Below are 70,331 nucleotides of genomic sequence, written 5' to 3'. Positions count from 1 at the left end.
TTAAATGTGTCCATTAGATAAGTTACTAAGTAAAAGTTTAAAATATACTTGAAGTTCTGTTCACTTTTAAGCCCTAAATTGAAAGATTTATTGAAAATATGATAACTAAAATTAAATTGAAAGTATAAAAACTACACATTTTTTTTAGTATGGGAACGTAGCAATATTTTAACGTATTTAAAAAATAGTGAATATGTCATAAACCTATAATGCACAAACTTGTAAGTTTGTTGTATAACTATACTTCAAGATAAAATAGACTTTTTCTTTTTTTAAGTTTGATGACTAGATAGTGACAAAACCAAACCAAGAAGTTTAAAAATTCAATTTATAATAATTTAACCTTAATATAATTTAAATTGACCAAAATATCAATTTGATATTCCATATTTTTAATGGTTTAAATTCAATCCTTAACCTCTAAAAAAGAATAGTCTTTCAACTCTGAGGAGGGTAAAAGATCAAAACAAAGAGAAAATGGGAAGGGAGTGTTCAAGGGAGTAGAGTGAGAGTTTTTTCTTTCTTTCAACATCTCACAATTTTTTTCTCAAATCATTAAACAACCTTTCCTGAAACTAATCGGACCAAACACCCAACTAAAATGAAGTAAAAGTAAAATTCTACGATCTCGATGCCTACCTCTCAACATGTACCGTCGACAATTTTCTTTGCATCAACATATAAACTTTCGACACTTTTTTGGGTCTCTATCGAGGTCCAAGCGTCAGCAAAAATATTTATTCTCGTTGGCATGTTCATTGCTACATATTAAAGGACGTCTGAATCTAGAACTATGTAAACCATAATAATTGTTTTTTGCTATGATAATTATCTTTTAATATAATAAATAATAGAAGTTTTCAATTAGCTACTGTAAACACTATTTCAAAACTCTACATTATATACTATTTGCTATAGTTTTTACTATTTTACATTTGTCATTTTTTATTCTTGGTTATAGTATTTACTATTTTACTCTCAAACTAAAAGAGTTTAATAATATATACCCAAAACACAAATTATTATAAATAAACTATAATAACTTATAATATAATAATTCACACATTGCGTCAAATGATCCAAAAGTGTTACGTTATATTACAAATAAGATGGGAAAAAATTAATCAAACCTTATATATGTATATACACAGACGTGCGTATGTACATATATAAAACATGAAACACAGTTCAGTATTATTTTAGCAACGTCAGGAAGGAAGAGTTCAAAGATCCATACAAATATAAGAGTGCATGTACCGACCTCCAATATGCAGCCAAAAAGTGAGTACATCAGAGTGTTCATTTCCAACAATATACATGATACAACATTTAAGAATTAAAAAAACAAAAAAAAACCCACTATATCTCAGAAGGATCTTTCACTAGTGGAGGTTGTTGGTTAATTTTGGGTTAATCACAGGGCTATGGAGATTCAAACTAAACCTAATATATTCTATGAACTAGGTGAATAGGGTTGTAGAGCACAAAATGGAGAGGGGGAGTAGGTTAAATTAACGTTTCATTTTTTGAGAACTTTTCCTTATTTCAGTTGAAGGCTTCCTTGACTTGAAGTTTTTGCCTTTTGAGGTTGGGGTAGGCTTATTGACGTCGGAATCATCCTCACTTTCGTCATTTTTCGACTTGTGCTTGCGTTTCTTCTCTGTTCCGGTACAAATAACAATTTTTCTTTCGTCCTGCTCTACAAGTTCGTGATCATCCTTTGGCCGCCAAATGAACAGCGACCTGACAAAGCAGAACAAAAATGGAGGATAAAGCATCAATAGATAAATTGGTAGAGGAAGAGCAATCCCTCGCAAGTGAGAATTGAATGGTATTAGGTAACAAGTGAGAATTGAATGGTATTAGAAGATTTCTTAGAGAATGTCCTCAATCTATTAAATTCGAAGAGTTCCAAAACCAATTATCATGATACCATATTATGAAAAGAACAAATCAAAACGCATTCGTGTCGAACCTTGAACTCCCAGACGCCAAAACATCATCTCGTGGATGCAGCTTGTTCACTGGACTAATTGTGGTTATGTTAGGATCCATTACCTCAGCAACTAATTGCCCTGTGCTGACGTCGATAAAATCGATAGGGTGTAAGGCAATTCCATTATAGTTTTCACTTATGTAACGACCGATAACCGCAAGAGATTCAGACGGGTCCTGCATTGCATATCAAATTGAAATTTCGTAAGGGACAACAAGAAGGAAGGATAGCAGAGGAAGAGACAAATATAAACATAAGAATAAATTGCTGCAAGATTATATCACCTTTGGATCCCATTCTGCTCGAAAAGGAGTTAAATGTCGATTAAAATCATGACTGTGCACAATTTCTCGACTTGGTGAATGCAAGTTGCCAAATATAGAGTCCCATACACGAATACGGTTGTCCTGAGAAGTCGTAAGAATTTTGCAACCAGATATGGGAGAAAAATAAGCAGAATTTACAACACGTCTGTGTGCTAGATCATACAAGGAAGAGCCAACTACTAATCGGCGAATGTCCCATATTCGAGCCTGATATCCATAAGCTTTTTGTGGTTAGGAAAACGGAGAGTAAATGTAAGCAAATAATGGAAAACTTTGAGCCTAACTGGTTAATATGACAAATGTAATGTGCAAATAAGAAAAAGAGGAAAAATCAATGTATACCCTAAACTTTGGGATGTATCAACTAAAACTCCAAAATTTCCACAAGTTCAGTCAAACAATTCATTAGTGAACTATGTTAACTTGATTTCATTTAAAATCAAATCAAATCAACTCAACTATATGAAAATTTCCTTCTATCAAAATCCTAACAAGGTAGCAAAATAATTATAATGTAATATAAGCTAGAAAAAAAAAAAAGAAGTGGGCAAGAAGAGAAAACCGCTCAAGTTAAAAAAAAAAAAAAAAAAAGCAGCTACTATCCATTTGATTTCAGCATTTCCCACTAACATATGTCACTCTTTATACCTAAAGAAGTTTTATACATTACGGTATAAATTGGACATCAGATATTGTGTACCATTTATGTCGTAAAGAAAACCAATCCATAACTCATGCACAAATACAGAGGGAACTAAATAAAAGTTTAAAAAATGTACATATTATTGATTAAAGTATCTTACGAAATGATCATTTCCGCAACTCAAGAGAAGATCAGGTTGAAGCGGATTGCAGTGCAGTCCAACAACTTTGCTACCCTTCTTATGGATCAAAACAGCTTGCCCAGATCTGTTATTGGACCTTGTATCCACCCTAAAGAGCATCATGAGGCAACATTAAACCAAGTGATCATCTCCTAAGACTCTCAATGATCTTACAGGCAATTACGTTTCAAAAAAGGAAAATAAGAAAGAAGCACCTTTGATCATTCAAACACTACAAGAAAAGAAACCACTTACAAATATAGGAAACCAAAATTATCAGCAACAAACACAGTGTGCTTCTCTGGGTTGATATCCATACCATATAGCATCCTCCAACTATTAGGGCCCTATAGAAGACAACACTCAAGTTACGGCTACTATACCATGATTACCCATCCCTGCCTCCTTATTCTATATTGTATTCCTAGCCCTGGAGTTCATATAGAAGTTCGGGATCCTAAACAATGTATGGTCGAACTTGGGCGAGGACATTTAAAATGAGGAGAAAAAGACTACGCCGCTTGTTTCTTCAGTTAATTCAATCCAATATTTTCCCTAAAAAGACAATTTGGGAAAATCACTAAAGCAACTATGGTGAGAGAAAACAAGGCTGGATTCAGTGCTTTTAATTGGTGCTTCCTTGCTAATTCCTTTTGTAATTACTAATTACTCCCCACCCCACCCCCCAGACCACATAATTATTTCTAAACTGGAGTAGTTTTTGTGAGTTTTAGTGGATAGAATTTATACTTCGAAAACCCTTTCACAGAGTCCTTTCTGAAGAGAGGGAAAAAATTCCCACATGCTGTGGATGGCATGCAATTAAATTTATCCTTTGTCTTCTGGATTGGCGGTCGTAGCTTGAACATCCAAACAATCAATAACTTTGGATATACCAAATGCCAAAACTTGTATATTTAAAAAATAGAGTTATGAATACCTGCCAACCATCAGGGTTGAGGTTCATTAATGGAGAAGAAATTCCAGTCTCCATATCAGTGCAACTAATGGTTCCATCAGAAGATGCAGCATATATCATACCATCATTTGTAGGACTGAATCTGAAATAATTTGGATGTCATGTTTCCATAAAAAATGAGTGTGGTTTACAAGATACAACTCAACTACGTTAAAGCAATTATTCTGAAGCATGAAAAAGAGATAAAAATCATTACGTGAGAAGATTATTACCTCATGTTATTAACTATACAGGAGTGTATATTTCCATAGACTACCTTCTCGTGCACTTTATCATAATCCCAAACTCCAACTTGACCTTTCTGAGGTAAGCAAGAAAAAAGTGATCTTTTGCACTTTGACGAAGTCTAAAAGGCTAACAAATCAACGGAAACTGGGATATTCAGTAAACCGATGTAGCAATCAAATTCACCTTATCTCCAGATAAAAGAAGCCGGTTGTTTGTCGGATGGAACTCAAGGCATGTTACACGCCTACTATGGTACCTTATAACTGCACAGTTCACTTGATCTGGGATCACATATGCTGGTTTGATCTACAGGACACCATAAACTTGTCAAGGTAACAGACAAATTAACCCATGATTTTGGAATACAGCTGTATAACAACTAATACAAATATAGCATTCAGCAGAAAAGTAACAAGAAGGTTTCATGCACAAGCACACCTTTTTTTTTTTTTTTTGGCATACAAGCACACCTGTTCATATAAAGGGGACTGGTTTTTATTTTTTCAACCTAATATTTTCAAGTTTCAAGTCTTCATGCTAAAAAAGGGCTAGCACTTTCACTGAACGACTAGTTGGCCTTTTACAATATTTGGACAACCACTTAAGAAATTTAAAGGTTATGGTACCAATGTTTGAACTTTAAATCCATGATCTTTGAAGTAAATCCAAGGGTAGAACTTGCACCATTGACCATCGGAGCAACTCTTATAAAAAATATCTAAAGGAGATAGATTTCCTAGTAGCACTTTACACCCTAACTAATGAATAATGTACAAGAAAAACACAGAAAGATGACAACCATGTACTCCTAATTCTAATCAGCTTCACAAATAAAATCATGCAGAAGCTATTATGTGACTTCCAGTACAAAATTATTATATCAAAAAATTGAAAGAAGTTTCCGCCTTTAATCATCTGTGGATGTCCCTAAAAGAAGACGGCCAGAGTTTCTGTGGCTAATGTGTAAAAAAAAGGACATCAGAGTATTTGTATCTTCCACAGTGAGCTGTTTACACAAATTTTTTTTGTCACATCACTCTCCCATTATCATTACTAACAAACAAATAGGAAAATGTTCTTTAGCATTCCATCCAAGTGCTAAATTTAATTGATACATTGTTACTTACAGATATATTGTATCTGCCATAATTACTAGCATATAAAAAAGCTAAACGTTTCATATAAGTAAATTAGGAGAATTTCAGGTTTCGATTCCATACTTAAAAAAGAAAAAAGCATGGCCTACAATCATCCACTTTGTTGTGCTAAAAAAAAAGAGAGGCACCTCGTGCCTCGTGGCTAAGAGCCCGATACCTTTCAGCAAGTGAAAAACAATTTAAAATCAATTATTTCCATGAATAAAAAATAAATAAATGAAAATGACTTACAGGAGGAATATGTGGCTTAAACTGGCGCTCAAAAACGTATAGAAGTGCATTACGAGTATTCTTATGGGATGCTGGAATAACACCAAACTCAGTCGCCACCCGATGCGGACACGTCATTGTTGTATGTCCTTCAATTGTTTGATAAACCAAGGGTAACGGAAGACCCCAAGTCAGCATATTTAAATAAAGATGTGATAAAGAAGACTTAAAAGCATGAGAAAATGCAAATGACCGTACAACTTCATGTTAAACCAACAACGGATGCAGAGCAAAGAAGGAAGGAATGAGTAATAATTCCCTTTTGATAACCATTTCATTTCTAATTATGGTTCTTCGAAAATAAACTCATAAAAATTACTTGCTCGAATTGACATTTTTTTTCTTTTCTAATTTTGAGTATTGTTTTCAAATTAAAGCCAAGTTTCTTTTTAATTTTTTTTTAAAAACAGGGCTTAAAATCTTGTGTTGGTTTTAAAATTTGGCTAAAAATTCATTAGTATATTTAGAAAACTTAAAAACATGAGCAAGAAATTATAGAAAACAAGCACATTTTTCAAAACAAAATAGTTATGAAGCAGGGACCCAGTGTTCCTAATCTTTCACCCTCGATTTTCCATATACAGAGTTCGAATGTAAAATTTTGCTCCTCAAAAACAATACTAAAGCCGACCTTGCCCCCCCACATTTTGGCAGCTAAAACAAACTTGATGTTACAACGACTTGGAGAGATTAAATGAAGTACTGGTAGTTCACTTCAAAGGCATCATTGACAAATCCAGTCTATTAAAACATTGCTTGCTCGAAAATCATCTCAGAACTACCAGTCCGAGCAGGCAGAGTAATAAAAGAAACTAAAAAAAAAAAGTCAGAAAGTTCAGCACTCACCAGGCATCTTGCATAGAAAACATGGTTTCATAGGGCAATCAATGTACGTAGCTCCTTTGAATCCCGCTTCATGACCAGTCCTTTTACAAACCTAAAAAAATCAACCATAAAATTGAATAATAATCAAATAACAAGAATTACCAAAACCTTAACCAGTCATTACCAAAAACAAAGAAAACCCTCGAATCGAAAACTTACTTTGCACACTTTCTTAAGGCTGAGAGTAATGGGTGCTTTTCCCTTCTTGTTGGAATCCTCTTCGATCCTTTGGCCTTCATTTTCGAAGCTTTTACCGTTCTCGTCTTCGTCTTCGTCTTCGTCTTCGTCTTCAATAGGCTCTTCGTCGTCGTCTTCCTCTTCTTCTTCCGACGAACTGTGCTCGGAGTCGGTGTCCTTCTCGACGATCACTCGGGGAAATGAGAGACTTCTGGTGGTTGGAGCCATGTTCAGGGTTTTTCGAAACTGAGCTTTTTCGGGTGGTTGAGGGTATAACGCCAATACGTTGTTCAACGGTGGCGGGAGAATACGTGGTGCTCTACCGGCCGCTTGGTCTCCCCGTGAGTGAATGACAGCACGACGCCGTTTCAAGTTGATTATGTTTTTACACATTCCCATAAACTTTGAGATTATATTGATAAAGATAATGCAATATAATTTTATCACTTACTACCCGTTTTTTGTAAAGTTAAAAAGTTGATTTGAGTCCGGAAGGAATTATGACTCCGCACAAAATTACGTCATATTCTTATCTTTTCAACGACATCACTTTTGTTATTCTTTTTGAAAAGAAAAGTGATGAATTTGATCGTGATTTGACCTTTTAAGGATAAATGTAATGTTGCTTAAATTTAATAAAATTTATAATTTCAAAATTACAAATGTTAACTCTTAATCTGTCAATAAAATTTCATTACAATTTGGTAAAAGTTGTGAAAATTATTTCTGTATTTGGTCAAAGTGGAGGCTGAGTTGGTGCAAACATTACTCATTGATTATGGTCGATATTAATTACCGTAAAAGATTATTGTAAAGTAATTTGAATTAATAGTTTTAAATTTATATTTAAAAATATTGTTGTCAAGTTTTTTTTTTTTTTTCCTTCTGTAAGAGTTAATCGTAATATACAATCGATGCACTAACCGTTCTTAAATGTAATCTCAAAAAAACGGTCTAAATTAAATCACGTATTATAATTTAATTAAATTATAGTTGATATAATTAGCAACAATTGCAATAATAGCATAAAAAGAATCAATGAAGCAAATTTTTTTTTTATTATTATCATCTCCAAATTAACTCTTAATGATGTATCAACATGTATATTGGTAGTATATTTGAAAGTGTTTTTACAGTTTAAATCATTTCGATTATTAGTTTAATATCTAAATGATACAATTCTCAATATTCATCGATATAAGTTGAAATTTGTTAAATATTTTTAATACGGTTATCTTTAGCATAAAATTAATGCACATCTTTACTCTTGCATTCATTTACAATTTTGTATGGACAGATACGTGTCCGTTAACCTATGGACATTAACGAAAGTTAAAAGAAGAAGAAGAAAAGTTCTCTCGTAGAGTACCGTTCAATTTTGTCCTCCAATGGTGCTTTCTCCGTTTGTGCCAATTTGCGAAGAGTTTCTTCGTAGCTTCTGGAATATGAATGAGCTTTTGTAATCTTCTGTTGCCATCGCTATCTATCATTTCACCTTTCTTCTTCGTCTTCTTCTCTCTTCACTTCCAATAATATTTTTTATTCATTTTTTAATTAGTGTTTGAAAATTCTCTTATATGTTTTTGCTTTTTTAATTCAATAAAACATGTGATGCAAATTGTATCCTCTAATAAGCAGTGCACATATATTGTTTTAGGCTTAATTAAGACGTCTTCTAAGATGAATAACTCTTTTTTGATTGAGAAATGCAATCGAGTTGACTTACAAAAGAACTTATATAAACCCACTGATTATATCATAAGATTATAATTTAATATCTTGGTGTTGATCTTTTACGTTGTCCTTGAACTCCTTACTTTAGGTGAAGATGTTCCTCTAATAGTTTTACTCCCCTCCAAATCATCCCACACAACTAGGTTATCTAGCTAGTTATACCATTGATAAGGCCAACATAAAGATCCTAGAGCTAGCTAGATAGATTGAAAATGGTAATACATGTGATATATTCGTTCACTTCAAACCTAAAAAAAAAACACGATTTTGCGGTTTTGAAACCACTCATATTAAAGAACTTATATTAATTATCACTCATTTTTTTAAATTGATGTACAACTCTTGTTTGAACTTAAAACTCAACCATATGTGTTTGCATTGAGAAAGAAACTTTTTTTTTCTTGTACACAAATCTTATTTGTGAAGTTAATGCCAGATTTGTGATATAGGTTCTTCTTTAATAACTATTTAGTTTTAATTATTGATTTGAATTTACTTTTTTTTTTCAAAAAATTTGTCGACCAAATTCAAACTTTAGAAAAATTTAGAAAGAACTTATTAAAGAAATATAAAATCAGATCTCATTATTAATTATCCAAATAATCTCTCCAATCTCATCGAAGAAAGTTTTCTTCGAGAGTTTGAATAAAAATGGGTTGTTGTTGTTAGAAACAACAATATTATGAAAGAGACCCATCAATAAATTATGCATTGATTTATAACTTACAATAAGAGAGGTTTTAATTATTAGCATGTAAATATATGACCAACTATTCAATATATAATTACCTAAAAAGAACTTAAATATGAATTCATAGTTCTGTACGATATGAAATTTTACACATGAAAATTTAACTTTAAGACTAAACTTATAAATTAGTATATCGATCTAATTTAGGAAAGCCAATGTTGAGTTTAGTAGTTAGAGTGAGTTAACTATCCGGTGATATGATTATATACAATTATGCAAGAGTTGTTTGTCGATCAAGTTAATAATTTAATTAAAAAGGAAGTAGATGAGCCAATTCAATACAAGAACTTTGTTCAACAAATCTTAAAAAAAAAAAAAAAAAACATATGTGGAACAAAGTCTTTTATACCAACGTTGTTCTGTGCATGGACAAATAGTGTAATCGAAAGGCAAAACTCCTTACCACAAATTTTGATATTGCGTTGGCATAAACGATCACATCGTACAAGTAAACAAGTGGGAAGAAAACTCAAAACGCCTTTCATGAAACTCATCTTGTGAGCAGAACTAACATTTCCCTATACCTTTTCCATAGACAAAAACTATTTTTGCCAACACAAGAACTCGTGTCAACAAAAACTCAACTTCTTCCAACTCTTAATCTATCCATAAACTAAGATAACTTTCCATGCAAAAACCTTATTAGACATATAAATTGTATTCTTGTCCACACATGATATGTCAATAAATAATACTCGTTTCAGTTTTGTCCGTATACAAAACACCTACAAAACTATATAACCAACATAACCTCCTTAGACAAAAATTGAGTCGGTTTTAACTTTAACAAGAAGTCAGGTTAATTATTAACGAAATTATTACTAAATTAAGATAGTTTGACTTTCAAATCCAGTTTTGTGACTGAGTAGCCAGGCTTAGTTATGACAGAATCATAGAGATCGACAAAATTATTGCTTTACAACTTTTCGGATTGAGTATACGACTCTCCAATGATATCAATGAAATCTGAGAAAACTTAAAATTCAACCCATGAAAGTGTATTATTAGTATTAATAATATCTGCATAAGTCATATAGTGAGTACATGTGTCCAAAGAAGCACCAACCACCAAAGTCATGGCAAATTAAAACAAAACAGTTGATAGTTTTGAAAATTAAAAACAAAACACAAAAAATTTACGATCAAAATTTAAAGAGGGAACTGAAAATGACAAATGTGGTCATTATAATCAAATCGATACACTCCAGAGAGGATAAGAACCAGAACTCCCCCAACTCAATTATATCCAAGCAAAACAATATTACCAATAAAAATAATTTTTTTTTTTTTATTATTTTAAAAAAGATTAAGACTTCAAAGTTATAATTGCACCAAAAAGTCTTGTAATCCTTTGTTTTTTAAGAGAAAAATATTATAAGTATTTATTTAATTTCATAATATTTCTGTTTATTTACTTCAAAATAAAATAATATGATGTAAATTAATTAAGGTATTAAGCTTAGACTTCAAACTTTTAAATATTTGTTTATATGGTTCATGTCTGTTTAGTATAATGTGTAATATAACTAACTTTAAACCTAATTTTCTATTTTGAAATTGTTTATTTTGGGTCTAATAAATGATAAATCATATTAACTTTATTTTTAATGGTTTTTTAAATCATGGAAAGCTATACAATAAATTGGAAGTTTGTGATTTTATTAGGAAAAAAAAAAAAAAAACAAAAATGTAACCTTAAACATATTTTTGAAGTTTAAAAAACTTTTAGATACAAGCTTAAATTAAGCCAAAATGTTAAATTTGTAATTTAAATAGATTTGGTATATAACGATTTTGTTTCTAATTTTTTATTTTGAAATATATGCTTGTGTTCCTCTAAATTATCTAAATTAAATTAGAAAGTTTGTATGGCTTTTTTATTTTTGATTTTTTAAAAAAAATAATAGAAAAATCATATGTTTTTTCTAAAAAAACCTAAATCATGTGATTATTAAACTATATATAGATACTACACATATATTGAAAGACCTTCATTAAGATGCAATAAATATAACTAACTAAAACCCAAAAATTAAGTATGGTGTAATAATATTTTTTTAAATTAGATGAATTTTCAAATATAATTTATCGAGAGACTTGTAAATATTTTTTAATAGGCACACACAGCACTCTATTATATTTATAAGTATTTATTGTCATTTAATACTATTTTTGTTTCTATTTTCTAATTAAAAACTTATATTATATATTAGCTAAAATCTAAAAATCATTTTTCTAAAAATTATTTCATTTAGTTTTCGACCCTTAATTTTAAATCTTGGATCCACCTAAAAACTCAAGCTTTACTTAGGTACATCTTTCACTTGTAAATTCATATAGAAAGAAGGCACCAACGATTAAAAGTGAACATGAGATCTTCTTGAATCACATCTTAATACCATTTTAAATCATTGATCAACCCAAAGCTCTTGTCCGTGAAGATAAATTTAATATTATGTTACTTAAAATTAGAATATGTAAAATGAAATTTCTAAATATATTTTTTCAAAGATTTAGTTGTCAAAGAAAACGTATCATTGAGTCTTTTTTTTTTTTTCCTTCTTCCTATTTTCGGGTAATGAATCAGTGTTCTCTATTAGTTGCGGATTGGATGAAGCAACAGTGTTCAATAGTCTGGAGAATAAATAAAGAAATGAAAAAAATCAGTGTCAAATTGGAAAGATCCTGACGAAACGACGCCATAATTTCCACTTGTGGTGTCGTTTTAATTGTCTCTATTACGAGACTTACTTATTTTAAGGCGGCTACAATGGATTCGAAATTGCAAGTTTTTTCCCTTTTTCATCTCTTTTTGCTTTTTCTACAATAAATTAGAAAAAAAAAAGAAGAAGAAATTTTGAAATTCAGAATTTCTGTCTTCTCCTCTTGTAATTGGGATAATGTTTTCCTTACAATTCCCAATTCCCATCGAGAACCTTCCAGTTACTCCGCCGCCTAAATTCCTTTTAAGTGGTTGCGCTCTTCCAAAGCCCTATGTTTTCAAACGGCGCCGTTTCTCCAACCTCCGTCTTAGGGCGGCGGACGTGGCGGCTCCTGTGGCGGAGGAAGCGGCGTTGCCAGCTGGGCTTCAGAAGGAGTTCCTGCCGAGACACGTGGCGGTGATTATGGACGGAAATGTGCGGTGGGCACGGCGGATGAATTTGCCGGACTCGAATGGACACGACGCCGGCGTACGGTCGTTAAGGGAAATGGTTGACCTTTGTTTGGAATGGGATATTCCCGTACTCTCTGTTTTTGCCTTCTCGTATGATAATTGGCTTCGCTCTAAGGTCACTTCTCTCTCCTTTTTACTCTCTTTTCTAAATATTTTGTTTAAAATATTAAATTCCACATTTAATCCAATCCTCTTTCAATATAATAAAATTTATCAAAATACTTATATAATATAACAAAATCTCACTCTAAATCTGTAAATTATCTTGATATTTTGTTATAAATACTCTTTTATAAATTTTGTATTTAAAATAATTTATTCATTTATTCCCTAATTCTTTAGTTCTTTAATCCATATGCTTAATTAAGTATAAACTTCAAACTTCAAAGAATTTATGAGGGTAAGGATGATATGTCCATTTCTATATAAAACATAATTAATCGTTTATTGTATGGAGATGAAATAATAATTCGATTTTTTTTGTCACTTGAGTAGACTACAATAGAGATGGAGGTAGCCAAAGCAGTAGTAAATGTGTGTTTTGATGATTAGTATTGTGTATAAGTAATTGGAGAGTCGGTGGCAAGAGATAGTTATTGTAAGATAAATACTTAGCCTCCAACGTCCTTTAGGTAAAAAAGTCTTAAAAGTGATACTAACTCCCTAAATTTGAACACATCAATGAATGTTTCTGCTATTTTTCTACCCGCCCAGCCCTGTCTTTCTTTTTAATTTATTTATTTATATTTGTCAATATATATATTTACAATTATTTTTCAATTATATGGATGAATTTCGTGATAAAGATTTCTTTTTTTGGGAGCAGCGTGAGGTTGACTTTTTGATGTTTTTATTTGAAAGAGTTTTGAAATCTGAGATGGAGAAATCTTCCAGGTAAATCCTACTCCCCATCTTTCTTACCTATTAATTGTTTTTCTTTTTCTTTTTATAAAAAACCCTAATTAATTCACAATAAAAAAATAGACATTTTCAAATAGTACCAAAATATTTAAACTATTTATATAATATAATAAAATTCATCCAACTTTCTATATTTTATTTAATTTTTTTTTATATATTTTACAAATGGTTTCATTTTTTATCCGTAACATTTTAGAAAGTTATGAATATAAAAATTAATATTATCTTTAATACGTTGTATTATTTTTTACCTCCAAAATACTAAAAGTATACCCTTTTAAAATTTCAACTTTTAGACCGTTTTGGTATATAAAATTTTGATGTTTTTAAATTGATTAAAGAAGTAACCAATTTCCATTTCACAGAAGTAAAGAAAAATAATTAAAAAAATTTTAATGACAATTTTACGATTATAAAAGTTTAGACATCAATATTAGAAAATAAAGATAAATACAAAATTTTAAGTCTAAGGTGCATAACAACCTAAAGGCTGATAGTTTAAAGACTAAAACTTTGTTTTTTTAGTTAATTATCTAAGGAAAATTCTTGTTTTTAGATTAAAATTTATTTAAAGTTCGACTCGTTTTAATTATCTTTTTGTTTTTTACATAAATTGCTAATAAGAGCTTAACTTAATTAATTAATATTGACTCGTTTTAATAATCATTTTGTTTTTTCTTATAACTCGTTTTAAGAATGTACATTGAAGTTTACTTCTAACTAACTTGTATTATAAGATGTTTCTTTAATTTACTAATATGTTAAGAAACCATGAATTTTTTCTTAGAAAATAACTTTGAAAAACTTTTTTTTGTCAAATTTAATTTAAAAGTAAATATTCTTATATCGAGAAAACGAAAACGATAAGGATTTTTAATCTAAATTTCACCACCATTCAAATATCATTTGACTCAAAATTTGAAAATAAGGATATATAACATTTTACTCTAATCATCTACTCACACTTATACTCCACTTCATTCCTGTTCTTTATTATATTCCACCCCATTTGTATTATTTATGATATTATATTCGAGAGAAAAATTAAGTCTAACAAATTTTTTCTTTTATCTGGATTGAGAGTTTGTTTTTTTTTTTTTTTTTTTTTTTTTTTTTATATGTATTATTTTAGTTTTTAAAAATTAAAGTATAATTACTACAAATTAATATAAAATCTCATAAATAATTTAAATAATCTAATAAAAACTTTGTAAACAACATATTATTAATGAAAATCTTATCGGATCACTAAATTGAATAAAAGGACACATTATTTATACCAACTGAAATACAATCGATCAACACAAAATTCATTAGACTTACAATTGATTATCAATAAAATCTCACTCATTATAACTATATACTCCCTTTCATTACAATATTAGGATTTGGAAGATATAATCTAAATTCTAACTTTGTTCAAAAACTAAATTCATAAACTAACCTAATTTATTTGACAAAAATTCTCATTTCAACATTTAAACAGGAAGGGAATTAGACTATCGGTAATTGGGGATTTATCACTGCTTCCCAAATCCCTACAAACCCTAATAAACGAAGCAGTAGAAAGAACAAAATCCAACACGAAGCTTCAACTAATCGTAGCGGCGAGCTACAGTGGAAGATACGACGTCGTTCAAGCCTGCAGAACCCTAGCTCGGAAAGTCAAAGACAACGAGATTCAAGTGGAAGACATTAACGACGATCTCATTGAACAAGAACTCGAAACCAAATGTACGCACATTCCTCACCCCGATCTCTTAATCAGGACCAGTGGCGAGCTCCGAATCAGCAATTTCTTGCTCTGGCAATCCGCTTATACCGAATTCTTCTTCTCCGAAACGCTATGGCCCGATTTTCGGAAGGACGATTTTGTTGAAGCTTTGCTTTCTTATCAGACCAGGCAGCGGCGCTACGGCGGAAGGCAATCTTGAGAACAATTCATTAATTAAAAATAAACCCTAATAATAATTCAAAAAAAAAAAAAAAAAAAAGTAAGGGTTATACGATACGATTAGCAGAAAAGTAATAATGTTAACAACACATAGGAAATGAAATTACGGTGAGAAGGTATTGGGGAAGGGCAAGGATGTAACTTCAAAATGGTATGTATATAACATATGAATAATAAATTTGGTGCCATTGGGTTAACTTTCGCAAATTCAGTTATGTTTATTCTTTTTTTTTGGAGAGGATTTTGTATGCTTTCTAATCTTACTTATGTAATCAAATTTAGGTACAACTTACTTTTGTAAAAATTTAAGATTCTGCTTTGAACTTTTATGAAAATGGAAATGGATAAATATCAATTTATGCATTTAAATTCACGTGAAACTTATGGTTTAAGCGAATTAAACTTTTTAAGTATCAAATTCTTCAAAAACCAATTTTACAAAACAAATTATTAGAGTAACTATATGAACGATCTTTAAAAAATCTCCTAACTAAGAGCCCAAGATGATGATTTTTATATAATTAGAAGTTTTATAGAAAGACTTGTTCAATTAAAACAATTGATTTCTATATAATTAGAAGTTTTATATAAAAGACTTGTTCAATCAAAACATTAGAGGCCGAAAATTAATTTACTTACAAAAGTTTATGATTTAAATCAGTAACATTAGAGGCCGAAAATTAATTTACTTACAAAAGTTTATGATTTAAATCAGTATAAATTCCAAAGATCAGAGGGTAAATTTATATTATAAAAAGATAATGAAAGTAGTAACATTTAATAATCCTGGTAATACTGTACCTATTAATCCATTTTTATGCATATTATTAAAAGAGAAAAAAAAGTAGTTGATCCATACCATATGTTGAAACTAAATCTCGACATCTAAAGTAATTCTTGAAGTCTAATTATGTGAAAAGAAATTGTTTTTAAGTAACTTTATCACTGTTAATCCATTTTATTCTATCAATGACAATTAAAAAGCATTCCAACAGACCAAAGGTTATGGGCTTTGATTTTAAAATAATTAGATTCATTTTTGTCACTTCAACATCAACTCTCAGACGTCTTTAATCATTTCGGATGAATGAATTTAATTTCTTAGGTTAACATTTTGAAAAAATAAAATTAATTATAATTGTTACAAGTAAATCCTACGTCAAGGTTGTTCGAACAAAAATAAGATAGCAAAGCATGAAAACACACAAAAAAAAAAAAGGTTTAGATTGAAAATTAAATTGGAATGGAAAGAGTTTTGTGTTACGAATCGAGTCAAAACGCTCAATCAAAACATGTGTTTTAGATTACATTATTGTACATAATCAGATCATTATGATTCACCAAACACCCCAAATGGAATTTGTATATATACGCGAAGAACAAACATTTCCAGATATAAACAGGAATTCATATCAAAATTCCTTTTAAGGGTACATGGCAAAGTACTTTTCTATCAATAGTTCTATGCTGACCGTGTTACATACATACAGCAGTGTCAATATTATATATATATCCATCCCTATTCTTGTATTTACAACTTCGTAGGCAAATGATCAAATCAGATCGCTTCGACAAACTGACCGGAGTCCACTGCTGTGATTCGACTGGTGAGAGACGGCCTCATGGTGACAATGGCAGACTCGTTAGCTCCTGCCATGAGAGCAACTCTTCCAGCTTCAAGAAATCTTTTCACTGCATCTTCGGCATACTTATTGGCTTCACCAACTGTCATATATTTCCCAATGTTTGGGTAAGAATTCAAGACATGATCACCATTGAGCTGCGACGCAAGTTGGATCAATTCAACTTGGAACTCTGAGAGCTTTGCGTGTTCTTTCGGTCCCCATGGCCGCAGTGGTGCTGTTACTTTTGGAAGAGTTTCTGGGGTAAAGATTTAAGATAAATTGTTAGAGAGTCACTTGCAGCAGATGCACGCATCAAGTTGAGCTGTTAGAGAATCCCAATACTTAAGGTCCATTTTGTAACGATCTAGTTTTCGAACCTATAAACACCTTTTCCACCTCTAAATTTAATGTCTTGGTATCCATCTACTTTTGTTATTGTTTTCAAAAACCAAACCAAGCTATGAAAATAAGTAATCTTACAAATTTGTTTCTGTTTTTGAAATTTGACCAAGAATTCATTTACTTTAAAAACGATGAAAACTAAACTATGAGATGAAAACTATGATAAGAAATTGGGAAGAAATAAACTTAATTTTTTAGAAAAAAAACAGTAATCAAATGGTTATCAAATATTGGAAGATAAAAGTTAAAAGAACACAATTACTCAAGTAGTTTGATTTCCTCGAACTCTTGCCTCCCTCCATTATGGTTTTATCTTCAGCTCGCTCTATTTATAATAAACTCGTACTAACAAGCTTCTTTGACTAATTTTATTACTACGTCCTTTAACCCCATAATAATTTCTCTAGCCACACATGTAGCATTCATAGGAAACCATTGAAGAAATTAATACAAGTCTCGATCAAGATTGATAAGTACCTGGACAATCATCCCGAGGATGGTCGCGTAGCTTCAAATAATGGTCGAAAGTACCAGCCCATGCATCCCGCTTTGTTAGGAAGTTAGATTTTAGGTTGAAAAGCTTTTTCACAGTGGCAGGAATGGAGGAATGTTCAAATTGTGAAGTAGAAGTTGGTCCAACAGGCTCATGAATCACTGCACAAAACAATTATTAATCAACAAAACTGGCAGGGCAGTCAAACTACTCGGATTACAGATTTTCCCTGCCATGGATGTAACCAAACCAACTACTTGAAACCGACTAAAGAAGAAAACCAACCAGCTCAATGTATGAAACAACCAACTGAATCCGCTTGGAGGAGTTTAAGTGAGAAGTTAAGAACTTATGTCTTCTACATCACAGCATCACAGCTATGGTTTGATTTCCCTCTCAAAAAAAAGTTAACCAGACAATTCAATGAGTAGTTACTTACTTCTCACTTAATTCTTCAATGCTGTACTTTCCGAGTTAAGCTTACCAATGTTGTATTTTCCAAGTTTCAGTTCGTCGGTTATCATGCTTTTAAACGACCAACAAACTACTGGTTTGGTCGGTCACCTTTGTTAACTGTGGCTACCTTATCTTTCAAACCCAACAACTCGGTTTCATCATATTTTTGTAAGTGCTACCCAAATCAACACAGTCCTAGTCCAGAAGCTCTGGGAAATATCTTATGTAGACAAACAATAAATTAAAAATACTCACACACACGAGTTCCTTTATTCACTTGGATTTGGCTACATCATAGTAAATAAGTGGCCTCTGTAGTTGAAGTAGAGAACTAATAGCCGGTTTTGAATGACTTTCTGAATTTTACAACTATGAAGGTGAATCTACAATAACTCTACATAACATAAGTCAAATCTACAATAATTTCATTCAAAAGTTGAATAAAACGCACTCCACGGAAGTAGTTCTAGAAAAAGATTTTAGAACACCAACCAATCTAAAAAGACAGAAAATCAATGTAGTAAAATTTCATTTGACAACCATTTGGTTTTGTATTTCTTATTTTTAAAGATTACGCTCATACATACTACTTACATACAAATTTTATGTTTGGTTATTCACTTTGTACTAATATTTATACAGCAAGTCATGCTTTGAAAACAATTAAAAAAATTTTAAAAAGTAGTTCTTATGTTCACTATAAATTCATAAACAAGCATAAATTTCAAAAAGCATACTACGCTTTTAATATACCATTTATTTATTTCAAAATTGCTTAAAAAAACTCATACAAATGCTATTAAACTTGTAGACAGAATATATTTTTCTCAAAATCCATTTTGTGAAGTTAAAACTAAAAAAATCCACGTTCATGTAGAAGTGAACATAATTAATTTCCAAAAATAAAAAAGAAGAAACGAATTAATTATGAATGGAAATTAAGATAGGAAAAGATATATGAAGAGACCTAAAAAGACAAGATTAGCTTACCGCTTTCCTTTTTGAAGTCATCACCACATAATCTATAATTCAATTTTGAAATTCAGGTTAAATTTGAAATGTTTATGGTAATTTTGCAATTTTTTAAAAGGAAATAAAGGGCAAAAGCAAATGGATATTTCATGCTATAATTTAGCCCAAGATAAAATATTAACAAACAAGCTAAAAACAAAAACAGTAATGGAAATTGAAAAAGGGGGAAGATGCGGCGAGAAGAAGGCTGAAGATAAATCAACGATGTCCTAACCAATACTATGAAGCAGTAATCAAATTTCCAGATTCAAAGACACAATTGACAAATTCTCACCTGTTCCTTTCTCGACCCACGGCGACACCAGAATCGTCGGAACTCGAACGCCCAGCCGGTCGAACCGGAAGTAGTAAGGATCCGGTCCAATGATTCCGTCCGGATTAGGCACGCCGGTAACCGGCGTCGGAACATGATCGTAAAACCCGCCGTGCTCGTCGTAAGTAATCAGCAGGGCCATTTCCTTCCATTGAGGACTTGCTCTAAGAATTTCATAAACTTCCTTCACAAATTTCTGGCCACGAGCCACGTCGTGGGACGGATGATCGTCGTTGGCCGGATAAAGATCAACGTCGAAGTAACGCTGTTCAATCACAGCGTAATTTGGGAGCCTTCCAAGCTTAGCGTGCAATTTGAATTTCAAAGCATAAGAGTGAAATTTAACTACATGCTTCAGCTTCCTCAGGCTTTTGAAAAATAGGGTTGCGGGGATATTTTGGTAATAAATCCCAAACGTGAGCCCATTTTCGTCCAATGAGTCAAAAATTGTTTTCTGAGGGAAGCCATGAATGAGATCCTTCCTTACATTGCTCATGGCGCCGTGAGAGGTTGCGGAGTGCACGTAGAACCGATTCGGCTGAGTCGACGCCGGAACTGACGCGAACCACCGGTCGAAGATCGCGAACTGGTTCGCTAACTCTGTGTAAACCGGAACTCGTTCCGGTTTGAACCCGCTCATTACAGTTTTCGGCATGTCGATTTCGTCCATAGCCGCCGCCTGCTGTGCAAATCCGTTCATCGGAGCCGGATTCCCCGAACTGTCGTTTGATCCGAAAATTTGTTCCCTGATCGCTTGAAAAGAATGGCCGGGATCGGAATCTATGAAGATAGCATCGTTAGAGACGAAAATTTCTTCCGAGTTCGGATCAGAAACCGAAATCCGGTTCGATTCTTTTCCGGTCAATCCATCGATTTCAGGTCGAACGGACTTCAGCCAGCCTAAGACATGGTCAAAGGAGCGATTTTCCATGACCAAAACCACCACAGTCTTGATAGGTCCTTGGATTTCATGTCGCCTCTTCTTGAAATTGAACTCGAGAGCATGGGATGAAAATAAGAGATAAATTAGAACAAAGGAGGTCAAAACCGCTTTATGGAGCACCATCTCCAACGGCAAGAATCGACAACCGCCAACGGCAAGAATCGACAACCGCCAACGGCGGCGGAGGTAATGATCGCCGACTTTGAGGATTGATAGTCAAAGAAGACGATAAAATGCAGACGACAGAGGACAAAGAGAAAACGAATAAATTGCCGACGGGCTTTTCAAGAAAAAGCAAATTATCAAAAAAATGGATATTTTTTGAATTTTTTAATACTAAAATACGAAATTAGAAAAATAAATAAATATGTTGCAATTTTTAATATTAATTCCTTTTATCTGTCTATTTTTTTTTTAATATATATATAATTTTAATTTATTTTTAACACACACAAAAACAGTTAAATCAAACATAATTAAGATCTTCATATCATCACTTCTATTTCAACAACTCCAAGTATATTTTTATCTTAAAAATATTGTTTGTTTGACACACACTCAAATTATATTCTAAAAAGAAGAAGTTAGTCTAAACGTTCAAAAATAATATGAAAAGTATAAATTTTTGGAAGAAACGTCTGGAAATGGAAGACTTTGAAAGAAGCTCAAGAAGGCAAAGGGTGGTAGTAAATAGTCAAAGGCGAGCCAATCAGGTAAAGGCTATTTCCAAAAACACGTCAGCATAACTCGTCCAAGTGTCATCCATGGCTTCTTAAAAGTTCTCTTTTTTAATGCTTCAAAATATGTTTCTTTTTCTTAAGAAAAGGAATCTTCGAAATATGTCGGTAGTAATTTTGATGTTTTGGAAGGGGAAGCTTAAGTAATCTCTTATTTTCTAGATTTGAATTTGAAACCCTCGTGTTCACACATATGTACAGGCGTTGGAAGGAGAAGTAATTCTAATGTTAATAAAATCATTTTTCTCTCCTTTAAAATATTTCTAAAATATATTTTTAATCATTCAAAATTAATTTAATTATTCAATTTTACATTTTCTTTATACCGAGTTATTAAAAAAACACATTTTAATTAACCATTTCAAACAATATACTAGATGAAAGTTATTTTACAATAAAGCTTCATTTAAAGACTCCAGTTTCCTTGAAAATCCATATCATAACTTTTTCTAGTTTTGAATATAGTTTTAATTTGATGAAAAATTTCTTTATATATAACGTCTAAGAATAAAAAACTTAACAGTTAGTTATACTTAAAATTTTAAATCTAGAGGTCAAATAATTGAATTAACTTTACTTAATTTGTAATCTAATTGACATGGAATGTGTAATTTTAGGGTAGTTGTAACTTTGGAGCAACTAAAGAAAAGTTATGATGTTGAGAGACTACATTAAATGAAAGATAGAGACATCTTACATATATGGTAATGTTGTTTAAATTTCATACAACCATTTGGCACGATGTTATGGTTGAAAGCTCAAAAGATAAACTACGAATTCATTCATTAGTTTATATATTATTTTGATTGCTTTGTAATTTTAATACATATTTTTTCTAATATGAAGTTTACTATCTATGAGTGTTTAAACCGACTTATGCACATTTCTACTATCCTTATGAAATAATCTACCTGACCTAGAATATCAAGTGTCAAGGAAACCTATAAGATATTAAGTCTTAAATAGGTTCTTAATAAAGGTCATGTTTCTATTTACTACAAAACCAATTCATGATGGTTTTGATCAGTTGAGTCGAGTTTCCATTTGGTTTTAAAATTTCAAAAAATCATCTATATTTGACAAATTTTACGGTATTCACTAATTTCAAGAAACTAAGAGCAATATCATAAAAATATCAATATATAACTCAATCTTACCGTACATAACTCAAGAGAGCTAGACAATTATAATTGGACTTGTGATGTAAAAAACAGTTCAAATATCATTTTGACAGTCATAATGAATCTATATTATTCATCAATCTAAAGTTAATTCAACCAAGCACCAAAAAATCAAACGGATGGATTTCGTAGATATGATTTTTACAAACATCTAATTCTTAGTTTCAAATGTGTGATAAGTAATACAAAAGGGGAAAAAAACGAAATAATTATCCAACATCATTTCTTTTCTTTTCTTTTCTTTTACATTTTTTTTGTTTTCTCAAGTAGAGTACAAATCAATTCAAGCGTGAAAATTAGGTGAAGTACTAAAATCAGCAGCATCATGAGTGGAAAAGGTTTAAAGCAATATAAATGAGAAGGAAATACGTAGATTAGAAGTAAGATGAAAATCTACCCATGATGAAGGGTAAAAGGATATATGATGAGAGAGTTATCACGTCAAGTTTCTATCAGAAAAGATGAAGGGTCATCTTGAGCTTGTTTTGTTTCCACTTTGGAAGCTTGTAAAATGTTGTTTTTTCCATCCCAAATTTCTCTTCAAACTCTTCTATGCTTAAATATGCCTGAAGAACCAATCAGATAAGAGTCCAGATTCTAACTAAAATGTGGTAAATTAAACTAGACAATGAATGAGAAAGAGAGATACAGCAAGAAAATGAAGCAATACTTTCTAATTTTCCCTGCTTCACATATGTATGTCAATATAGCCAGATTGTTCAAAGGGCTAAAATATGTACTAGCAGAAGGTTTGTTATATCATTGGATGTGGTAGTTGTTCTCTTCTCTAACACTGATATTGTTCCAAAAAAAATAACAATAATAAAATACTGTGTCATCAGCATTTATAAATAGTAGATGTGAAATTTGGTGTTGTAGTTGGAAGGAGCGGTGGAAAAACACTTGAATTTTGGTGTCAACGGCTAAAGATAGTAGATATGAAATAAAAAAGGACCAAAGAAATGTTTTTGGTTAAATTAAAAATTAGTCCATGAATTTGAGATTTGTGTGTATTTGTATCTTAGCTTTCAGAAGAGTCTCATGGGTCAATGAACTTCCAATTTTGTTTCAAAAAGAAATAGTTACCTCTCGTTTGGTCACATCTATGCCTCCAATTGGATCTTTAGATACCACGGTCAGACGTTCATATGGGTATATTGGTAGGTTTTCAGCAGCCACTTCTCCATTATTCAGTAAGATATCGCTACTTTTACTAGAAATAGGTGAATGTGATAATGATGTTGTGGTCGGGGAACCTGCAGGTGCATGGAAAAAGCAGGTCAGCTAATGAAAATACCTGTAGATGTAAGAAAGACTGACAAAGTTGAGTGTTGAGAACTCATTTTTCTGTTTCGAGTTCACAAAATATCATTTTCTAAACACCACAATAAGTACAGTCTAATTATGGATAAAGGGTCTACTACTGTGACGTTTAACCACCGCAGCTTTTAATAGCTTATTCATTCTCTTAATTTGATTGAGATTTTAAAGTGTAGAGCCTACTTTAAGTTATGCTTCAATCAAACATTTCCATGATTTGAAATGCATTAGGGAGAAAAACAAGAAAGCTGTTTCTTTTTTGTTAAGATTGGACAAAATTTTCTCCCTCACCAGCATTTTGAGGAGAAGATGTCAAATCGAGCTTTCTAACAGCTTGCGTTGGAGTGGAAAAAACATCTCTGTTCGGAGACTTTAAACGTGGCCCTGAGCCTGTGAATGCAGGAGACAGATTTCTTTCGTGCTGAAAGGGACTTAATGAGGTGCGTCTTGATCCATCTGGAGTAGTTTCCCTTGAGAGTGCTTTCCATGATTTTCTTACAGGTGACTGGATGATTTTTAAACAAAAGAATGGAACGTATGAACATTGTTCTACGATCAAATTTCAATACAGTCACAACCTCTTCTTTTTTGTATAGAAACAATAAACAGTCAGAGGTTCTAATGTATTGATTTGAAGTTATTAGAATGATACTTGCATAAAAGGATGAGCAAGCTCATTCATAGAAGCCACTTACGTCGAGATTATGTACTTTTCCTTTCAAAACAGCGAGCTTTCTCTCAAAGGAATTACCATGCATCTGCAAGTGCAAACAAATGATAAGTTCACGGTGATGCCACAGTAATGTAGACAGCGCAATCACTTATTTGTGGCTTGTGTTGCTTCAATATTTTGGCAAATAGCATGTAAAAGAAGTAATGAAAAAGAATTAACATGCATATTTTCTTGGTTTTTAATTAGTAAGAGAGAATTCTTACATTTGCTTTTGAGAAATCCCACTCAAAGAACTGGGTGAAAAGTGGTGGCTCGTGACCCTCAGTGACAACATATATGGGAGTCTCAAGAGAAATTTCTTCATCCAAAACATCTTTCTCTAAGAATTTCTGCTAGCAGCAATACCTTTCTTGTAAGAACTCCACAGAGGGTTTTGCAACAATAAAAATAAGAGAGTAATACTTGGGTGGGTGCACTCACATATATTTCCAAAATGAAAACATAAAAAATAAACATGATCATATGTTGAATATACAGGTAATACACCATTATTTGATATGTCCATCCAGGGTTTCACATCGCCATGAGCCCAAAAAAAACTAAGATTTATGGTCATGATACCTCGATTTATGATATTTTGAATATTTTTAGGAGAAAAGAAAGTGGTATGATCTGGTATTTACATGCAGGTACTTATAGGTGATGATCATTTAGTTGGTCAAATATCAAAATAACTTGTTAAAAATGTACACCTCTAAATCAAAAAACATTAGTGTTTCAGGAAAATACGTATTTACATGGGCAAGATCGAGTGCTTGTTCCTTCCCCCCAACATTTGCGTGGCATCCCAGCCAAACATAAATCTCATTGTGGCAATTAAGAACCAAAACATCTTCAGTAGTTAGATCATCTTGGGTAAAATTGTAAACCTCCTTCACCTGAGAATAAGCCAAGAGCAACACAAACGTTTTATTGTAAATAATCCAGAAACGCTGTGCTTTAATAAAATGCATAAAGCACCAAGAGAATATTTAGTGAGCAGTAGCATTTAATATAAAATCACATTTATCAGCCAAGGCCTCAAAACCAAATTTCAGACACCAAAGGAGACTTCTACAAGGATAGAGAAGATATACATCAAAGGAGACTTTTACAATTGGACTTTGGCATGTCAAACACCAAAACAGCATCAATGGCATGCATTTCTAGAACATCGAGAGGATTATACCTTGAAATCACCTGAAAGGAAGATTTCCACCAAAATGCCAAACAAGCACAACCCACCATTAGACATTTTCCAGTACTAATTTGGATTTCAATAATAATCAACCAAACTGAGGTGCATTTCCCCTCAAAAATAGATTAGAAGATTAAACATTGCTAATACCTTCACTGATGTTCAAGACAAATAAATGTGGATCTTCAATGGGCCCTTTGGCCTCCTTTCCCTTTTGATACTCTGACTTTCCGTCAAGTACTTCCCAGAATAAATCAGGCTCACTCCCTTCCCTGATTGATACAGGTTGCCATGTTGGCTGCAAATGATATCAAACAATTAATTCATTGAAGAGTTGCATCAATTTCTAGTCAGTAAAAGTTAGTTAACGGTAATATTGCCTACTTGATCAGGAAATAATTCACTTACATTTATCATTTCCACCATCCTGTCTAGAATTTCATGGTCTCTGGTTGAAGAGAGACTGCCAATCCAAGTGAAAATGCATTTTCCAGTTTGGAGAATATAACAGTAGGATGAATTTAGGGAACCTGACACCTGCAATACTTTCTTGTCAAACTCCATTGATACTGCACAATGTTAGTTTTTTAGTAAACGAAAGTTACAAATAAGTTTCCATTTACAGCATTCTCTCCATGGACATCATAAAAGAAAACCGATAGACATTAGTATGCATATTCTTGAAGGCTTAAATAATTTGGGTGGGGGGTTAAACAACGAAACCTAAGTCCAAGATTATACGATATTAGAAATAGAATCTTGTGTTCAAGCAAAGATCATGAAATTTTACCGAGCTACAATTATGGCAATGTTATATTCATTTTTAAGCAACGATTAGGAAATTTTAGACTTTATGAATATTAGCTTGTATGACCATTTAGCAAGCATATAGAAACCTTAGATCAATTAGAACCTATATAACGCTTGGCTGCCTCAGAAAAGTTCTTCACCATCCACTAAAAAATATTGGGGTAGAAAGAAAGAGTGACGGCGTGATGCTGAGGAGCTATAAATAAAGGCTACAGAAGATCAGTTCTAAACTCACTAGATCAACTTGGATTGCCTGCATATTATCCAGCCCCGTCCCTTGAATTCGGAAAAGTGCATTCTTGCTTTCATCATACGTATCATCATTAATATTTTCATCTTCTAGATGCCTTTTGTATTGTGTACTCTTGCCTCCCTAAAGAAAAATGCAGGGTTAGCACACACAAGAAAGGCATAGAAGAAAAAGAAAATCATGTTGACACACCTTAAAAATAATTAATATCTGGAAAATATAGAAAAATAGATCTGGCTCCTTATTCTGAATTACTTGAGCCTGTGATTAAGAAAGATTGCAAGTCAGGAAATTATTTCTGAGTTCACAAAAAGCAAAATTAATTGGCTAAACAGGTACTAAATATGCAAGAAATAGTATGAATGAGCTCATAAATGGATATAGGAATTTTTCTTAAGGAAAAACGGATGTACTTATTGGTTGCAGGTCTTTGACATCCCTAATTTAACTTCTTTCAATCGACAACCCGACAAAAAGTAATCAAGCTGATTTAAATAGGACCCCATGATCTTGAACATATAAATAAAAACTTACCACAACTGAATCCCCTTTGGTCAAATTGACAATGGTGTTCAAATGGGATATGGCTTCTCTTCTGTCCTCCTAGATATCCTTGAAATGTAACAGCATTTAGTATTTATTGAAAAGATTAAATAAAAACAGAAATGTGAAATTGTTAGTACAAAATAGTGAAAGTTGTGGGAGGCCAAATTGAGCATAGCTCATAGTGCTTCAACTTTTAAATTCATGCAAGTAGGTCTCATTCACAGAAAGTTATTTTAAAAATTCCTGTCCTGTGAACTGTGATCAACAGTCAAACACGTACTTTTTCATCAAACCTTGAGTAGCTTTACCTTTCAATTGTATGAACTGGTGGTTTGCTATTCGATCAAAGTCGGAACATGCAGAGGGACAAAAGATGATCCATGGGTATCTTGGTTGAATCTTAGCTAATGTGTTCAAGCCAATGGTCTAGATAAAAACCTTGATCTTTTATGATATTTGGCCTCCCATAAAAACAATTCACAGAATCTTTCGCATAACTTCACAAGGAGCTTTAAGATCAAGGAAGGACTTACAAGAGAACGTTCCACTGCCTTCTAAAACCCAACTCCAAGAATGGATTGCTTGGTTTGGCTAGAAATCTTCCACCTAAATCATTGATCTTGGCCACTCCCCCCCCCCCCCCCCCCATCGTTCATATTTCTTCTGTGTTTAAATTCCAAGATCTAGAATTTGGAATCCATGCACTATTGTTGATGCTCGCCTTCTTTCTATCACTAAGATTACGTAGTATTATCTTTCATTTATTCTCAATGAAAGTTGGTGGTCGTACAAAAGAAAAAGGTTATAGAGTATTAAACAACAGCTCTAATGGGATCCTTGTACCACACATCCCCCCAAAACAACTCTAGTGCACATGGGTCAGCACTTAGTTGCAGTTACAGGACCAACGCTTTTGATAACAATGTACCTGTAAAGCTCTTTGCTCTCTTGGAAAATATCACTATTTACGAAGAGGAAATCCATATTTATATAAGACCCCCAATAATTTACAAATATGAGGGGAGGGGAAATCCATACTTATCGTTTCCTTTGTATTGGTTTGTTCTTCTTTGTTTTATCGTGACTCTTAAGTAAACTAAGAACATTGCGATATCGTATTAGTATTTGCATATATATAGTAAACCTGAGAGCATCTTCCCTTGTTTTTCTCTTGTTGGGTACATTTTCTGTTTGTAGATTGCTGAGTACCTAACAACTTACCCTTAACATTGCCAATGGCCAATAAATTTAACCACACCAAATGAAGTTTTTAATCATCTTTTCAACTACCATCATGCCATATTTCAGGAGAATTTGAAGAAATCACTGTTTATGTGCACACTGGACAGTTTCGATAAGCAATAATTTACCACCTTTTGAGTATGGAGAATGGACTCAATTCCATTTCTGTAATTTCAGATTCAGTTTACTGAAGAAAGATTCCCAAAAACTAAGAACTATATGATCGCTGCTTTAATGAGAGAAGAAAGATGTTCCAAATACCGAGATTCAATATCACCACAATTGAAAGTAATAAACATAGTTCTGCCTATCTTGACTTAGGAATGGGGATAACACCTTCCACCTTTAAAATGAAAGGTCATGTCAATTACCATCAAGCTAAGCTCACTTTGTCTGTTTTCCTTGACTTAATCCAAGATATATGTATCACCCAGAAGAAACACCTTATTTGAATCAAGATGAAGAAAGTGCATAGTGTCATCAACAAATTTAAGAAGAGACATGGGAGACACTAACTTGATCTCATTCAGATTTAGAACCTTCAGTAAACTCTGAATTGACCCTCTTTGGAGCAATCAACTCAAGATATCAGCCACCTAAATAAAAAGGAAAGGAGAGAGTGGGTCACGCTGAAACAGATCTCTGGAAGTACTAAATGTCCTTTTTGGGTTAGCATTGAAAACAGCATAATAAGAAAATTGGAGATCCACCCCTGAATTCATCTCCTTCATCTGCAATAGAAACCCTTTTACTCCAAAACCATAACAATAAAACAGACCATTAAGCCATTTATTGGCTTTCTCAACATCCAGTCCAATGGTATTCGTGGCAATATTGCTTACTCTGGATTAATAAACAACTGGTTAGGATTCATAGATGAGTCAGACTCTTTGTCATTGATGAGCCAGTAGATGTTCCTTATTATTTTTTCTAATTATAAAATGGACTTGGTTTCAACTTAATCGAGTGAATATGCATGATAACAGTATGTCTTTAAAAATCATGCGGGTATTATGTGGTATGACAATTTAACTAGATGTGACATCCAAAGTAAACCACAATTTTCTCTTTAATAAATGTATGAAATTCCAAAGAAACAAAGTAAGGTAAAGTCCTTACCATGACGCTCCTGCGACCAAGCCAGGAATAAATTATATTCTCATCCCTGCCACTTCCAGGATATGTATATTGTACTATATAGCAATCCCCAGTGAAGAGTTTTTTCTGTTCTACCTCTGTAAGAAGGGTGATACTATCACCATCTACCCGCCAAACCTGAAATGTCAACATTGCCCCAACATAAAATTGTTCACACTGCAAGTAGCCACAAGTCATTTCAAATCTAAATTTGTTTACACTGAGAACCTACTTTAATCCTGCCTTGCAAGTTTATGCATGGTTTGAAGTCTTGTTCAGGAAGCTCCTTCACATCATAGCCATGTTGCTTGAAAATTGCTGAAATAATTAAAGAAAATTAAACACGGGAGTGTTGCTTGCTAGGTTATTTCCCCATTATGGTGCAATACAAACTAAACCTGCTACTTTTCCTCGGCCTTCCTCGTATAGTTTTGGTTCCACGATGTTGGGCCAATCATCAAAACAGACCTTAAATGTAGCAGTTTCTAAGCCTTCAGTTAGGAAAGTTAAGTGGGTCCGAGTTGATCTGTCCTGCTTTCTAACAAAATCCTGTGAAAGAGTACAAGATGGGAAGAAGTATAAGATATTTCCAGACGGAACAGACGATGGATGAAAGTTCAAATTGTTACCAAAGGCACAGACGATGCTCAAGCTATTCCTTCTACACAAGTACAAGAACTAAAAAGAGGAAAGGAATTTGCTAAAGTAGGTGCTAGATATATTCCTCTTTAGGGCCCAAATAGAAATTTGCCTCAGACATTTTCTATGTTTTCTGCATATATTCAACGTCTGCATTGGAGATTGGGAAATAGAAGCATCATAAGACTAAAAGAAACCCTCACTTCTACAGCTGATATTGAAGTCTTGCGTTCCGTAACTGAGGTATGTTTCCCCATCCAAACAAATAACTGTGAATCACAATCTAGCATATAGCATTTGTCTGTCTCAAGCATCTCTTTGTTCAAAGCACCATATCCTTTCGGATACAATTTCCCTTGGGTGTTTATCCTGCGTACAAGAATATTCTAAACATAAAAATAAAAGTGAGGAGGAAAGATGCTTTTTCTTTTCATGTTGAAATGCTAATTTACTGGAGCAACGGTTGATTGAATCTAGTAGAATTTACCTTTGTTAAATATCATAGGAGTATGCTTTCAGAGACCAATTGGTTTTATAATTATAATTGTTTCTCTTTTGTAAAAAAAAATCTTCACCCCTATTTTTCCTTTTATCGTATTTAACAAGTAAAATCGAGAACGAACACTGTTGAGATAAATAAATGAAAACTTACAGAATCATTTAACTTAGAAGGATAAGATTGTTAAAGGGAAGCTAACCAAAATAATTTAATTGAAGAATCAGATGGTGTCTGATCAGAGGGCACATCACGAGGAATGGGAGCATAACCACCAAAAAAGCTCCAGAACTCACCAACATCAGAATCACCCACAAATTTTCCATCATCTACAAAAACAGATGAGAAATTGCTGGTCAATAGGAAAAATAAAGGGGAAAGAAAGAAATATACCGACCTATAGGTAATAAGTCCAGCTTTCATATAGGAAAAAGGAGGAAGAAAGAAATGTACCAACCTATAGTTACTAAGTCGCAGCTTCCACTATGATTATTCTCTTTAATGTACTGAGCAACATCCAACGCTTTAGCCCTTTCTTGTATGCTAGAGTAGCATCCACTAAAGAGAAAAACTTTTGATGCAGTGTCAAGGATGAACACATCATTGTGGTTTAATGATGATCGAGAAAATGGAACCTAAGGAAAATACATACAGATTAGTCCTATCTCACCAGACCGAATAAAATTTAGTCAAGACAAAAAGCATCCTCATAAATCATCATCAATGGCAGAAACAAAGACTTCTTTACGACTATATAAATGAATCCAAGAAAACTAAACAGGGTAGATTCCTGTAACAGGTAATGCAAAGGTTATACTTACACAAGATAACAGCATTGTTAAAACAACTAAATGAACTAAAAATAAATATATAAATATATATAGCCCCTTTTTGCTGCTTACTTCCTTAACATGAACCGCACGGTCGCCCTTGCAGGTCAGAAGTCTGATTTGGTATGTTTTATCTTTGGGGTGCTGAAGCTGTGAGCAGTATACTCCTTCTAAAGGTATAATACATGGTTTAAAGTATGACAAAAATTTCTCCGTTTCTTGCCCTCCGACTTCCCTGTATTGTACAGTACAAGAACCTAGAGCTGCATCTAATTCCAGTGCTTTGTCTGATGCCAAAGCTGAATCAACCTATTAATGCAGAACACCCACGCATCACCATGTAATCCTAATATTGCAAATACTTTTACATAGAAAAGGAAATCCATATATAAATTTTAAGCACCAAAACGAATTTACTGCACCATATGGAAAAGAAGAAGCGTTGACTTTCAGATTGACCTTTAGACAGGTTCAATATCCATGATTCGATCATCAATTCATAGGCATTTATAAGATACCGAATGTATATATCATGCGTTTTGATTCTGAGACTAGCCAGGTGAGTACATTTCCCTACTCTCTTCATAAAACGAGTAATTTGGTAGATACCATTTGTACAAATATTTCCTTCTATAACCAAAAAAAGGAAGAAAAACAAATAGTTGAGCAGTGAACACCTTGTTTGCCTTTTCTCCCACCCAGTAATGCACGTCATGCTCGGGAATTCCAGATTTCGGCACAGTTGTCTGCTCAAGCAAAACACACATCAGAATCAAATTCCACGAAAAAACAAGTTAAGATGGGCAGTAATCTATTCAAAAACCCACACACGATTAAAGGATTCTAGAATCCACGGTTTAAATCAAAAAAGACTTTAAAGTTGGAATTATGAGTGCAACAACTTTTCAAACGCTCTGAATGAATTAAATAAATAGTCCAAAGCTTGAAAAACTTACGTTCAAAACTATGTAAGCACTTCCAGAGTAAAACTTTCCATGTGAAGCTTTTGGAACAGAAACTACTTGAAGATTCTCAATACACCAGATTTCCAGCCCACTAATACAGAAAAAAGGTTAAGAACAACAAAATATACTTCACAAAAGAACACAACACGTTACATTCAAGAAGAAGAACGAGCAAACACACAGTAGTAATCGCGTTTCTTTCACATAATCAGATCGAATCCATGAAAATCTTCAAAAATTGAAGAGTAGAGAGAAATGAAAAGGAAAATCAAAAAGCGAAAAACAGAAGAAGAAGAAGAAGAAGAAGGAAAAAAAAAGTCAATGATTAGGATACGGTTTGATCCCCGCGCCTTGAAACACTGGATCCGCGTCTTTAAAGAAAAGCGACATTATCGATCATAGCTCTGAAGAAGCTTATGGGTGGAGGTTTGGAGAGTGAAGAACTGTTCAATGGAGATGATAACAAAGGAAAAGGAGGAAAGAACTGACAAAAGTTCAGAGTAGAGAGAAAAGAGACGAAGGAAATGGAAATGGAAGATCAATGTTGAAGTCTGTGGATTCAGCTAACAAAAGGACCCCATAATCCACCATGGGAGAGAGAGTAAGCTTTTCTTTTTCAACTTTTGAGAAAGAAGAAGTGGGGAAGGCTTGACCCCGCGCTTTTTATGAGCTGTGTCTTTAAAAATAAAAATAACAATAAGAAAAAATAATAGACTTTCTCTACCGCTTTTGTTGGTAGCTTCGAATTTTGACAAAAAAAAAAAAAACATTGTTTCTAATTTATTTTCGTTTATATGTTTTTGTAAACGTTTTTGAAAACAAAAACATATAAAGAAAATAATTGTGACGTATTTTGTTGACCTAATTTTAAAAAAATATCTCGTTTTCAAAAAGAATAAATTATGGTTTATTTTGTTCTCATAAGTTAAGAACCTATAATTTATTATTTCATTTTCAAAATTCATTATTAAATTTCAAATTTTAAAATTTGAAGTGAACGTTTTTTCGAATATAATAAAAAAGTAAATTAGTTTTTGTTTTCTATTGAATTTTTTTTGTTATAAAACAATCTTCACATCACCAACCAAACGCAGTCTTACAAATTTCGGTAATTGTCTCTTAAATTAATTTAAAAATAATAATAAGATGTATAGCTAATATTTAAAAGAAATGCAACTATTATCATATTTGAGACCAATTTTAGTCCATCTGCTTTTGATAAAATATTAAACTTAATATTTTGATGTTAATTTTTATTGAAATTGATTAATTAATTATATAAATTGCATGGGTAATATATGAAATAAAAATATTTTTAAAAAAATGGTTAGGTGATATTTTCATATAATAGAAATTGTTGTGATAATATGATTTTATAAATAGAAGGATATAGTACACTCATTCCTGCTGGGAAAATTAATTTATACTAAAATAACTCCATTAAATAATTTTAAAAGTACAATAAAAAAAATTATGTATTAAAATTCGGCACTTGAAAGTATATATCAAAATTATATATTCGTTAAAAAAAAATTGTTTTTATGAAAATATATTGGATGACATTTTAAAAAAGAAAAACCAAAAAACATATTGTTTTTGTGTTGTTTTTGAAATAAGTTATTGCTATGTTTGGTATGTTTTGATTTTTAAGTTTCGACCATGAAAAATAAATAAAATATATGTATTCATCAAAAAATGAAAATTGATAGTAGTCAAATGATTTATTAATTAGATAAAAAATTTTAAAATCAAATGTAATTATTAAAAAAGACAAGCAACGAATGAATTAAGAAGGTAGTACGAGAAATAGTAAATTTGTTACAAAAGTTATGTCCAATTTTATTCGACGCCCTTCATATTTATTGCAAGGAAAGAATCATATATAATTAAATTTACATTTAAGAATTATTTATTTTAGTTTCAATAATTGATGCAAATAATCTATTATAATGCATAATTTAGATTGGTCCCACTCATTAATTGGAAGCTGAAAGTTAATTGAGTAATGCTTACTCACCAACGACTTCTCGGCTATTTGCTAAGTGCCATTTCACCTACTAATTGATAGATTTGCGTAGATGATGTCAGCTTTAACAAATAGGGAAGGGTAATATAAGTACGATTTTGCGCTCGTAACTTAGCTTCCTAAGTTCAACGGATTGGACTTTCAATTTAGCTACTAGAAGATAACTTTACATTGATAGAATTTGCCCTTCATTTTGTTCTACCTTGTCCTTAATTAGTTGTTTGTAATTGTACAGTTAAGTACACACAATACTTGTTATTATATCGAAAGCATTTTAAATTCTTTTTTCTAGATTAAAAGTACATATTTTAATGTCCTAGAATCCAAACATATTTATTACGAGTCAAAATATACTCATTTTAATTAGTACGAAAAGTTTAATGTTATTAAAGTGTAGATCGGAGAATTCACTCCAACAAACTAATAAACCAATTACTAGAAAGCTTGGGATTAAAAAGGTAGTAATTTTGAATGATGTTTCAAATTTTAGAATGTATGAAAACTTACCCCAAAGTTAATTATTTGTAGATTAATATAAAGACATTTTTTTTTTTTAATTCTAGATTGTATTAAGAATAAAATTAAACGATAAAAAAATTGGCGATAAATGATGTTTTAAATGAATATTTCTAGTGGTGAAAAAATAATGAAACTTTGATTGATCATTATTTTTCAAACCAAATTCAAATATATTAACGAAAACGAAAGTTAACAACGAGTCCTAAAAATGAAAACATTGAAATGAAAAATTCAATCTTCAAAAACAAATTGTAACACTTTTAAATGTTGGAGACTAAGTTAAAATACTAGAACATTTCTAACAATTCGATTACTGTTATTTATAATATGTTATTATTGTAATTTCAATAAAATGTTACTAATTATTTTATCAGTTTTGTTTTAATAATCTAAATTTAATAAACTAACATCTTAAGCTGATCGGTGAATATTGAATTGTATGTAAAGACATATATGGATTAATGTTCGAGATACAGCTTAAAGGGTTTATAGTATAAGATAAAATTACGTGACTATGGGTATGATCCACTTTGTATTTGATACAAATGCAATGATCCAATGCATTCGTGTAGGTGACATGAGATTGTGGGTATCTTATGAAATGAGTTTGCATAATATTGGACCATTGTAATCACTAAATGTAGCTCCATTGACTATTTAGATTTCTATTTCATTACAACAATCCATGTAACTTAGTTTTAATCCTTAGTGTATTACGAACTCTTGTTTGCGATTGATTTATTTTGATTTATATGGGTAAGAGTGACCAAATTGCCGACCCAATAACCCTATCAAGGATAAGACTATGTGAGTTGTTGCAAGCACTTGTAAGATGCATAGACAATAAAGATCGGGATCACATGGAAGATGCTATGGATGCTTTTGTCCTATAACATTGAAGAGGTTCAGATGTATGGACCAAAATTCTAGTCACATATTTTCTCTTATATGTAACAACAATGTAAATAATTTAAATATTAATTTAATACAAATTACATTAATTTAATATTAATTAGATTCATATTAAAGCTGAATATTAAAATTTAATGCGTATATGATACACATTAAAACCATAGTTCGTGAGAGGAAGTTATATATGAATATGATTTAAATATAGATCAAATTAAATATAGAAAAATTATTAAAAATAAAATATTTGACAAAATATTTACACTTCATTTAAAAATCAAATATAATGAATTTTGTTTTTTTAGTGGTTTTGTTATATGGAGTCTAAATAGTTTGTCAAATTATTTTTCTATTTTTAAAATAATCCCTTAAATATAAGATATTTAATTTAATAATTAATTAATTTGAAAATTAATTAGTAGTTTAATTTAATGCTATTTAATTAATTTTGATTTAATTTAATTAAAATTATATATTATGATAGAGATTTTTATTTAAATATGATTTAAATAAAATATTAATTAATTACATGGTTTAATTAATTAATTATTTTAATATTAATTTAATTAATAACTCTCTTTTGTGGGAGTTATTTAAGAAACATGGGACTTCCCACATATCCTGATCTCTTTTTTCCGCTTCTTGGCCTTAAAGAGAAGAGAAGTTAGTATCACCATGGGAAGAACTCCATGTGTAATCTCTTTGAAAAATAAAAAAGAAAATTCTATCTCAATTGATTCCTGAGATCCAATAGGTCTTTGCAAACCAAAGCCTCTCTTACCCAAGGAATAGGAAAGATTTTGAGTGGTAGTGATTCCAAATTTGGTATTTGTAGAAACAAAAACGACAATGAACACAAGTTATATTCTTCTCTCTATATATTTTTTTTAATTAAAATCATGATTGGCCATGATTTATTTTACAGTAATATGTTTCTATATGTATAATTACCAATATATTAGTCTTTTTAAAATCCCAAATTAATTTGAAAAAATGTTTAAAAAATTCCCCGTGTAATAGCTCTATCCCTTCAAGATCTACATTTCATCGTCGTTTTTCATCATTTATCTCTCTCTCCCTCCAAATTTTCAATGACTTCACTCATTAGCCTTCGTTGTTCATCCTAGTTGATACCCCAACTCTAATAACAATTAGGGGTATAAACGGGTTGGATCGAGAGACATTCTCAACCTAACACATATATTTTCGGGTTGGTTGGATTGCCAACTCGAATAACCCAAATTATGTTTCCAACCTAACCCAGAAAATATAGGTTGAGTTGGGTTAGGTTGTCGGGTTGTATTATTATTATTATTTTGTTTCTAAATTTTAATGTTTGTAAATGGGAAATCATCAAACATAAATAATATATATATATATATATATATATATATATATATATATATATATATATATATATATATATAAATTCAGGTTGGGTTGGGTTGACCCGATTTTTCAACTCGAGACCCAACCCAACAAAAAAAAAATCAAAATTTTCAACCCGACCCATATTTTAAACTAACCCAACTCAACCCATATAATATGGGTTAGGTAGTTCGGGTTGGCGGTTGGCGGGTTACTCAGGTTATTTTTACACCCCTAATAACAATCATAGTTTTGAACGATAATCACTTCACTTAGATGACATGCCCGCTTTAATGACAACAAACATGAGTGACACGATATTTACTCGCATCTTTCAACGACGTGACGTCTTAACACGTTCTCATTAAAAAGAAAAAATCAGATGAACATGTATTCTCTCCTTCATACTCCTTACCCTAAGTGATAATACCTTTTATTATCTATTAATATTTTTCATAGGATCCTTTAGTTTGTTGTTGTGAATGTATCTCGAAAAAGAAATTATTATTAATAATAATAACAATAATAATAAGATCAAATTATCATCTTGGTTTATATACTTTGAAGTTTGTTCAATTTTAATATGTATGCTTTCATTTGTCCAATTAAAGTTCTCATACTTTCGATAAATTTTAAATTTAGCCTCTCAAAGTTTATTTGAATTTTGTTAAATAATAATAGTAATAACAACAACAACAATCATTTTCATACAAATAAACATAATATATAAAGAGACATTTGCAAGTATAGTAAAATAAACTAAAATATTTACAAAATAAAATAAAAATTTTGGATTCTATCATTGATAGACACTGATAAACTTCTATTATTGTCTATCAACGTCACTGATAGAAACATACCATTGTCTATCAATGTCTATTATCAATAAAATCTGAATTTTTTCTGTATTTTATTATTTTGTCAAATATGCTATTTCGACAATTCTCCATATATAAATATATTTTCAAAATATATTATAAAAATGCTAATACATTACAAAACAAAATCATAAGAAGTCAACGACCAACTATAGAAGGTACCTAGACTAAAACTAGACAACTAAAGATATACGAACTAAAACTAAACAAATTATAGATAAAAATTATATTTTGATGGAAAAAACGAGACATGCGCAGCGGAAGTACAGATCGAAAACTACTCTAGATACATCTAAACTAATTTAGAAGTTAACATGCTTAATAACTACCATAATTAAGAGAAAAACATACCTTTCAAGCCTCCCGATTCCATGAACACGAATCGGGACCACTACAAATGTTGACTCGCGCTTTTTCGAACTTAGAACCAAGTCGTAGGACCCGTTAAGTGAAGGAAAATATGAGAGAAGTAGATGAAATTAGGTGGAAGAAACCAACAATTGGTTGAGTGAGAGATGTATGAAAAAAATGAATAATTTCTCAAAAATTCTCTAAAACGTCTCAAAATAATTTTCAAAACCTATTTTTATAAAACATTAAAGGCAAAAATGCATGAAAATATTTCACCAAAAAGCAACACCTCATCCTCCACTAAAGTTTAATGGGCTATGTGTTTACATCTTATGTAAACTATTGTCCTACTAAGTGTTAGTGGGAGTATCCAACAGAATGTTTGATTTTCCCACTAACATTAGTTCAAGGATAATATAGTCATTTAACCAATTAAGTTAAAGTCAAACTTTAATTTTTTCAAGTAAAAAATCGACATTTTGACTTTTTACCATTTTGTCTGTCTTGACTAATTCTAAACTCCATAGCATGAATCCACATTCATTTTTCAAAATTCAAATCACATTTAAATATAAAATTAGCCAAGGTTTGACTTTTCAATTGTTGACTTTTTACAACTTTGATCATTTTCATCAATTTCGAGTTTTCGAATATGAATTCATATTCATATTTTTAATATTCAAATCATATTCAAACATAAAGCTCTATAATTGGTGACTATATCACATACATTCTCGATTTCTCTCTCTTTACCTAATTCGAACAATTCGAATTATTCCAACATATTATCTTAAGTTAATTTGAGTTAGCAGAGGAACCTAATGGACCTATAGGTCATGGGTTTCAATGATCCGAGATGAACTGGTTAAACCCTTTTAAACCAAGCTAATCAACATTTATTAACTAACGGGTCATTCTAATAAAGGCTCGTAGTTGCACTCTCCTCACTATAGATATATTTGTGTTTATTTGATATAACCATAATCAATAAGTTAATCCTTCACAGGTTGTTCGTAACCTCGAATGGATTAAAATACTATTTTATCCCCAAAACTACATCTTGTTCCTTAAGTCCCATTGATCAACTATTGAACAATTGGTTTAAGGTCCAACCTATAAACCAAATTCCTCTTGGGCCAATGACAGGGTGAGATCCCTTGTTTAAGACTTGGATTCAGTCCTTGAGGGAGCAACCTATCTACTAACCCTAAAGCAGGTAGGAGTGAATTCTGTCTTGCACCCAATGTCCCTAGCCATACACTCAGTCTTACTTTTGAAATAAGAGGCTTATTGGGCCAGCGCCATTGAGTTGCTCTCACTTATGCAAATCTAAGGATAATACCCTTTGAACAGAAGTTCATAGTTAGTTTAGGATTAAGATTAAGTTACATAGGTCATCATAATTGAAATAGTTAGTTTATATAGTAACAGTGTTATATCTCAAAAGTGACTATTTCATGGTTCCAATTTTATGTAAACTCTTTACATATGATGCCCCCACTCTCATGTCTTTACATGAATGATTCAAGATCACATCGTTTGTACTAACTACAAAGCGGGTCGCATCCATTGTGTTATTAGAATAAGGCACCCAACCTTATTCATATACTATCAACTGTTTGGGCTATATACTCGAATTTGATCCACGTTTATGTCTCTACATAAAGTTCAAGTCTACACTAGATAGCCTCGGGACCTTAGTTTATTGGATTCAAAATTATAGTATGATATTTTTCACTAATAAGTCTTCAATAACCACTTTATTGAGTAGAATATAGTTTTAACTACATATTACGAGTTTTATGACATAAATTCCAATATACATAACCTAATTATTATAAATAAACAAGAATAACAAAGATAGCTGTAAAGACCCACTAAATATTAATTTGAAAACAAGGTTGTATTTCATATTTTAAGATACGTGTTTGATAAAAGACCTTAGAAATTGGTTTCTAATTAAACAATTGTAAACATAGTTGAAGTTACCCATTAAACAACATGGAAAATTATAGCAAATGGTACAAGTCAGGAAATAAACTAAAAATATAACACAAGGATAAACTATTTGCAAAAACAACAAATGTTGTCCAGTAAATAGTATTCTTTTTAATGTCAAATATGTCATTCATTGGGTATCGTCATTGATAGAAGTTACACCGATAGTTGTTGTGATCAATGATAGCAACTGATAACACATTTCTTAAATTGAAAGCATAACATTTATTAGTAATAACAATTTATAGCAGTTATTAGTTATTTTCATTGATAATAGATATCAATAATAGCTTTTAATTTGAGAAAACGGGAAAGAACACTCACAATAGTGGCAAATAAAAAGTTATCACTAATAGTAGTTACAATGATAACAAATAATTGTAGCTATTAGTAATGACTTTCAATTAGGGGTAAGCATGATAGACCGAAAAATTGAGCTAACTACAAAACTGAAGTCAGTCGATCGGAGAATGAGAGGGTCAGTCGTTGGTTTGAGAAAGTTCCAAATCGAGAAATTTCAAAAAAATATATTTTAATATTAACCGATCGACATTTACTCATTGATGGTCGAGGTTGATTTGAACATTTATTAGATCGACCATAGTCGATTTGGTTGTGATTTAGTCAAAAAAATAACTCCAACCGAACGGTGATTACCCCTACTTTCAAAGAGAAAGAATCCAGAAGAAGTGTGAGAAACATTATTTAAATCAAAAATTGTTGATAGTAGCTATCGACGATAGTTTTTAATTTGAGAAAGTTAAAAGAAGAAATGCCCAAAATAGTGAATGCATGTGGGTTTTTCTTTAGCTTTTTACTAATATTTGTGTTGGATATGAAATCATTTTATGATTGTGCTATACATTTTATTATTTTTTATATGTATGTGATTAAAATATTAATTGATAACAAATCTTTACTAATTATTTGTGGACATGTTTTATGTTAAAAAAAAAAAAAAAGTTGTGTATTGTTTGTTTTGTACATTATAATTTGTAGGATAAATTTTTTTTTGATAGATATAGTTTGAAATATGTTAAAATTGAGATATTATGATTTATAATTAGAATTTGGATAAAGAAAAGTTAATTGTAAAGTTCTTTATAGTAAAAACTATTTAAGAGAACCTAACAAACAACAATGGACTAGACGTGAAATTAACTTTTATGTTATAGATGAAAATATTTTTATATTTATTCAATATAATTCAATATTTTAGATATAAAAATTCAAATGATAGATAAGAAAATATCTTAAAAGAAAAGTTGTAATAAAAACAATTTTTATAATGGGAAATCGAGTTTTATGTGAATTGAATAATAGAGATATAAGAGAATCCAGATTGGGAAGCAAATAGGCACTAAACTGCCTTTTTACTTCAAAATGCAATTGGGGCGACAAGAAAAATAACAAAATCTAAGGTTTACTTTGGATAAATGACAAATTTATTTTTAAATTGTCAAAATAGCAAAACAGCTAATTTCCATATAATAAATGGGATAACTATGCCTTAAATGCCCCTACCTACTTTACAATATAGACTCCTAAATACAATAGTAAGAAAAACCACAAATACCCTGTAATTAATACACACTATGCACTCCCTTCAATTTTCTAGTTTTTTCTCCCAAAAAATAAACCATCTTCTGTAAAGCTTTCCGGCGCATTTCCACCGTCGCTTTTCCACGGTAGCTTTCTCTTCCATTTTTCCACCGTCGCTTTTCCACCGTTTACACGCCCTTCCTTTTTTAATCGGTTTGCACCACCCAAAGTATCGGTGAGTTGTTTCGTTTCACGCTTTTGTTCCTTCTTCAACCTTTAGATTTTCCTCTGTTTTTTGCATGTATCGGTAAAAAATACCGAGTTCTCAAAATTTTCTTCAAATTTTCTCCGTTCTAACATTCTTCAAATTTTCAAATGGCTTTCCACCCGCACCGTCGCTTTCCACCTTCTTCTTTTAGTACAAATTTTCGTTTCCCTTAATTCCGGTTGATTGTCTTCCGGTGAATCTTCTATTTTTGTTTCCTTAATTACGGTTGGTTGGCAAAATTAAAGATAGATCATATTTTATTTGGCATTTTAGGGATGGTTGGGATTTGATTCTAAATTTAAGTATTTCCATTATATTTGCATAATTAAATTATATTTTATTTGGCATGAGGGTTGGGATTTGATTCTAAACTTAATATTTCCATTATATTTGTCATAATTTTAGGGAATGATTGGAATTTGAATTTGAATTTTACTTGACATTTGAAATTTGAATCTTTTAAATGATTTTTCGTTACTTTTTTAATATTTTTGTTAATAGTTAATTATTGCATCATCTTTATCATTATTTTAAGAAGTATTCATTGCATTAAAATTATAGGACGTTAATAGCTAAAGTTTGAATATATAATTATTGAAGGTAAAAATCGGAATAATTAGGGGATATTGAAACCAATTGAATATGTTTAGGGATGTTTGAAAGAATATAATAATTTTTTGATTTAGTTAATAATTATCATAAGTGGGTGTGTTCACAAATACACTGTAATCGAATATGTGATATTTTATTTGATTTTTTTATCTCCTTAAATATACTGTATTTGAATCTGGACAGTTTTCATCCGTTGAGTTTTATTTGATCATTGTCGGGGAATTTCGATATAAGTAACATAATCCAAGACACATCCTTATCATCAACCTAAAGACAGAAACTTCTAAATTTGGAAAAAGTCTATGTTGGATACAATTTGAAAATTATTGAAACGAGGATGAAACTGGAACATATACATCAAGGAGGCTATAGTCAATATACCGACAGGACTCAATCCATCTATCATCGAATACGGTCTTCACTCGTTGTAAAGCCATGGAAAAAATTCAAAGGGAACACGTTTATCGAATAAAGTATTCACTGCTAGATTGCATATAAGAGGGATGAATATTAAATCAAATTATTGTTTCATATATTATACGGGTACCTGTTTCATTTGTAGGGATCACGTTTTAATTTGATGTAATGGTCGGATATTACGAAAATATGGTAGACAAGGGCAAAGAAATAAAATGTATATAGCATAATCTTATGAATATAATGTTGGGAAGGCAATATTAGTTATTTTTCTAAAGTAGTTTAGAATATAAAGATGTTAAAATTTCAAAAATAATATGTTTTGCTCTGTTCTTCGTTGAAATTTATGTTTTAATTGCCATGAACATTCCGATGAAATTTCAAAAAGATTGTCTTTCGATGAATCTTGTGTTTTGGTTTCGATTAATTCCGATTTGTTGGCAACATTAAAGATAGATCACAGTTTTAGGATATTTCCAATTTTAGGGATAATTCCGGTTTGTATTTTAGCATGATTTTAGGGATAGTTGGGATTTGAATCTAAACTTATGTATTCCCATTATATTTGCCATAATTTTAGGGAATGTTGGAATTTAAATTTGACTTTTAGAGATTTGGATTTTGACTGTTTTAAATGCTTTTCCATTAGGTTTTTTAATGTTTTTGTATATGGTTAATTATTGCATCATGTCATTGCATTAAAATTTTAGAACCTATTCATTGTGTTAATAGTTCATTGCGTTAATAGCTAAAAAATCGATAGCTAAAGTTTTAATATATAATTATTAAAGAGAAAAATGGGAATAATTAGGGGATAATGAAATCAATTGAATATGGTTAGGGATCTTTGAAATAATATAAATAATTATTTGATTTGGTTAATAATTATCACCTGTGTTTACAGATATACTGTAATTGGCTATGTGATGTTTTGTTTGATTTTACAGGTTCCTTAAATTAAATATTTTATTTGATTTCCCAGGTTATTTGGTTATGGACAGTTCTCATTAGTCGAGGGACATTTTCGATCGAAAAAAGTTGAAAATTATTTCAGTTAATTTTTTCATAAATAAAAAAAAATAACAGTTTGCTATTTTACGATTCCCATTCTTATGTTCGTCATTTCCACGGATTTCCCAATGCAATTTAAATTTTAAAAATTTTGAACACAGCCCAAATTCCAAGTGGCTTTCTCCTGTTGTGTTGTTCGAAGATTGTGTTGCCGCTTCCTCCAAATCTCCTCACCGTCGCCGTCTGAACTCTGAAGTCGCCTCACCTCCCTCCCGCCGTCTTTTCGTTCAAGTCCACCGAAAGCGGGGCCAGAGAGGAGAAACATGTGATGGGAGGTGACTTCTAGGTTCGGCGATTTACATATTTCACCTATCCATTTTCCCAAATTTTTTTTTGGCCATTTCCCATCTCTTGGGTTTCTCTATTTCCCCTGTTTCTCTCTTCTCCGGCAGCCACTCACCGGCCACGCCAACCCCTTTCGTTCTTCTCCCTTGATCTCAATCGTTGCCATTTCGGTCGCGGGCGAACCCCAGTATCAATTTTTCCCCAGGGGACACAGGGATTTCTATTTCCATTTCCATTTCCAATTTAGCTATGAATCCTTTAACCTTAGTCAAACGCATCCAGAAGATCAATTCTCAAGAGGCAGCGCTTGGGATTTCTGAGGAAGCTTCATGGCACGCCAAATACAAAGATTCCGCTTACGTTTTCGTCGGAGGCATTCCTTATGATCTCACTGAGGGTGACCTCCTCGCCGTCTTCGCCCAGTAAGTTCATAATTCTATCTATTTTCTTCCCCTTCGTTGTTTTGATTATGCTCTCTTGCAGCTCTATGTTCGTATTTACTTGATGGATTGTTGCTGGATAAGTTTAGATTGAGATGTTGTGCTAGATTTGTGTGTTCGACATTGAAATTGGTCGTCGTCTTGTTGTTCCTGTAGCTTCTAATTTGGACTTTGCTGGTAGTGACGAAACTTGTTGTTCCTGTAGCTTCTAAATTGGCCTTTGCTGGTAGTGACGAAAATTTATGGGGTGCTGTGTAAGTAGAAGAATTGTTTGTTGGTCGTTGTAAATCGTTTTTAGTCAAAAATCCTAGGTATTTTGAATTGGTAACTTAAGAGGTGGAGTTGATGTTTCAAGTTGTGCAAATAGACTAATTGAGCTCATAGTTGTTAGTCCAATAGATTTTGTTGTTTCTTGTAGTGTCAGCTTTTCCTATTTTAGAATTCATCTTCATTGTGACCTTGGAGGGGCAATTGTATGAGAAGGGTTGGGATGTTTGGAGATACCTCTTTAGGTCCTAGGTTTAAATCTCAGGTGGAAAACTCAGCCCTGATTGGTAATATTTGGTTTTTTGTTTTTGAAAATTAAGTCTATAGACATCCCTAGGAATTGCATCTCTCTCTCCTTGTTTTTTTAGATGTGGTTAAGAACTCAACTCTTTAGCTTAAAAAATATGCAAGTCATGGTAAGAAACTGAGAGTATATAGATTTGGTTTTCAAAAACTAAAACCAAATGGTTACCAAACAGGGCCAAAGGTACTCAAAACTTTTGTTTTCTCTCCGGAGCCAGCCTTGGTGTGGGGAAGGCCTCTTGGCAACTAGGGGTAGGTTCTATGATAAAGCTAAAACAGCTCTTCGATATCTTGGTTTATGTGTGTGTATAATCACATTTGTTTCAATCAATAAAAGACTCTTTTTCTTCTTCCTTGCCCTTTCACTGTTTAGTTATCTGTAAATGCATTTTTAAGGTTACATGTTCACTTGTGGGTCATTTGCGTTTTTTGAATATTGGAATATATTTGAACGTACAGGTATGGGGAGATTGTAGATGTCAATCTTATCAGAGACAAGGGTACGGGAAAATCAAAAGGCTATGCCTTTGTTGCATATGAAGATCAGAGAAGTACAAATCTTGCTGTAGGTTGTCTCCTTCTCCTCTCTCTAAACCGTTCATTTTTTGTTATATGAGACTGAATGCAGATCTCTAAGTAATGTGGCTTGTCTCTTTCAGATAACTTGAATGGCGCACAGATTCTAGGTCGAATCATTAGGGTTGATCATGTGTCTAAATATAAAAAGAAGGAAGAGGAAGATGAAGAAGAAGAACAAAAAAAGAGGGAAGCTAGGGGTGTTTGTCGTGCCTTTCAAAGGGGTGAATGTACTCGCGGAGCTGGTTGCAAATTCTCCCATGATGAGCAGGTATGTGCTAGACCTGTTATGTAAATTTTCTCTTGGAAGGATAGGAAGGGGTTTTGATCCCTGACAGGTTGTTAGTGGGGAGATGGGATGGTTTGATTTACAGAAAAGGAAGTTTATTGATTTTTGTAGGGGAAATATCTTCGCTTCACGGGATTGTAGTTCATCTTTTACCTTTAATGTTACTAGCTAGTTATGTCTGAATTGAATAAAAGAAGTTTCAAGACTATTTTTTCTTCAGCATGCTTCGGTTAGAGCTTCATTTTAAGAAATTTGATGCATGGAGATTGTTCGTTTTTCAGAGAGCTGCAAACACGGGCTGGGGGGCGGCAGAAGATGCAAGTTCAAAATGGGGGCATGACAAGTTTGACAGTAGAACAAATCACGACAAAGAATTACGTGCAAAAGGAAGGAAAAATAGTGATGACTTAGGAAGACATCCAAGGGAAACTAGTGGGAGTCTGAGGCAGGAAAATAGACCGAAAGGTTGGGATGATAGTAAAGGATCAGAACTCAAGCCGAGAGAGGATCATTGGAGGAGAGATGAGAAGAGATCGAGAAGATATGATCTTGATGGCAATCCTGATCCGAAGTTAGGAGATGATCGTTATAAAAGGGAAGAGAAGAGATCTACAAGGAACCACGAATACGATGATAACAGGAAAGACGAGAAAAGATCGAGAAAACATGACAATGATGAGGAGATGAAATTAGAAGATGATCGCTATAGGAAGGAAGAAAATAGGTATAGAAGGAACCAAGACAATGAACTTCCACAGCATTCGAGAAGAAACTACAACACAAGGGAAGAAGACAGATCATCAAAAAGGCATGGTGACGAAGAGTATCAGCCAAAGTTGGGGGAAGATGATAAAAGAAGGGAAAGAGATATATCAGTACGACATCGCTCAGAATCACACAGGAGGGAAAATCCGAATGAGAAGAGAGATTTTCGGTCCTCTCATGGTGGTAGAGATTCTTCATCACATTCTCATACAGAAAGAAACGAGGACCGTCGTAGATAAAATGAATGGCTAGACAATGTATCATCATGGTTAGTCCTCTCATGCTAAGTTCCAACATTATTGTAGAACATAATTTGGTTAGAACATAATTTGGTTTTCTGATGGCCTGTGTTTGTTTCCTTGTATTGTATTAGCAACTTTTTTTTGGCCCCACTATTTGTACTTTCAAAATAGGCAGTAACTCTTTGATGTGGAAATCTATTTGGGTAGAAAAGGTAGTACATGTTAAGGAGAATAAAATGGCTAAGAGGATTTGAGAGTTTAATTCGTATGGTTAGCTACGTAAGAATTAATTTTCTACGAATTTTCATGACATCCAAATATTGTCGAGTCAAAGTAGGTTGTCCCATAAGATTTATTTCAGAAAAAAGAAAAAAGGTGAGGTTCATCCTTGTAAGTGATGGTAGAAGATTCTATATAGATCATTTCAATTTTAAGAATATTCTAAATTTCTTCTTTTATCTAATTGGTATAACCATTCAAGTTGCATTGCAATGTTGGTGGTAATCCTTTTGGTATAATCTTAAGGTCCACCAAAAGATTGAGAACCATTCACTCACAGATGAGAATTTTATCTTCAATCACATTGGTTTTTCGGTCCCTAACCTCTTTTTTTCTTTGCATATAGAAAATAAGTATCTTCCATCGATGATGGCTACATAATTAAATTGAAAGTGCTCAAACAATTACCATAAATATTTTTAAACTAGCCATTAATGAATATGAATTTGATTTCTTGGTAAAAGAAAATCCAGCTAATCTCATTCGTAGGTGGGAACCTAATTAAATTTGTCAATTTGTTAGGTTAAGTTATAAAAACCCTTTCAAAATTTAATACAATGATTGAGTTCTAACTCAAGAGAATTGTCATCTTTGTGGATATGAAGACTATTTATTGGACGACTATATTGATGGCAGGTGTAGATGGCGTTGAAAACATTATTATGTGTCATTGTCGTTTCTTTCTTCTTGTATGGAAACATCAACTCTATTTACCTTGTCAAAATGTAATGTTATATTTCTTATATTCTTATGAATAATTTTTCTTTTGATCGATCGAGTGTGTTGGATTAAACTTACAAACTTGAAAATTTGTGGTATTTTTAAACAAAAGAGTTGAAGATTTCTACCATCCAACCAAAATGATTTCGTTCTTGTGTTGTGAACAGAAAGAGATGATTAGGGCTTTTGATACCTTGCTTTTAGCGGTTGATTCATTCAGTCCAATTTTCACGATCAATTGAGACTAAAATTGAGGGCCAAATCTGGTTTCTTTTATTGTGTATCTTTCACATTTTATGTACATATTTACAATAATCGGTTTCCAGTATCAATGCGATTCATCATCATCACGACTTCGCCCGATGGAGTTCAGTTTTTAACGTCCTGTCAGGATTTGATAAATACGGAGCCGTAGCAGTAGAGAATTCATTATGATAAGAAGAAATTCGTAGACTATAGTGTCCTAAGCGTAAAAGTACTCCTCGACTGATCCTCGAACTCCATGCGAGCGTGCCCTGACTGTAAGGAATGTCGAATTAATTTACAGCTTTCTTGAGGCTGATAGAGATTGGTTTGGAAGAAACAATTCAGAAAAAGAAAGAAAAAAAAACAAGTTGAGAAATTAAAAAGATAATATGAGAAAAACACTATCAATCAGTATGTCGAAACGGAGTTTCATCAATACGGTAGGGCACGAAATTTACTAAACCACATTGAAGATCAAATACAGAAGAAAAACCGGGTAAGATAGATGTTTATATGCGTGACAGAAGATTTAGAAGTAAGAGAAAACGAAGAAGAGGAGATTCAGTTCGATTCACATCACCGCCATAATTTTAACAACCAGAAAGAAGAAACAAAGATCGATAGTACCAATTCGACGAAACGTAGCCATCTCGCAACCATCCAAGACTAAATCTCGCCTCATTTATGTACATAGAGAAAGTGAAAAAGACGACGAAGAAAAGATCTTCAACATCGGAATCATCGCCTGTTATCGTAATCAACAACTTCGGATTCGGTAACCGATCGCGAATTCTGAACTATCGAGCGCCCAATCGAATTGATCCACTCCTCCTTTTCGCGCTCCGACTCAGCGATGAAGTACATAGTGTCTTGACCGGTGGTAGAGAGCTCGAAGGCGCAAGGCTTATGGAGGATATCCTCGGCTCCTTTGACGGTGAGGCAGGTATTAACAGGGATAACACCGCGTGGAATTGAAGCGCGAGTAACGATGGAGTCCTTAAACCAGAAGAGTTTACCTCGTTTCAGAACGAACCAACGGCGACGCCAGGTTCTTAGGTATTCGCCTTGCTTGTTGAGCCAGCCGGCCCGCTCGGGGCTGGTCCAGAATTCGACGCCTTTGTAATCCTCCGGACTCGGATCTTGGCCGGTCGCCGCTCGCCATAGGCTCTCCATCCTGCCGGAGCTCATCGGCCGCGACGGAATCGGTGGGTAGAGGGGAGAGATACAGAGAGTGTTTTCCTTCGATTTTTTGAAGCCTCAAGGCCGGAATGTGGTTGCGAATGGGATCTTGTGATGGGAGCCTCTTGCTTCTATTTATATTATATCGTTTTTTAATTTTCTTTTCATTTTTACGTATTTATTGCGGAAATTAGCTGTCAGTGTTGACTTGTTGACTTACTTTAAACGGCGTCGTTTCTAAGGCGAACTCGGCATGATTTATTTATGTATGTGATATGTTATTATGTATTACCAATTAACACTCTTTTTCTTTTCTTTTCTTTTCTTTTCTCTAAAAGAAAAAGGGAACTATCACTATGTTTTAGTTAAGGACAAAATGAGTGGAAGAGGGAGGAGGAATTAGAAATAAGCCAAGCTTTTCTCTAATCTAACGCTAGTAAATCAATCCTAATTACAAAAATGATTGGTGTTCTATAATTTGGTACGCAAATCAACTAAGTAAGTGATTCATCTCATTGGATTCAAAAATTATGTATTGTAGTTACGGTTACCATTACAATTATGGTTATCATTACCATTGTCGTTAACATATCAATTTTCTTTCTTTTTTTTTTTTGAATTTTATCATTTATTGTTATACGGTAATGATAACAGAAAATTTGATCAAATTCATAATTCTAGCTAAACTGGACCAAGAGCAATTCAATAATATTTATAATTACGACTCGCTATGATTGGTTTTAAGACTCGCTATGATTGGTTTTATCAATGAAATTCTATTATGATTAGACTCATTATTTGCAAATAACAAAGAGTCTGGGAGGCCAATAATTTTTAGAAAATAAAGAAATTGATGGGAAAAAAGGAAAAGTAAAAAAAAAAAAATAATGGCTTAATTGTGACAATTCAATTAATAAACGATCATGGTTGTTTTACAAAATTAATAATAATAAAACATTTTTAAATATAGTAAAATGAACTAAAATATCTAAAATTTTATATTCATGACATAATGTATGTGAAAACTTAATTTTGTTTTTCAGAATTTGATTTGAAGTCTAAAGATAGTTTTAAAACAGTGAAATAATAAGCATGCAATAAAGCTAAAAACGTTCGAATACATATTACAAGTTTAATTTTAAATAACAAAAGATGGTGATCGAATTGTTCATCAATCAATATAATTACAGGAGTATTAACAATGTGATAGATTTACATCATTTTTAGTAACTTCCATTAACCTTTATTTATATAGCCATGATGTGAGAAGCTGAATAATAGATGTTGGAAGGAAGTACAGTAAAAGTGTGCTAGTGTAATAACACGTTTTCAAATACCCAACAACATTTCAAACATGGCATTAGTTTTTGAGTTTCTTGGTTAACTCAGCAACATACTTACCTTGGTAAAAAGCCTGTTCAAGCTCCAACTCAGTCGGGTGTCGAGTTCCATCGGCTGCAAAGGTTCCAGCACCATAAGGAGAGCCACCTTTCACCTCATTCATTTCCATCATCTTACTCCCAAATGTGTACCCAAGAGGTACAAATATCATACCATGATGTGCTAGCTGCGTTATTGCCGTCAATCTGCACATAATAATTACCGTAACGATTATCAGGGTAAGTGCCAGAAACTTCAAGAAATGGTAGCATTCTGTCCTTTTATACATACAGTATGTCATTTACATAAATCAACAAAGAACAGTTTTTTAAGATACTGAATTGCAATAGAAAGCATTTGGACTTTGACACGATCAAATGACAAACAAAGGACTTGAGTAAAGGAACAAAAAAACCAACTAGGCATCCAACTACTCGAGAAAAAAGATCCCAAAAAGAAGAGACGTCCTAGGTTCCCTCAGTAGAAGCTCAAAGCCACTTAGAGCAACAAAGAAACGAAATACCTCAAATCATACAATCTGACTAAACCACTTAGGGTAGATGCAAGGTAGCCAAGGGTAAGTTATGCTCGCACCAAATATGATATACAACAGCACACCAAGCTAATCAAGAACAACTTGGGAAAGATAAGAACAACTTGGAAAAGAAGTTTTAATAATTTAAAAATGCAGGACAGAACCAACGGGCAATTGTCTCTTGGTTTGTGTCATTGGTTATCAAGAGAATGAAGACAACAGACTCAGAAAAAATCAAGTTCCATGTGAAGGTATAGGAAGTGGATAAGTCAGTCGAATCAGAAATGGTCAAAAAGAAAACCAATGATAGATATGAATTGACGTTTATCCTTCCAAGAAGAAACAGTTTATCCCAATCTTTCGTGCAATTTGATAAAATAGGCCATTTGGTTACTAGCTGTTCCAAACAAGTTTCCTATAGGTAAAAAGCTAACACAATGGAACTAAATTAGCCAAAACTTGATTTAGCAAAATAAAAACTGCAGGAGGTCCTTGTGTAAACTATGATTGAAACTTGTCTTAAAAATTAGTATTGTTCTTTGTTCAAAAACGTAGGCTGATAGAAGGACAATGCCGAAAGCTAACAAGAGAACAAGATCTTACGCAGTAAGCTCCTGACCTCCACCATGAAAACCAGTACTCCAGAAAATTCCAGCAGGTTTGCCAGCAAGTGCTTGAGACTGCCATATCTCACTTGTTGCATCAAAGAACGCCTTGAATTGAGAAGCCATGACCCCAAATCGTGATGGAAACCCGAAAAGAAAACCATCTGCTTCCACCAGTTGTTCTGGATGGATCTCTTGCACATCATCTGCTTTTGGAGGAGCGTTGATCTTTTTCAGTATCATATCGGACAATGTCTCAGGCACCTTCTCCAAACCAGTTAGTCTCAAGTCAGGCAAAACTTAGAACCAACCAAAGATTTGGGGAAAATAAATTGCAGTCTTAATTGTCAACATTTGGTTATATACTCAAAAGGTGATTTTGGAGCATCTATGGAAGAAGCATTTAGTTTCACTTAAGAACACTAAATTCTAACTTCGATCCAAATTCAGTATCACTTGTTACAAAAAGAAACAATGTTGCTTTTTCTTATTTCATTAAGGGAATATTTGGCCCAAGGAACATAGTTGGAGAAACCCCACTTCTTCTTTAGCCCAAAGAGTTCGGTGTCTAAACAACTTCACTACTTGCTCCAAATGCTCCCTAATACTTTAAGAGTCACAGTACCTGCCATAGAGTGGCTTCAACCCCTTGAACTGAATTAGCTCCCTGTTGAATTCTCCTTGCCATGGTCCCAACATGGCCATGTAAAGAATAGTACCTATAGTCCTTTGATATGTCAGCAGTAAATCAAATTGGAATTTGAATAATAGAAGAGGGGGTTCCATGGAAACAAAAGCAGGAATCCGAACTGCTAAAGTGTTATACATAATTAAAAAAATTTGATAACCAATCCACTTAAGCTTTTGTTTTGCAATAATATTGATTTCCACTAATTTGGTCTTATACAAATTTTACAATCACAAGTGAGAGAAGTGTTAACCTAACTAAAATTTTCATAATTTATCATCTTAAGTTTTTTATTATTGATTGGCGACTTAACACAAACAAACAGGAAAGAAAATTCAGAAAACTCAAGCGAAAGAGTATAGGAAATGGAAAGTGCAAGAGGAAGAAACTTACACTATGTATATCTTCGTGGTAGACATATCATGTGCCTTGAAATCAAATCAGCTTTTCCTGATTAATTGAAAGACAATATAAAAAATTCAAGTCAATTTCAACATGAAAAATTCTAGTTCGTTTGAAGATCAATAAGGAATTTGACAATGGTCTCACTCTCTCTCTTCATCTTTTTGCTTGAATCAACTAAAACGGAAGAAACATGGGTTCGGAAGAATCAGAAAAACAATGGAATTGCAGATGAAGATAAACAAATCCATTCATGGAGTTCATCAGATAAAACCCTACAAAAGAAGGATAAAAATGCGAAGACAGACAAACCCAATACCTAAGCAGCAATTCAGAGAAAAGTGAGCTTTAATGTAATGGCGATAGAATTGGAAGGCAGAGAAGCTTGATGGAAGTGATAATGGATGAGTGAAAACAAAAGATATAAAATCTTCTTTCCAGCATGGGGGAATCCTGAAGTTTGGTAGTGAGCAGTGGTTAGTGAAATTGTTTGTTCTCAAACACGTGTTCGAGATTGAGTTAAAATAACTTAAATTTAAAAGTTTAGAAGATTGCTAGGGCTCATATTTTAACCTAAACCAAACTGCATTTTCGAATACTTTAGAGAAGCATGATCCCCTCAAGTAACCAATTTCCACGGTCATTCCAACTACTGGTTTTGTTTATAGTGATTAATAATCTTCTTTTACACCAATTTGACACGTGCATACCTTCCTTTTGAGTATAACAAATAAAATAAAGGGTATTTGTAACCATTTGAAATGATTTCAACATCTAACTTAATCAAGTGAGCTATATAGCATGCATATTATTTACTAACTTTTGTGCATCATCATTCTTATACCAAATACCAAGGGTGTGTTCCGGGGAGGGAAAGAGTTATGGGAGAAAAGTATTATGATAATCTTAGGATTATGATAATCCCAGTGTTACGATAATATGTGTTTGGAGGAAGAGTTTTTATTGGTAGTGTTATTATAATATGTGTTTGGGGGAAGAAATATGAAATGTAGTATTATAATAGTATGTGTTTGGGAAAGGGATTATTATAGTAGTATTATAATAATATGTGTTTGGGGAAAGAATTATTATTGTAGTATTATTATAATATGTGTTTGGGGAAAAAATTATTATTATAGTATTATTACAAAATGTGTTTGGAGGAAGAGTTATGAGTGTAGTATTATCTTAAAACTTGTTTGGAGTGAAGATTACGTTAATTAGATTTATGTTATTTTTTTTTAAATAAGGAATGTTAATATAAGAATAAAAAATATATAATTTTTTTTTCATGATCAATATTCAATTATGTAATTAGAATAACCTAAACATAGTTCTGTAAATAGGTTTTGAAAAAAAAATTTGCGTACCCATGTGAGTAACAAATATGCGTTTTATAAAATAATTATATTGAGTCCCATTTAATAATTTTGTTTCTTCTCTTATGTTATGTCGTCCAAAATTAATTCTTAAATCCGTAAATTCATTAGCATATTTAAACCAAATTATTTCCACGTATACGCAACTTATAAATATTGTAAAAAAAAACTTCAACGAAAACACTACATTAATAGGATAATACAACAATTCATACCATTACATTTTAAAGCGAAATGAAAATACAAACTAATTAACTTCAACAGAATTTCAAGTTCGTTATATAATAAGACATAACAAGTTAGAAGAAGAACATATAGTCCAAGTAAGAAAAGTTTCATTAATACAAATACAACAAACAAACTAGTCATCGGTTTTCTTGAAGAATGATGTTGCAGTACGGGTACTTCATATTGTCCGGAACTTCAAGGAAAGCTTTCATGTCATCGACGTTACGCATAAGTATACGCATTAAGTGACACCTATCCATCAATGTGAGCTCAGAGATGGCCTCCAATTGTCGAACAATCTCTTGACGTGTTTGGCTAGCGTCTTGACGTTGTAGGATAGGCCATTCAGCAATGCGATGAAATTGTTCATTTCCGTACTCAATGGCAGTACGAACTATGTCCCCACTATCTATGGCATGTCTTGGACGTTTCCGCTTAGACCTGCTTGAAACATTCCTACGTTCATTGACCCTAGCGGTTCTTGTTTCCATCAAATCATCAGGCGATATGTTCAATCCCGGACTGTACATTGGCGGGAAGTCCGTATCTGGCGCAGCGTCAGCAGGAAATGCGTCATACCCAACAGGATGGTTTGATCCAATGTCCGCAAAACTCTCAACCCAGCCTCCTGTTGCACGATCTTTGCCAAACACGTACGACAATTCGTCATAGTGGGCAAACGACTTATTAAGGAGGCCTTTCGCCGTCGGATGACTCTATATAAGTGCAATAATAAACTATTAGTCCATGTATTGAAATAATAGTACAAGTGTTCAAATGACTAATAACGCACCTTTACCCAATCGTCAAAGACTTCTTTTTCCGTGACGATGCATTTTTTTTCATCATTCCACCCAAAACCACTACAGTTTGGGCCACGCATCTTCGCAAGTGCATGGAACATTCTCTTCATCAATTTGATTCGGCTATCGATGGTTGAAGCATGGATATTACAACCTGGGATCTTGAAGGCCATCATTCTCGCCAGCTGATTTAAGTACCCATGGTGAAAGGTCCCATTGTCGGACCTCCACCCACCAGCATTGACCAACTCCACAAGGCCTGCCTCTTCCTCTTTAGTCCAAGTATGTTTAGGTAGTCTCGATGAACTTGTCATGCTAGAAGTAAAACACAAACATATTAGTTTCATTAAGTTCCGTATGATTAGATAACATACATACGATTAGTTTCATAGTACAGTGAACTCCTACTGAAAAACAGTTTGGCAGTAAGTTACTTGCGTAACCAATACATTCAAAATAATCATGTTACAAAAGCTATGACAAAATAAGACCTATTGCAATCACTACTTAAGTATGAAAATGAACGGGGAACATTTAATTTTTCTATTGGTTAGCAACTCCCATTCACTAAACATTTCTTCTGCAAGGTCGTCCCTCCATTGACTCCACTCATTCGACGTCTCTATGTAATGTATGTCATCGGCGGCAGTAGTCGCGTGGGTGGAATCAACCTCATCTATGTTGTCTTGTATATCAAAGTTTGTCATCTCCCTATTGATAAGGTTGTGGAGGAGACAACATGCGAGTATTGTGCGACATTGAACTTCTACAGGGTAGTATGACTTTCCCCGCAGTATCGCTCATCGACCCTTCAAGACACCGAATGCTCTTTCGATTACATTACGAGCAGACGAATGCTTCATATTGAAGAACTCTTTCGACGTTGAAGGTGCATTTTCAGGGCCACGTCATTCTTGTAAGTGATAGCGTTGGCCTCTGTATGGTGCCAGAAAACCCTCCGCATTTGGGTACCCGACATCAACCAGGTAGTAATAGCCTGTGATCACAATGCACGATTAAAATTTCGCAGCTGTTACTTGCAAAATTGCATTCATAGGTACAATGCCGTTGTTACTTACCCTTGGCCACCTTAAGCCCATTAGATCTTGAAAGGGCATCACGGAGGATGCGTGAGTCCGCAGCTGATCCTTCTCAACCCGGCAAGTACGTAAACGAAATCTCCTTTCGTGTCACACACGCCAAGTACATTTGTGGCCACCTCTCCCTTGCGTGTTCTATACCTAGCCCGGTCACTTGCTGGAACGTTGACTTTTATGTACGTTCCATCTAATGCACCTAGGCAATTCTGCAACGCATAACTACAAATTATTGAGAAGAACTAACGTCGTTGTGTTGGAAGTACGTAGTTCGAGATAAATGTGTACCTCAAACCATCTCCATCTTTGATCTGTGCATTCATTAGGCACTGGTTGTGGTTTTTTCAAAAGCTCCTCATGAAGTCGAATGACGGCTAACAAGACCATGTTGAAATGGCGGGAAATTGTCTCACTCGACCGCATGAACTCTCGCTGAATGACACGATTTTTCACATCATGCGCAAGAATGTGGAGGAACATTGCTACCATCTCCTCAACATCGACGACTTTCGTCGACGTTAGTCCAGCAATGGTCCTCAGTAGGTGACACAGAATGGCGAAACATCTTCGGTCCATTCTCGTACTTTGGCGACAGACAAGGTCTGAGCCATGAATCATGCGAAAGTAAGCTGATTGTCTAATCCTATGCCTAGTTTCATACGGGATGTGCGTTATCCTCTTCGTATCGTTCTTCAAGAGCTCCAACATTAGTAACAACTGTCGTTGGGATGCGATAAACGCATTTACAATAGACGCCAACTCGTGTTCGTCCATTATAAATTATAGATTGACACCTTGTTGAAAAATAATCCTAACAACGCGTTAATTTCGAATGTTGTTAACCTAATCACATAATACCAATCTTGGTTTTGAAATGTTGGAAATATCTTCAAAGGTAAACTAAGTTAATATGTTTACAAATTAAGTAATTGACTTCTACTACTTTTTTGAAAATACGTTTGTGCAAACTTCATTTATGTTTATGTTTCCATTTATGTATATATGGAAGTATACGTATTTAAATTTGCAAAATAAAACATATTGCTAATTTTCAATTGAAATCTATTGTGAACGTTTCAATTAATTTTACTTTTTCAATAGAGAGATTATCCACTCTGTAAAAAGAAATCACAAATTGCTATATAGCTTTCAAAGTTTGATCTCTATTTTAATTTGAGAATGTATAAGAATAATCCACTAAAACAAAATAGTATTGTCCATATAATTTGTGTGACGTGACATTTATATAAAAAAAAATTCAAAGTAATATAAATTATATTGCTTTTAGAAAATAGGCTTCTAAAATTAATATAAATAGTAGGATTCATGGAAAAAATTCTTTCTTTTTGTACTTTCCCTTATTCTCATTACTATGCATCATCCACTCATATATCTCCAATTTGACCACTCAATCTGTATTTTATAGCGTGTCAAACTGAACCATATTCAACTGACGTACATATATATACGTTAAGATACGTTGTTAGAACTTTTCTATATTCTTTATTGTACTCTAAATAATTCAAAATTTACTCTCTTGTTGGTTTTGAAAACTCTTTTGATTAAAAACGATACTAAACCTATATCTCGGGATCAAAAAGTGTAATTATTACAAGAAAAATTTGAAAGTATAACAATTTTAGAGTTGCATTTAGTGGGATGTCAAAACAGAAACTTAATAAAATTTATAGCAAAAAGGGCAGCTGTACAATAATTTTTTTAATGAAATTTCAAAAAACCACCAGAAGAGTAAAGTGAGCAAAGGGTTTGCATTTAGACAAGGAAAACTACTATTAAGTTAAAACGACTTTCTAAGAATAATACAATTTATACGCTACTGTTCGAAGCATTTCATATAACATAAATAAATTGTAAGGAAAGAAAAGAATTAATTACAAAAAACAACTAAGTACACGACATATACATCGACTTCGTCAAAGAAGGAGTTTTATAACCGTAGTACCTTGTTTACGAATGCTTAAACCTTTACAACCTGAAGATATAGACAAAAAATGAGCTTGTTATTACATATGCGTGTCGATAAAGATAACGTATTGTAAAAAAATGAATGACAAAACGAAAATGAAACATACCTTAACCACAAATGAAACTTCACAAATCCATGGAACGGTTCAAAAAATCAAACAAAGTGTGAGTACATAATGTATGTAAAAGAAGGTAGCCTCAGAGTTAATTTGATTCCCGCAAAGACGTTCAAGAAGAACGCATTTACGGTACCATTTTTTGCGGTGGAGTTGATAACATCATACGTAAAACAGAAGCAACCAAATACAGACATAAAATAGAGATCCTTCTAATATGTTTTATGGAGACATTCAGAAAACAATGATCAGTGTCACAACATAGTAGGGGAACAAAATGGAGAATTGAAAACAACAAGCATTACTTGTGACAGTGCAGAAGCAAACAAATTTACAAAATCAGTGTTTTGTAAAATACAGACAAAGGCAAAGAAGGCGAAACACAAGGGCTGAATTGAAAATATCTTTTAGCATAGGAGACAAATATCAAGTGTCGTTGGAAACATGATAAACATACCATAGAACAAAGAATAGAATGCAAGTACAGCAAAGGAATTTGAATAACATACCAAAGACAAATGCAAGTATACCAAAAGGGAAAGTTGAATATGGAATGGAAGGAGGAAGGCTCCATTATATAGTAAAGGGAGTACGAACCAACAGTAATTAAGCCCAACAAGAATCCCATAAAAAGGGGGATTTTACAAATTCAGTCAAACTTCAAGCAAGTAGGAGATAATTTTTTTCAACAGAAGTACACAGTAGGCATGATATTTTTTTCAACAGTAGGCATGACATTTTATTACATAGGCTACATGAATAGATATAATTGAGGATGTGAGAGCAATTGAATACAACAATTGAAATGGAAGATGTTCTAAAACAAATCAAAACATGTTCAAGATACGGAATTCCAACAAAATTTAGCACATTAAGAGGCAGAACAAGTTATGATCACATATGGACAGAAAACAAAGGAATACATGTGAAAACAGAGAGTCGGGATGAGTAAACAAATTCAGAATACATGTGAATAACAGAGAGTGCGGATGATAGAACAAATTCGAAATACATGTGAAAAACAGATAGCGCGGATGATTAATCAACTTCACAGACGAGGCATTAAACAAAAATTCGACATAAGCCTAAATTAAACTCATCACCGCGAACAGGAATGAATATTGGACCGATAATAAGAACAAAAATTGCACAAAACAATCAGATTGACCATACCTTTGGTGCACACCGAGAACCCCTGTCGTGCTCCACCATGCCCGTACTCGAATTCCTTTCACCGATTTAGTGTAGCATCTACCATAAAATGATTGTTCGGTATAAAAAAAGTGTAGTAAACTCGTTCTAGGACTGGCAAGAGTGGGGAGCGGCAAGGGTTTGTTCGACATACGAAGGGTAAGGAAATATGGAGAGAGGATGAGAAACGTTTCGGAGGTCACGAACGTTGGTGACAACCGATCAACGAGACAGAGAGATTAAGAAGGGTTTCGGGAAGAGTATGGCAAAAAATGGAGCACGAAGAACACGGACATCTCCTTCGGAAGAAGACGGAGATGTAAAGTAATTTCAAGATGAAGAGAGAAGAGATCGGTAAAAGGGAGATAATCAGAAAGAAAAAAAAAAGGGAAGATAATGAGGGGAAAACGTAACGAAAATCGCGAGAAGAACTACGACGTCGGATCGGAAAATGGTAGGGTTAGAGAGGTTAAAAGGGGATTAGGATAACCCTAATCCCCTTTGAACAAAATACTTGGGCCAAACAAGGTTTGGCCCAAATTCTTTTTCCTATTCCCCTTAAACCCGAGGCCCAAACACACCCTAAAAGTCTAATGCAATATTTTGAAACAAAGCCCAAATAGTTTTTCTCTATAAATTTTTTATTGTATTTATTGTATTTTCTTGTTCGCGAGTTTATAATTCTTAACTTAACATTTTTAAATATAATAAAATAAATCAAAATGCTTACAAAATTTTAAATATATAAGTCTATTAATATCTGCGGTTAATAAAATCTAAATTTACGTTAATATTTTCAAAAGTTGCCATTTATAATAATTCTTCATTAAATTTAATACAAAAAGAACATTTAAATGATTAGTTTCAATTATTGTAACAATTTCATAAAAAAAGAATTCAATTCTTAGAGTTCCAAAACTTTCGAGTTTTAAAAGACAACGAACACTTTATTGTTCATTACCATAAAAAAAAATACTCGTAAATTTAATACAATAAAACACGATGAACAATTTCTCATTCATTGCCATAGAAATGATGCAACAAAATTTGGTATAATTGAACACGTATGAGGTCCACCCACACACTTCTTGTCTTCGTGGCTGGAACACTAAATAGATTGTTTTGTTGGGGTATACATCTTTTTCTTTTTCTTTTTTTCTGAAAAGAAAAACAATACACAAGCCTTTTCATTAAATAAAAATAAAAAGAGGTGCAACCATAAAGAGAAAATTAATATATATATATACACATATATTTATTTATTTATGAATGATTTCGATGCTATGATCAGGTTTCTTATATATAAACCCCAAACACTAAAATAGGTAAGTACAGATATTTTATGATGGAATCATTTTCAAAAGAGAAAAAATATTGGAAAAAAAAACAAACAAAAACCTTGAATTGTTAAAAGTTGAGAAGATGAGATTTCAGTAGTTGTAAGAAATAAAAAATTGCAAGAGAAGTACAAATATGAAAGGAATTTGCATCCCAATTTGTTGTGGAGAATAAGAAAGAGCCTTTTCTATAGTAGCAGATTTATGAAATGGAGAAGTAAAACTTTTGATATTCAATAATTAACAATAGACTTTTTTATATTCAAATATTTTAAATGACACCTAGTAAAAGATTAAAGAGATTAAAGATAGAATTTAATAGTAAAAGATTGTTAAGTAATTACCTTGAAATGGTGAGAAAAAGGCAACAAAGTAGTGTGTTCACTCCACAATCTATACTCTCTCGGTAACATGGAGAACGGCTAATTTACTGCAAGGCAATTTCGAAAGAAGCGTATTCCCTGATTCAAATATATGTGTCCCTCTGTTAACCACTTAATGTAGAACTTTAAGTTTGAAAAAATAAAAGCCAAATAAATGAATCTAGCATGTACCTGTAATGCGAATGTGACATCGGCTTCGTCGACTTTCAACAATACACGCCTCATTTTATTGTCTCGAGATTGGCCAAGTTTGAGAAGCCCCTGCAAAGTTCAATGTCAAAAGGTTGAAGAATCGAATTTGAATTTAACAAAGATAAGAATATGTTAAGTTCAATGACATTAGGCGAGTCATTACCTGGTCGTTTAGCACCGTGAACATATTTGAAAGTTCCAAACTACCCACCGGTGGGATTAATGTTGATTTACATATGTCCATGTATGATTTGTTTAGCTACATTAAATGCAACAGTTACAAACAATGTTAACAAGTTGTTATTTGTCATTTAAAAAAATGTTATCTTGAGAAGATTTGAGAGAACTCACCTCTCCTATAGTTGTATCCTTCTTTCCTCCGCGAACAAGTTTCACAACAGAGCATAAAATGATCTGGATACAATATTTATAAGAAAAACATTTATAAAACATTGAAAACAATCACATATAGAACATTGAAAACAATAACATATTGACTATGCTTACGCCATAAACTAAGTTGAAGAGGACTGCTTTCACTTATGTATGTTTCACTTAATCTTTAGTCTAATCCCAAATGATAAATCAAAACAAACAAATGATAAATCTATAATTTTTTACATATATTATTACTTGGCCAGTTATTTGTTTAGAGTTTTTTTTTTTTTTTTTTTTTTTTTGATGAAGGAACTTTCATTGAGAAAAAAATGAAAGAATATTTGTTTAGAGATTTTGAATTATACCTGTTGATGCTGAGGAAGAGATTGTATGGTTTCCACTGCTGGTGATTTAAAGGTCTTAGATAAGGCCACAGCCATATGGTCCAACCTCACCTATAATACAACCAGTTACCATAATTCAAACCCAAAACATAATAATAGAAGTACATGAAGTGCAGAGGAGCAATGGGGAAAAGGGCAAAGCTTTTCAGTTAGGGAAAACGGGAAAACTCAAAAGAGAATCATCAATTATAAAGAGTTGTAGAACATTTGGGAAGTACTGTCACACACAACCGTCGATTAACAGTTTATCAAATTTATATATGTATGATGAGAACAAATGAAAAAAATATATTGAGATCAAACTATATACGAAGTGATATTTTTCAAACGTTATATCACCACCTTTTCTTTTGTAAGAAAAGCCTTTCAAGATTTCAAAAATATGGAATTTTAAAATGGACAAGTGAGACACGAAAGATTTATCGTGGCACGACAAACACTTACAATCTGAGACTCTGATCTTTTGACAAGCTCAGGTGGTGCTGGAGTATCACATGCGTCATCATGGTTCTGCTCCTTCGAGGATGCTTTGATCTCCGCCTCCAACAATTCAATGGCATTCCTGTTCAAAATAGATTTAATTACATATTGGTGCTACATAAGGTGTTTTAAAGTGAAAGCTCAAACAGATGGGAATACAATAACAAAAAATGTCCTAAAAGAAAATCATTTGAGAATATGGTCTGATCACCACCCCTACAATTTAATTAAAAAAATGGTTTGAAAAAAAAGTAAATATTCTCATGTACCATGATATTATATATCACCTATGATGCAACCACTGAAAATTCTTATCTTGAAGTTCGTAAACTACTATAGAACAAAGTTTTATTACAAAGTTATGGTAGTAAACTTAAACATACTAACCGGCAAACACATAGAGCTTTTCTCATGTCTCCAGACACAGCTGCAACTTTCTGCAATGTATTTCCATCAGTTAAAAGATCAAACTTGCATACAGATTCCAAATAGATCAATTTGCAAGACACAAATTGTGAACTAGTAAGAAATTGGAAAATTTATCATCACAAGACGAGTTGTGATTGACAATAAATGAAATCGAACATTCAGAGGCCCACTTAGCAATTTGGTTTTCAAATTTTAGTAGGTATTTAAAACGTAGACTAAAAATCAAATAAGAATTAGTAGACAAGCATGATCATTTAGAAACAACATGATCATTATGGAAGCAATATTTTTGTGCAAGATATCCATGAAAACTTAAGCATAAGAAAGAAAAAAAAACTATAAACGTTCCTAGATGTGAGAATGTAAGGTTTAAAAAATGTACAAACTAGTACGCAAAAATAATAATAAATAAACAAGTAAATTAAAGATCCTGTTGCCTGAGTTGCTAATTTAGAAAAGACGATTCAATGAAAAAAATATTATCAAACGTACTCTAGCACAAAGCTCCAGTGCTTGCGAGTGGAAGACAACGAAAGGAAGCCCCTACACAGAATATTGTTTAGCATGTGTTAAAAAACTGTAAAGAAATGTTGATTGAACTTGTAAAAAGATTAATAAAATTTCGGAGTATTAAAAAAAGGGATAGAACTTACAGTTAACCTTTGTTGAAGAATTTTGAGGATCTGTTCCTTGGAATACGCCCTATAAGTTACAACCTGAGGTTTGCCTAGGAAGATACAATTGGCAAAAGCAACAATTAGTAATAGTATAATGTGAAATCCAATTCATCACTGTTAAAGCTGGATCAATCTAATAGAACCAAGCTAAAATCAACTTCTACTTGTAACTCACAATTCAATGCCTGAAGTCTTGGAAGAAAGCGATCAGCTAAGTCAATAGCATTTGCAATTCCTACAAAATACATTGAAGATCATCCTACTTTGTTAATTTGTAATTCACAAAAGAAGAATGTTGTGAGATCATGTGTGTCGTTGTGACATACCTATCAAGATACATCTTGAAAAAGGGAAAGTGGTGAGCATAAACAGATCATGTAACACTGCTTTATCTTTTGTAATCAAATAATCCAATTCATCTGCTATTATCAACCTGATTTAAGAAAAATGGTGTTAGTATATGATGACAAGAAATTTAAATAATAGCATGTAAGTTCTTACTTCATTTTCATGCAAGATGACTCTGCCTTCTGGGAGTACAAGCGTCGAAGATGTTGCAAGGGTGTTAAAGAGCCATTCCTTTTCTTTTTTGGTTGGGTTTCACCCATGATCTACCAAAAAAAAAAATCAGTAGACAAGCACATGAAACACTAAAGGCCCGAATATTTGAAGTCTTTTGCATTCATACCTTAGTGAAAATATCGGATGTATTAGCTAAGGAAGTGCAGTTTATGGACAAAATGTCTGGCAGCTGAAGACCTGACTGGTATCATGAGGAATATTTGAAGAATGAGTAATGAACTGAATCTTCAACAAGTAAACTCTTTAGCTAAGACTTGAACAGTACATTTACTTAACAGATAAGAGAGCCTACCTGTGCAGCCCAAGCGGCCAACTGGTCTTTCACTTTCTCCATGGACAAAGATTTGCCAGTTCCTGGACACCCGCAAACATACAAACTACCAGCTTTTTCTTGCTCCACACTAGCCTTGCAGAAATTGAAGATTTTATTTTGTTCATCTTCACGGCACATGATTGTTGTTGGAGCTGTCGATATGTGCAATGCTTCTTTCGCTGTTTTAACATGTTCGGTATCTAACAAATAGGAAAACAGTAAACGAAAACCTGTTAGAAATGCAGTAGAAACATATAATTAGAAACATACAAACTAATTCTCACCTTTAGGATTCCAATCTGGTTTGACAATAAGGTCCTTCAACAAGCATCTTATCGGTGAAGTAAGTGAGTTAGAAAAGCCACCATTAACCGCTTTCCCATCGCTCTGCATATAATTAGAAGAAATGATATCTCAGACGCACTCATCATTTGATCATATACGAGGCTAAGAAAGGATGCATTCATTTGCAGAAAATCTTAATTTAATTTGTAATACCTAACTAAACTAAGAAACTTCAAATTCTTCCGTTTAATTTTACTCGTCATCACATCCGCTCAAAGGATAGCCGTAAGCTAAAGACAATGAGAAACTGCAAACTGTTCTGAAATGATCTTAACAAACTTACCTCTGGAGGGCTTTTTGGACTCGAATTAAGGCACCGACGAGGAGATTTCCAATTCACCGGCGTAGAGACAGGGCTTTGTTGCCTCTGCACACTACTGGATCTCAGTTTTCGCTTCGGGGAATTGGTCTCCATTACACTCTCGACCTTGCACTGATTTGCTCGAGTAATGGCTGTCATTGATCAAATCCCGACGAAATGCGGAACAGCCGGGCGAGATCCGTCGACAGATAGACCCAACAACCGCACCCTACTGATCGGAATCGGTGCTGGACGCAAACTGGAATTCGACGACAGTTGGTAGTGAAGTTTCCTACAGAAGGCCGAGAGAGAGAGAGAGACGCCGACGAGCTGCGGCGTTTGAAGGCGGAAAGGCACGGCGGCCGACGGAGAGAGACGCGGCGGAGGAAGTGAGGACGAGCGAGCGGGGGACTTGGAGTTGGCCGGCGGCTGAATGGAAGGAATCGGGAGAGAGAGAGGAGACTAAGGTGAGGGATTTTGAGGGAAAAAGAGGTTTAAGAAGAAAGGAAAGGCGAGGGAAGGCAAGAGCCACCATTTATAGTGGGTACTATTTCCTAGTCAAAACACTAGTGTTTGACTTCATAGATATATATATATATATATATACCTTTTAATTTCTTTCCCTCCTTACATTTCTAATTTTCCCGCCAAAATAAGATCCACATCCGATGATTTATTCAAATATATCCAAACTCCTTGAAAACTAAATAAATAAATCCAAACTCAATTTAATACCACAAATCCTAAAATCTCTTTTGGATAATTATAATCTATACTAATCTTAATAATTAATGTATAATCCATACTTGTTAATTCTTTGATTTTGCCTAAAAATTCAAAAATAAAACTCCAAATAATTTGAAATAATTAATTTGGAATGTGAAAACTGAAAAGAGAAGGAAGGAAATTAAATTAGGAAGGAAAAGAGTAAAATAGTACACCAAATTTCTTCTACTATTTTACTCAATCCATAAACTATATTTTTATGTTTTTGTTCGAATTGGATTGCATTCAGGTTACATTTTTTACAATATGGATTATCCAACCTAACATGAACATTTTAATATTATTAAAATATATATTATAAATATTATAATTCATACGTATGATTATAAAGTTTTTTTTAAGTTCGTAGTAGATATGAATTTTGATATTTAAAATATGATTTTTATTTATGAAATTTTAGCTATTAAAAACAAATTAAGTATTTTAAGTTAATAAATAATATTCTTAAAAAATGAAATAAAACAAATAAATAACTCAACAATCCAATCCAACCCAATTTTTTAGGATTGGATTGAAGATCTTATTTGGATTATTTGGGTTGTCAATTTGACCAATCAAAAAAATTTATGTTTTCCAAAAAATCTCTCCACCAACAATATGATGTTCAGGAAATACATACGAGTGAGACAGCCTCTTGGGAAAACATCTTCCACCTCGTCGGCACTTGGTCCATACGACACCATCATCGGAAGGATTACAGTATTAGTACGATTGCCATGAATTTAAAATGCTTTTTGCTCCTAGCTGCTTTGGGTGTTTTTGATGTATTTGGCTGACTGCAACTCCATTTTTAATAAAGGTAGGGTAAGAGGCCTTCCCATCTTATCTGGTTTGTTTCTTCTAAAAAACTGTGTTCCAACCCCCACCGCATGTAGTCCATATGGAGATGAGATAATCACTTAATTTAAAAATAAAAATCAAATTTTTTATGCCACATTATATTGAGAGATTAGTGTGACAAGGCTACATCCCAATATCTAATTCCTTTCAAATTTTAGGCAACTAAGTACTGTAAGTAATAGAATAAAGGGAATAGTGATTTGGGGGTCGAGTGAAAAGTGATATGATCTATGAATAAAAATAGTTTGTCTAGGTGATAACTTTATGTTAATGTAGTTCCTAGTTTGACAATAGGGTTCAAGAAAATTTACGATGGATCCAAATTGAAATGCCTCTCAACAACAATAATTTTGTGAATGGTTTATTTTACAAAACATTTTATTGTATTTAGTATGAAAAGTTTATTGAATTCATGGTTTTGTATTCAATATAACTTTACATTATTTATTTTGTGAATCTTGAAAATTATTGTGAAGATTTTGAAGTAAGATCACGTATTTTCGCAAAGTTTTGTATAATTATTTTTAGATAAAATGGGTTTCATGTGAAGTTTTGGATTTATGAAATTGTTTATAAAGAAATATCATGCTTTTATAGTTATTTACGAGATGTGTGAAAGCAAAATTTCCAAAAGTGACGAATTTCTTAAGTTTAAGATTGAAGTGGTTTTCAAAATGTACCCATGTCGAGTTTTTACTGTACTAATAGGAAATGTGTTTTCGTGGCATAGTCATAATATATATATGAGGTCTTTGGGACCCAATTCACACTCACCTAAGTTTTGGGCAATGTGTTAGGTGTTTTGCCTTTTGATACTGCTATACATGGACTCATGATTATTCATGTTTGCCCTATTATTTTGTGGCCTTGAGAGATTACTTAGTGAATAGTACGGTCACATTTGCTTTGCCATTTAGTCTATAGCATAACCACGTTTCTCTGCTACATACTTTGAGTTTTTGATACGTGTCTAATATGACCACGTCTAGTTCCTCTCTAAGGTTCATGTTCATGTTTGCAAGAGAATGCTTACGGTTTTTATATTGCTTATAGATTTTACATAGAAGTTGATATATGCACTTACAAAGTTTGTGTATATGATTTTCTTTATGTAATAACTCGTATAAGTTCTAAACTACTCATCATATTTTTACATTGATTTATAGAACTTCCATTTTTTGTTTATTAAGATAAGAGTTTTCTCAAATCAATTTTCTATAAACTATTAACATTGTCACACTCCCTCTCGAGGCCCCGTCACTTTCCTGACTTCAAAAGAGGGTGCGATGGTTGACAAACATTGCCATACTTTGATAACACTTATCAACCAATAACTAAACTAATCAACACAGCATCCTCTAAACTAATAGTGCATGTTACTAACCAACACAAGCTAAATGCTTCAATCATTTAAAACTAACCATCACAAATACACAACATAAACATAAGCCCTTCTATCTAGGTCATCCATGACTTCTAACTTATGCTAAATGCATGCACATACTAACTATAAGGAGAAGAACCTTAGTTCACCAATAGTAGTTGTAGACCAGGCTTGGTGCAATTATCACTACTTGGAAAGCGATAAAATATTTTGAAACTTATTAGTAGAAAAACTCAGTGAGTGACAATTTTATAAAATATGTTTTTCTAAATAGCTATGTTAAAGTTTTAACTTTTGGAACATGCAAACAGATTGAATATCGTTTCACAATCTTTAATTTGTACACTACTCTATAACCCGTCAATAACGTAACATGGGTAACGTCTCACCATATAACTCTCAAACCATAGATACATTTCAAATTGTAACATTTTCCCTTGCGCACGATAACTTGTACCTTCACTAATGTACTAGAACACATAGGTCTTATTGCCTTGTAAAGTTTTACTGCCTTCACATCAATATGAAAATCATGTGTGCACAACTTAAGTTAAAATAGAGAGTAACCATCAAATATAGATTCGTGTAAAACATACTTGAAATCTTAGTTTGAACACATACTTGATTGAATTCTTGCTTTACTCAAATTATTCAATGGCTTAAAAAACATGTTGGTCTTAAACATTTTAGAATCTAGCTTTCAAATCTTATGTGGACCTTAATTTATAAAACATACTTTGAAATAGCTTACAAAACATGCTTACCATAAACACATGCTTAAAACTTGTACTTTTGAACTTATACTTAAACTCGTGCTTTGCAAATCATTTACTAAA

General features: G+C 32.7%; 9 protein-coding genes across 10 annotated transcripts; 2 read left to right on the top strand and 7 right to left on the bottom strand.

The window, feature by feature from the left end:
- Positions 1-1,242: 1,242 nt before the first annotated feature.
- On the bottom strand, positions 1,243-7,270 carry LOC103502024 (protein DAMAGED DNA-BINDING 2). The gene is made up of 11 exons (XM_008465821.3): positions 6,825-7,270; positions 6,627-6,717; positions 5,742-5,869; positions 4,537-4,659; positions 4,338-4,426; positions 4,087-4,207; positions 3,402-3,493; positions 3,126-3,255; positions 2,281-2,529; positions 1,976-2,172; positions 1,243-1,743 (listed from the first exon to the last, which is right to left on the bottom strand). The coding sequence occupies exons 1-11, from the start codon at positions 7,239-7,241 to the stop codon at positions 1,512-1,514; spliced, it is 1,869 nt and encodes a 622-aa protein (XP_008464043.1). The 5' UTR covers positions 7,242-7,270; the 3' UTR covers positions 1,243-1,511.
- A 4,686-nt stretch (positions 7,271-11,956) lies between these two features.
- LOC103502025 (dehydrodolichyl diphosphate synthase 2) lies at positions 11,957-15,584 on the top strand. Its single transcript, XM_008465822.3, has 3 exons — positions 11,957-12,617; positions 13,329-13,396; positions 14,910-15,584. Exons 1-3 carry the CDS (start codon positions 12,228-12,230, stop codon positions 15,355-15,357), a joined length of 906 nt encoding a protein of 301 aa, XP_008464044.1. The 5' UTR covers positions 11,957-12,227; the 3' UTR covers positions 15,358-15,584.
- Positions 15,585-16,763: 1,179 nt separating this feature from the next.
- LOC103502026 (non-specific phospholipase C1) lies at positions 16,764-21,288 on the bottom strand. The gene is made up of 3 exons (XM_008465823.3): positions 19,660-21,288; positions 17,882-18,058; positions 16,764-17,258 (listed from the first exon to the last, which is right to left on the bottom strand). The coding sequence occupies exons 1-3, from the start codon at positions 20,762-20,764 to the stop codon at positions 16,936-16,938; spliced, it is 1,605 nt and encodes a 534-aa protein (XP_008464045.1). The 5' UTR covers positions 20,765-21,288; the 3' UTR covers positions 16,764-16,935.
- A 1,358-nt stretch (positions 21,289-22,646) lies between these two features.
- Positions 22,647-33,332, bottom strand: LOC103502027 (villin-1). The gene is made up of 22 exons (XM_051079501.1): positions 33,039-33,332; positions 32,696-32,795; positions 32,417-32,485; positions 31,812-32,048; positions 31,367-31,544; positions 31,112-31,238; positions 30,617-30,782; positions 30,173-30,323; positions 30,007-30,092; positions 29,757-29,912; positions 27,384-27,452; positions 27,042-27,110; positions 26,835-26,972; positions 26,198-26,326; positions 25,940-26,087; positions 25,781-25,791; positions 25,350-25,490; positions 24,816-24,941; positions 24,575-24,637; positions 24,171-24,384; positions 23,646-23,815; positions 22,647-23,125 (listed from the first exon to the last, which is right to left on the bottom strand). The coding sequence occupies exons 1-22, from the start codon at positions 33,092-33,094 to the stop codon at positions 23,012-23,014; spliced, it is 2,718 nt and encodes a 905-aa protein (XP_050935458.1). The 5' UTR covers positions 33,095-33,332; the 3' UTR covers positions 22,647-23,011.
- An 11,420-nt stretch (positions 33,333-44,752) lies between these two features.
- LOC103502030 (zinc finger CCCH domain-containing protein 25) lies at positions 44,753-48,024 on the top strand. Its single transcript, XM_008465827.3, has 4 exons — positions 44,753-45,370; positions 46,418-46,527; positions 46,618-46,805; positions 47,105-48,024. Exons 1-4 carry the CDS (start codon positions 45,198-45,200, stop codon positions 47,825-47,827), a joined length of 1,194 nt encoding a protein of 397 aa, XP_008464049.3. The 5' UTR covers positions 44,753-45,197; the 3' UTR covers positions 47,828-48,024.
- A 1,478-nt stretch (positions 48,025-49,502) lies between these two features.
- On the bottom strand, positions 49,503-50,373 carry LOC103502029 (pleckstrin homology domain-containing protein 1). The gene has a single exon (XM_008465826.3). The coding sequence runs from the start codon at positions 50,261-50,263 to the stop codon at positions 49,814-49,816; it is 450 nt and encodes a 149-aa protein (XP_008464048.1). The 5' UTR covers positions 50,264-50,373; the 3' UTR covers positions 49,503-49,813.
- A 1,003-nt stretch (positions 50,374-51,376) lies between these two features.
- On the bottom strand, positions 51,377-54,490 carry LOC103502028 (probable NAD(P)H dehydrogenase (quinone) FQR1-like 3). Of its 2 annotated transcripts, none has more exons than XM_017047651.2 (5): positions 54,184-54,490; positions 53,856-53,912; positions 53,400-53,493; positions 52,773-53,038; positions 51,377-51,840 (listed from the first exon to the last, which is right to left on the bottom strand). In XM_017047651.2, the coding sequence occupies exons 2-5, from the start codon at positions 53,879-53,881 to the stop codon at positions 51,615-51,617; spliced, it is 612 nt and encodes a 203-aa protein (XP_016903140.1). In that variant the 5' UTR covers positions 53,882-53,912; positions 54,184-54,490; the 3' UTR covers positions 51,377-51,614. The 2 variants fall into 2 exon arrangements, with proteins under 2 accessions (XP_016903140.1, XP_008464047.1); XM_008465825.3 differs by lacking the exon at positions 54,184-54,490 and adding an exon at positions 54,012-54,131.
- Positions 54,491-57,133: 2,643 nt separating this feature from the next.
- Positions 57,134-57,947, bottom strand: LOC127143932 (uncharacterized). The gene is made up of 3 exons (XM_051079236.1): positions 57,660-57,947; positions 57,443-57,580; positions 57,134-57,271 (listed from the first exon to the last, which is right to left on the bottom strand). The coding sequence occupies exons 1-3, from the start codon at positions 57,945-57,947 to the stop codon at positions 57,134-57,136; spliced, it is 564 nt and encodes a 187-aa protein (XP_050935193.1).
- Positions 57,948-62,345: 4,398 nt separating this feature from the next.
- Positions 62,346-66,994, bottom strand: LOC103502097 (cell division control protein 6 homolog B). Its single transcript, XM_051079499.1, has 16 exons — positions 66,468-66,994; positions 66,124-66,226; positions 65,819-66,039; positions 65,633-65,707; positions 65,446-65,555; positions 65,271-65,377; positions 65,120-65,179; positions 64,921-64,994; positions 64,760-64,810; positions 64,226-64,275; positions 63,803-63,920; positions 63,320-63,409; positions 62,928-62,990; positions 62,740-62,835; positions 62,556-62,645; positions 62,346-62,462 (listed from the first exon to the last, which is right to left on the bottom strand). Exons 1-16 carry the CDS (start codon positions 66,642-66,644, stop codon positions 62,424-62,426), a joined length of 1,524 nt encoding a protein of 507 aa, XP_050935456.1. The 5' UTR covers positions 66,645-66,994; the 3' UTR covers positions 62,346-62,423.
- Positions 66,995-70,331: the final 3,337 nt, after the last annotated feature.

Source organism: Cucumis melo, chromosome 11, assembly GCF_025177605.1.
Source record: "Cucumis melo cultivar AY chromosome 11, USDA_Cmelo_AY_1.0, whole genome shotgun sequence".
Lineage (NCBI taxonomy): Eukaryota > Viridiplantae > Streptophyta > Magnoliopsida > Cucurbitales > Cucurbitaceae > Cucumis > Cucumis melo.
This window is presented reverse-complemented; position numbering and strand designations above follow the sequence as displayed.

Bases quoted from the DNA above. Each gene is read 5' to 3' on its own strand.
- LOC103502030 (XM_008465827.3), top strand. From the start codon at position 45,198: ATGAATCCTTTAACCTTAGTCAAACGCATCCAGAAGATCAATTCTCAA. The intron at 45,371-46,417 runs GTAAGTTCATAA...TTGAACGTACAG, and splicing joins CTCCTCGCCGTCTTCGCCCA to GTATGGGGAGATTGTAGATG. The intron at 46,528-46,617 runs GTTGTCTCCTTC...TGTCTCTTTCAG, and splicing joins AAGTACAAATCTTGCTGTAG to ATAACTTGAATGGCGCACAG.
- LOC103502025 (XM_008465822.3), top strand. From the start codon at position 12,228: ATGTTTTCCTTACAATTCCCAATTCCCATCGAGAACCTTCCAGTTACT. The intron at 12,618-13,328 runs GTCACTTCTCTC...TTTTGGGAGCAG, and splicing joins ATAATTGGCTTCGCTCTAAG to CGTGAGGTTGACTTTTTGAT. The intron at 13,397-14,909 runs GTAAATCCTACT...ACATTTAAACAG, and splicing joins GAGATGGAGAAATCTTCCAG to GAAGGGAATTAGACTATCGG.
- LOC103502029 (XM_008465826.3), bottom strand. From the start codon at position 50,263: ATGAGCTCCGGCAGGATGGAGAGCCTATGGCGAGCGGCGACCGGCCAA.
- LOC103502026 (XM_008465823.3), bottom strand. From the start codon at position 20,764: ATGGTGCTCCATAAAGCGGTTTTGACCTCCTTTGTTCTAATTTATCTC. The intron at 18,059-19,659 runs GTGAGAATTTGT...TGTTTTGTGCAG, and splicing joins GTGGGTCGAGAAAGGAACAG to TGATTCATGAGCCTGTTGGA. The intron at 17,259-17,881 runs GTACTTATCAAT...TCTTTACCCCAG, and splicing joins TCCTCGGGATGATTGTCCAG to AAACTCTTCCAAAAGTAACA.
- LOC127143932 (XM_051079236.1), bottom strand. From the start codon at position 57,947: ATGGACCGAAGATGTTTCGCCATTCTGTGTCACCTACTGAGGACCATT. The intron at 57,581-57,659 runs GTACACATTTAT...TATGCGTTGCAG, and splicing joins AAAGATGGAGATGGTTTGAG to AATTGCCTAGGTGCATTAGA. The intron at 57,272-57,442 runs GTACTTGCCGGG...TTGTGATCACAG, and splicing joins CGAAAGGAGATTTCGTTTAC to GCTATTACTACCTGGTTGAT.
- LOC103502028 (XM_017047651.2), bottom strand. From the start codon at position 53,881: ATGTCTACCACGAAGATATACATAGT. The intron at 53,494-53,855 runs GTAAGTTTCTTC...AAAGGACTATAG, and splicing joins ACCACGAAGATATACATAGT to GTACTATTCTTTACATGGCC. The intron at 53,039-53,399 runs GTACTGTGACTC...GGTTTGGAGAAG, and splicing joins TTGAAGCCACTCTATGGCAG to GTGCCTGAGACATTGTCCGA.
- LOC103502027 (XM_051079501.1), bottom strand. From the start codon at position 33,094: ATGTCGCTTTTCTTTAAAGACGCGGATCCAGTGTTTCAAGGCGCGGGG. The intron at 26,088-26,197 runs GTAAGTGAATTA...TATCATTTGCAG, and splicing joins GGATGGTGGAAATGATAAAT to CCAACATGGCAACCTGTATC. The intron at 23,126-23,645 runs GTAACTATTTCT...TTGGTTCTTCAG, and splicing joins TAGATGTGACCAAACGAGAG to GCATATTTAAGCATAGAAGA.
- LOC103502024 (XM_008465821.3), bottom strand. From the start codon at position 7,241: ATGGGAATGTGTAAAAACATAATCAACTTGAAACGGCGTCGTGCTGTC. The intron at 4,660-5,741 runs GTAAGTCATTTT...GGTGTCCTGTAG, and splicing joins TTAAGCCACATATTCCTCCT to ATCAAACCAGCATATGTGAT. The intron at 2,530-3,125 runs GTAAGATACTTT...TATGGATATCAG, and splicing joins GTTGCGGAAATGATCATTTC to GCTCGAATATGGGACATTCG.
- LOC103502097 (XM_051079499.1), bottom strand. From the start codon at position 66,644: ATGACAGCCATTACTCGAGCAAATCAGTGCAAGGTCGAGAGTGTAATG. The intron at 65,556-65,632 runs GTATGAATGCAA...TTTTTTTGGTAG, and splicing joins CATCCGATATTTTCACTAAG to ATCATGGGTGAAACCCAACC. The intron at 64,995-65,119 runs GTGAGTTACAAG...GTATCTTCCTAG, and splicing joins AAGACTTCAGGCATTGAATT to GCAAACCTCAGGTTGTAACT.